This window comes from Megalops cyprinoides, chromosome 10 (assembly GCF_013368585.1).
Source record: "Megalops cyprinoides isolate fMegCyp1 chromosome 10, fMegCyp1.pri, whole genome shotgun sequence".
Lineage (NCBI taxonomy): Eukaryota > Metazoa > Chordata > Actinopteri > Elopiformes > Megalopidae > Megalops > Megalops cyprinoides.
The window spans coordinates 22,601,017-22,661,964 of record NC_050592.1 but is presented as its reverse complement, the minus strand read 5'-3'; the positions used below and the strand labels follow the sequence as shown (position 1 = coordinate 22,661,964).

The window sequence follows — 60,948 nt, the reverse complement described above, 5'->3', positions numbered from 1 at the left end:
ATAATAATAATAATAATAATAATAATAATAATAATAATCGCAATAACAATAATAATAAACTCCTTAACATCGTTTATTAAAGATTTCCTGTACCTGTGGAAATATTTTATGATATACGTGTTTTCAATCCATTGTCATTTTCGGGAAGGGATAACATAAGAAGATGGGAAGGCTTTTTTCTTTTTTTGAATCAGACATCATACTGTATAGCGAACTGTGCGGTGTTCATGGCTGGGGGTGGGGGAGTGGTCTGGCAACTACAGCAGAGGCAGATACGGCTTCAAAACCCGTAGAAGGAGTCCTCCGCGAGCGCACCAGCAACATGTAAGTATTCCTAATTTACATTTTTTTCCTGATTTTATTATTTCAGTAAATGGGGATTAATTACTGAACGTCTTGATAACTGTATACCACATTAGAGTGTAAACATAGCAAAATGTTGTTTGAATGGTTTAGAGCATGATACTTCTGGGCTTTATGTATATCACCTATATTGAAGAAGTAGGAAAACCTGACAAATGTGTAATAAAGTCGACTTTTAGACTGAACTATTTCACTAAAATATGTTGTTATGGAGAAGGATTGACCTATTATTAACCTCAAAAAATCAATATATAACGTATGTAAAGCATTTCTTAACCCTTTACAGAAAGGGAAACAATGTTTTATCGTTTGTCTTGGGAGAGTTGGGGGTTGAGTGGGGGTGGGGGAGTCAGGGATTGTGTCTGGATCTCATTTTGTAGGGTTCAATATGCCAGTCTGTCTGGTGGTTATAGAGGTCAATCATGGAGTTAGTAATTCAACACAATGTAATTTGTATAAAGTGTTCAACAGTGAGATTTAAAGGCCTGCTTTTCGTTATATTTTGAAATTCCTGTTCAAATGTACAATTGATCGAGTTATTCAAGGCAGCATGTCTGATAGCGTGACAGGTTGGGCTGTTACTTTGTCCTATTAACTATGACTCTGAGTTATATCTTTGCCTTGATCCATTAATATAGCTCTTACATAATTACATAATTACAATTACATATACACTGTGGATTTGCAGTATTGAACCTCAATGTGCATTAGTGCATAAGTAAATTGGACAAAATCTATTAAATCCCATGGAATTGGACTGCTCTATCCAGTTGAACAAAAAGTGTTAAACTGCACAAATAACAATTAACAAAAACACCTGATTTAAAGTGACTTTGAAGCACTGTTTGTGTGGTATCAAGAAACTTGGAATTTTGAAACACCAGTGAAACATCAATTTTACATTCACAGAATATGATATAAACTAAACCTATAGGCCTACACACTTTTAACCTGCATAATGGTTCATGTTCTGATTAATAAATTATCTTAAGGATTCAAATGTGTTTGTGTAAATTTGCATAAATTAGCATATGTACATGGGAACAAAATTTTCAGCATTGTATACTCGTACATTTGGTGACATGATGCTTTAAGTGCTTTGACTACCTAAATAATGATTTTGTATGTGCTAAGGAATGTTGGCTTCTCCCTCCACACAGAGTGACACGGTCAAATGAATATCTGAGGGATACACCTGACCACCTGTAGGTAAGCAGGAATTTTTCTCCAAATCCACTCCAATTTTCCACTGTGGCAGAGGATGGTTTGATAGATAAACTTCACTTGATAAACTCATTAATAATCTAACTGCCCAGCATGCAACCACAGTAAATGGTTTGAAATCATAAACCTTTTTTTGTAAACATACTTTGTAAGGTGTCATTGAGTGCTTTTAAAGATAATTTGTGAGTTTGAAATCAGTCTAGATTGGTGTGTGATCATACAGAAAACCATGCAGTGTTTTATTCTGACTGGGATGCATGAGTTTGGCTGGGATTTGACAAAGCTATCAGAGTTTGCAGAACTGTTTCATTAGCTGAGCAATTATTTGATCTCAACTAAACTGAATACTGATCTCTGTTAAAACAAATAGCCAAGGAAACAAATTAACAGAAAAATAAATTGAGAATCACTTTTATTTTTTGATAAGTACAGACAACAACTTCTTTTTCACAGAGGGCTTGAAAAATAGCAGGTAACCATCAAAATGAGCTCAGTGTTCACTCAGCAGCTCAATCATGCCAAACTAATTGATTCCAGCTGGAAGGAAATCCAGCATACACCCTGAATCCTCAGCACTGGGAAACACTGCTTTATGCTGTAATGAAAGCTGTGTAACTGTTGGGATTTGTCCTTAAACTTGACTCAGATTCTCAATGTCAGAAATTCACATGCAATATTCTAAAAAAAATTAACTCTTCCACCAGAAATTAAGATGGCAGTCTTTATGAAAGGTTTGCAGCTATGACTGGCTTGTCATAATGAACAATCCAAAACTCTACCCTCACAACATACTGTGTGCTCACACACCAGCCTTTCTCTTTTTCAGGAGATCTCTTTTTTGTGGAATTGAAAAATCATAATCATTCTTTTTTCATAATTCTTTTTTCAAATCATAATCATCCTGTTTTAGACAGTTTTTTAGGGTGTAAGTTTAACTGTAACTCATCTTGTACAGTACATTACATCTGTTCACAGTGTATTTTAGCTGCTAAGCAGGTAGTGTGAGCTGTTTACTGTACTTAATGGAAAAGAGGAGGGTGATGGTGAGCCCTGTCCGGTCATATAAACAAAGGAGGTTTATTCAGAGTACAGATGAAGGGCTGTGTGTTTTTCTTAACCTTCTCTTATGGGAGTGTGGATGTCCCGCCACCTGGTCAGACCACACACGCCAAAAGCAGAACACTACTGATCGTTGGCTCGATCCTGGATAGCCACAGAGCTTCCAGAGTCAGCGGCTCTTGGTGGTAATCTTGGTTTCCTGTTTATTCCATTTTGTCTAGGTTAGAAATTGAGGAAATGTGAAGCTACCCAGAGCTGTTTACAAGCACTGTCTTCCGATTTGACAACAGCAAATGCCCTTCCTGAGATCCCTTGCAATGGTGTACATTATTTGACAGCTTATGATACACAGCAGTTTCAATAGGAGAGAAAGGGATAGAAAGCCCTTGGGTTTGAAATATGTGTCTAATCCATACATCAGTATTACAAATGTGCTGTATATCTGAAGAGTGCATGGGCCATAAAGAAACACACGCGCGCACACACACACACACACACACACACACACACACACACACACACGCACGCACACACACAAACACAGCCTTTGCAGACACATGTACTCATACATTTTCATGTTCTGGAAAAGGTCTCAACACTGGGTATTAGTATTACATACTACTGCACCATGTCAGTGGGAGATGCAAACAGTGGCACCACACTGTCCTTTGGAACTTTAAATGATTGGGTAGCCACATGGCCAGCACTGTGTGTCAGACGGTGTACATTATGCCTTATCTGAGCATGTGCCCCTATCCCTTATGTGTGGTACAGTGGCAGCCCCACATAATACAATTGCAAAGCCCCACCGGGTACAGGGGTGTAGTTGCAAAGCCCCAGTTGGTACAATGGCAGCCCCACTAAGTGCAACTGTGAAGGACCCCTGGGGATCAGTCTCTCAACCTTAATGTTTCAGGGCCAATTCCATAAATAAAGATATACTGCTGCCCACAAGCCTGAGCTCAGCCCTGACTTGGGCTACATACCTCCTCAGCCTTTACAGCCTCCTGAATGCTACAGTAAATCTGGCCATGACAGAGCGAAGAGGACGAAATTTTCCCTTTTATATCCCGCCAAATACTTGAGACAGGTTCTGGGTCATTTTTGCTTGTGGCACACATCATCTCCTCCCTGTTATTGCAGTGTAATTTGATAATGGGGAATTTCCTCTTGAATAGCCTCACACAACCCTTTAATGGAGAGCAGCCTTATCGCATCTGAATACTGCTTCATAGAAAAATATATCTGTAGGCAAAAGGAAGCTTGTCCTTGCTTTTGAGATCTCTGTTCAGCACTACTTCTCTTCCATTGACGTCTTTTGGACAGAGTGTCTTTCGTGCAGATGATTTTTGCAACTAATACCTTTTCTAGTCTACTCACACTTTTCAAGACAATGTCAACGCATTTATTTTGACAGTGTGTGTCACAGGAGTGAACTATGCAACTCCGATCCATTTCCCTAAACCTTGATCAAATGAATCAAAGAAGCAAGTACACTGGATTTTTTTTTTTTTACATTGCACTGTTGAAAGTTTTATACATTGAGAGCCAAATGCAAAATGCTATGGTTTAGATCATACGCGATCCAGACAAATGTGCTTTAAAGATGACAGGCAACAGTAAGTCAAGCTTCTAAGAAATAACTAGTAAGCTTTTCTGTTTATAGGAACAGACAGGAAAAGAAACATACAAGACTGACTGTATTGGAACGATTTAAATGAAAAAGGCCAGTGTCTCGTGTGTTTGTCAGGAACCAGCTTTACACTGTCCAGCTGGACATAAAAAGTTAAAAGCCTACCCCATGTGAAAATGTTGGTCCACAGAGACAGACATGTACAGTAGAATTTGCATATAAAGAAATGGCTTGCAGGACAGTACTTGCAGGATGGTCTGTGCCATCACATATTGGCTAGTGATACATGAATTTTCTATGGTTTACTAGAATACAGCGCACATTCGGTATGCTCTGGTGTCTTATAACAAACAGGAATGATAGAGAGCAGGTCAGTGACCTTACTATGTGCCTTAATGAGAGCAGTGGTTCCTGATTGGCTGATTTGACAGTGGGCCTCTCAGCTGCCTGCTCCACATGGATTCAATTAAAGCATGCATGCCCTTTCACGTTTTTGGCTTTTTCTGGTTTCCCTTTGAAGGTAATTTGAAAGGGAATGTGACTTGGTCCCTCAAACCTACAGATGCTCCCTGCGTTGTTTTGGTGTCAAAGAAGACTGGTGTTGTGGCACTGTTTTTAGAGCCCAAACAGACCTGGGTCAGGGTTTCCGCTAGGATTTTTTCTTGCCCGCGAGGTGTATGGAAAGAATTTATTTTACCGAACAAATTTGAAACTTACTGGTCACATTTCAATAACAGTCTATGTCATAAACGCAAATATAATGTAACCTACACCTAGGTTGACGAAACAATGACAACGACCTCAAACCAGTTTGACTATTTAATGAACAGTAACGATTAAGCAAAACGAACAGTAATGATTGAGCAAAACCTCGACATTAGAATGCTAAAATGTAGGCTATTACGAAACATCTGTAACCTGTAACATCTGTAGCCTGTTTAAAAAAAAGGCTCGGCCTACATGGCATCCATTGTAGCCTATAGGCTACCAGGTAACATTTTATTTTCTCCTTTTTTTCACTGTGGCAAAGTCCTCTGCTGCCGACTTGAAATCAAACATGTCCAATTTGTCTTTGTGCTTTCAAAACGCATAAGCCACGTCACTCTCTCCTCCTCTAGATGACTTCGCAGTGCCATCTTAATTCGATTCTGCAGAGAGAAGCCCCTCTCTGCTGGCATGCTTAGTTTGACAACTGTTTGTGACAACTGACACATGAAAATACCCTGATGCAAAGAGTATTCTTTTAAGAATGGATATGTTTACATTATATAACACATGGCTAATCACAGTGTGAATACCTCAAGGGAAGCCAGTTTGAGATGAGGGTGAACATGTTGACATGTGTTCTCAGCATGGAAATAGTGCCCCTCTCTGGTTATTTTGGGTAGTTCAATTTCAGGTAATATACCTCTCTGGACATCTGAAATAAATTATCTCTATTATATTTGACCAAGTGTCATACTCTTACTTAATACAACTGACTGGAGCCTCATATATGTCTTGATATGTTATACACTTAGTCATATGCATTAATGTATGTGCAATGATTTCACAAAAAAACCCCAAAATTATTTAGAGCTAAAAATTCAGATCCTGGCTTCCTGTGGTATGAATCTGAAGTCAATTTAAGGTCATAATCTCTGACTGAATAAGTGCATTCCATTTAAAAATCAACAGTCCTAATAAGACTTCACAGCACCAGTTCAGATATATTACTGGCAGTCAGTTGGAGCAAAAATGTTGTTTTAGACTGACTAAACTAGACAAAGTAAATAGGGCTTTTAAAGCAACTAAGCTGGGTTTTAGCTGAGCCCTTGTAAGAGAGGATTAAGGCTATTCACATGAGTCTTTTTGAGACCTCATAAAAAAGTTGATTGCATCCAAATTTTCCATTTAAGAGAAAACCCAGTTCCATTCTTTTGTATCTTAGAAGGCTGTTTTTTCAGCTTTTACACCATTGTCTTCTGACAGATAACTTAGAACTGTAGACTGATCTGTCTCTCAATTCACAAAATACTCATGGGAAGAAGTAGTATTTTGGCCTAAATATGGAGTCTGCTGAAAGTAAATAGTTTTGCTATGGTCATTGCATGTTGCTTTATCTATATATTGTAATTTGCATTTTTCTTTTATGTCAGAAACTCCTACAAAAGGTGACCTGCTATAAGCTGAAACCACTGTGCTTTGCATGTAGAAGTACAATTGTCGGTTTCTGAATGTGCGGTAATATTCAGAGTCCAGAACCTCTGAGTCGGAGTAGAAAAATATACAATTTTAAGATTGTATATATGAGCTACAGGCATGCCACATATGCCATCTGTTATGCACCACTGTGCCTCATTAGCATTGTTGTTTTTTTCTGTACTCACTTTAAAACCTGAGGCTGTGTGGCTCTCTTCATCTAAACTTCTTTGCATGTGTTGTTGTACATACTGATATGTGATGTGTGATGTTCCAAGAAATTCCATGCATTGTTTTGGTAAAGAACTTGTTGGAGTGTGAGCTATTTAGTTTGGATGGTACAAAGGGGTTTCAAATTTTGTCATAAACTGCACATAAATTACAGTGTTCTGGTGTATCCCCAGGGTAATTCTCTAGAGTATTCTGAAAGTATTACTAACATTTTGAAATGATAAAGATGACCCTAAAATACAAAACCACATTTACCAAGCTGCAGTACCAAATCTGCCATTATTTGTGTGCCCTGTGTGTTGGCCTCTGATGATTTATCTGTCTGTCTCTTGCTCAGCACACAATGAATGTGGCCAGGAGGAAATGAATGTTTCCGCAGCCAGGCATCAAAAGAAATGACAGGCAGATGTTTTTTCTTCAGTGCAGAGTTGGTGGTTGGTGGGCGTGGAGGCTGTTGTGAGATAGTTAAAACACACTGACAGAACATTTCCAGTGCCCTGGAGAACAGGAGAGAACTGGAAAAGGATTACTGTCTTTCCCTTAACTGATTCAGTCCCTGCCCTAATACCTTAATTCAGCTTCTGTCCCGATCCCAGAAATGATTCAGTCCTTGCCAGCTCCTGTCCCAATCCCTAAAATGAGCCAGCCCTTGCCCTGATTCCTTAAATGATTCAGCCCCTGCCCTGGACCCTTAAATGATTCAGCCCTTGCCCAGATTCCTTAAATCACCCCCAGCCATGATCTCTGAAGTGGTTCAGTCCCTGCACTGAACAGCATTCATACTAGATCTCTTAACCCTTTTGCACATACAGTCACACTAGTGTGATTAGCCCTTTCGCACATATGGTCAATCCAGTGTGATTAGAACACTAGATTGGAAAAATAGGTAACTTTAGCTTTGAGGAAACAGTGATTTAATGTTACAAAGTTGCAAATGCGGTGGTGAAAACTGTGGTAAGCTTAATAACGCTAATGAAAACATAACGAAGCATGTAACGTAACACGCATGCTACATAGCATAAAATAAGTCACGTATGAAAGGGTTGAGAGAGCCAGCCTGGTGGTACTGTCATGGGGCTGATCTGCATGCTCACTACTGGGTATCTTAAGGCCTGGCCTCACTGAATGGAGCTCATGTAAGGAATCTGAAGTAAAATCAATCCACTGTAGACATTTAGCCTTCTAAGGTCAGAATAAGGCAATTTATACTTCAGAGCTAATTTCAGATCAAAAACAACACATTTAATTAACAGTAAATTTAGTGTTTGAAGTAAAAAGGAAAGGAGGAAAACTATATTTTCCCATGAAAACAAAAAAGGCAAAAAAACAGAAAACACATAGAATTGCTAACATGCCAAATGAGGAGTGAAAAAAAAAACAAACACATACAAGAATATGTACAAATGCCTTCTGTAATGCAGTCTTTGAAAGCTTTTATCTGAAGGAGGGAGACCTTTTTCAATACATTGTCACACCTCCCTTTTTTGTTATGTTTGTGTTGGTCTTTGCTCATTTCCAAAAGAACATATTTGTATGTATCTGAAATGCCACATCAAAGATTTGTGGTTTGTTGAGCCATGGGAAATATGCTAAATGCTTCAGAGGTCTGTCTGTGTAGCTTGACTTTTAGCCTCCTGCCAAAACCTACAGAGCATCATGTGGCCCCAGATAGCTGTTCTGCTATCATTCTTTTCATTTTCTGAAAGTACAGCTGGACAGTACGTGACAACTTCCACAGAAGGATTTCTGAATGTGATACTGAATGTTGACATAATTCTGTAGAACACATTGAACAAATATGTGTGCTTTGGACAGTAATAAAGACCTTGTTGATGGGAAAACAACAGCATGTAGAAATACATTTTTGGATTTATCTGTTTGGCTTGCTGGATAATATCAGACGTAACTGGTTTTGGGTACTCACCCAGTTTGTGATTATCCCTGTGGAATAATTTCACCATATTTGCAGCAGGTTTCTAGCTCAATAAATAAAACCCCTGCAGTAAGGGATGACATTTCTCCCATATGTCACACATGCATGTATTTATTGAGACCACTTCCTGGCAAAGAGGTAAGCTGGAATTAAAAATACAGCACAAATCATTCAAGTGCCATTGGGACTGAAACTTGTGCAAGACTGAACATGACTTACCAGATGTTTATTGCGCTAATGTACCTGTCATCTAACTCTTGTCTCAATGTGGGAGGCAATAGCATAGTGATATGCTACATTCCATTGCAATGATCTTACAACTGTGATCTCTCTTTCTCTGTGTTGGTCAGGAAAAGTAACTTCAGATCAGCTGGCAACATGGGGCTGATGGGGACACTTATGGCTGTCCTCACCATCACATCATGTTTTGTCGCCAGTGGTGCCCAGAAAACAGGTGAGAAAGCTTACTGTTCTTGCCAGTATGGTTAGTGTCATAACTGTGGTCATGACCTCTCATCTGACCAGTGGTCTCCTGTATCCCAGTGTGTACCACAGAGGCTGTGGCTGACATTGTGTTCCTGGTGGACGGGTCCTGGAGCATTGGGTCGGAGAATTTCCAGCAGGTCCGGACCTTCCTCGTCTCATTGGTGGACAGCTTCGATGTGGGTCAAGACCAGGTCCGGATTGGCATGGTCCAGTATAGCACTAGCCCCCACACCGAATTCCACTTGAATACCTACAACAACAAAGAGAGGATTCTGAAGCACATCCAAGACATGCCCTACAGAGGCGGTGGCACCAAGACTGGACTGGGCCTCGAGTTCATGCTCGCTGAACACTTTGTGGACCAGGCAGGCAGCCGGGCCAGCAAGGGGGTCCCGCAGTACGCAGTGGTCATAACAGACGGTCAGTCCCAGGACAACGTAAAGCAGCAAGCAGAGGCGGTGAAGAGGCGTGGCATCACGCTGTACGCCATCGGCATCAAGGATGCTGTGCTGGATGAGCTGCAGGAGATTGCCAGTGACCCTGATGAAAAGCATGTCTACAGTGTGTCAGATTTTGCAGCGCTTCAAAGTGTCTCCCAGAGTGTCATCCAGGTGCTCTGCACCACTGTGGGGGAAGCCAATCGCCAGGTCATCCAGGTGTCCCAGGGTAAACTCACACCCCGCCTTTCTGTGGACTATAGTATTAGAGGATACTCTTAATAACACCAAGGTGCTGCTTAACGTAGGGAAGGTGTTTGATGGACACCCAATTCCACAAGTATTTATTTGGATGCCTCCAAATCCACACAGGGAGAGTGAGCAATGAGGAAATCATGTCTGAATCATAATGTTAATGTTGAAAAACATTCACGATGACTCTGAAAGTGGGTTTTAACACCACACATTCTTCTTAAATTCCTGCCCTCTTCTGCACTGGTCTTTCCCATTATTTATAAGCACTATTTGGAATTTGCTGTTAATAACTTTAGCTCAGTAAAGGTACAACACACAAAACAATAACTGAATGAATATCAAGGTGATTTAGATTAGTTTGAGCCTAAAATTCAGCTGCAAACGTACTGTAAGTTTCTCTAGAAAATAGGATTCGCCAAATGAATAAATGTAAATGTAAATACAAAGTCAATTACATAATTTCTGTTCCCTTCTTGCACTGGAATCACTCAGCTCAGTGTTGCCACTGTTTCATGACTGAGAGAAACAAAAAAAAATTCAATACCATCAGAAGTAAATTTTATTTGATGTAGGGAGATTTTTGGTTGAAAGTAAGGTTTGTAAAATTCGCAAAAAGAGGTCTGCACCTCTTAACCAGATGAAAGGGCTCTAGAGATATCAGTGCAAATGTGAAGGGTACTTGCATGTACGCTTTCTCAGGGAGCAACCAACAGCAAGCAAAAGTGCCTTGGGCATGTGTCTGACCAAATGCTCAATGATTTTTTTTTTTCCATTAGATCTAAAGGATTTAGTTTCAAATTCCAATTAGGTGCATGGTAAATGTAAGATAAGATAAATTAATGAATACTTTTCAGACAATAGCCATAGTCCTTTTATGATAATAAACACTAATAATTACCATTAAATTGAAGAATCATCTTGTTCATCTTAGTTGTTTTTTCACCTTATGTCACCTTGTTAAAAATCATTCAATAGTTCTGCCAAGGGTACATTGTGGGAGAGCCACATCTGTCACTGTCAATATCTCTCAGTTAATGCTCTGCAAAAGAAGAGCAAATTGGATTCTTTTCCATTTTGTGGTTTTTGGTCTCAAGATACACACTGAACAGCTGCTGTCACTCAACACGAACACATGCTCCATAAAAGTAAACAGGGGAAATTGTACACACATTTTTTGCAAAACACGTAACAATTTTTTTGAGTGCAGAATATTGAAATATTTGGCCCATAATAGTATTTGTCTATTTACTTAAAGGCATGCTAGTATATATTTCATAATTATTCCTATACAAAATCATGAAGTAAACCATCTGTATGGATATCCTGGGCTCACATCTCCTTTTATCTCTTTTTCTCCAGAGTGCAGAAATGCCACAGTGGCAGACATTGTGTTTCTCGTGGACGGCTCCTCAAGCATTGGCCCTGAGAACTTCCAGGAAATGAGGAATTTTCTCAGAGCCTTTGTAGATGGCTTAGATGTTGGGAGTAACAGGGTGAGAGTGGGGCTGGCTCAATTCAGCAACGAGCCGTACCAGGAGTTCCTGCTGGGGGAGCACACAGAGAAGAGGGTCCTCTTGGAGCAGATAGACAATTTGGTATATAGGACTGGGGGCACCTACACAGGCAAGGCACTCAGCTTCCTCAAGTCGACTTACTTTACTGATGCCGGGGGCAGCCGGGCAAACCAGAATGTCCCACAGATCGCCGTGGTGATCACCGATGGCAACTCCTCAGACAATGTCACGATGCCTGCCCGGGAGCTCAGGAGGCAGGGTGTTGTGATCTTTGCCATCTGCATTGGGACTGCGGACAGCAATGAGCTCAAGCAGATCGCCAACAGTCCGCATGAGCATTTCCTGGTCAGCATCGACAACTACCAGGCCCTGCAGAAGTTGACAGAGAGTTTACTGCGGACCGTGTGTGTCTCTGTGGAAACACAAATACAAGGTAAAGCAATGGATTTGAAAAAGTCACTAGATGGGCTCTCTGCATCAATCTGTGGCCATAGTCTGCATCCCCTTTCCTGAAAGAAACCTGACAGCTCTTTTATCTGCTCAAGCATCTTTTTCTGTTAGATAACAGTTTTTATCATAGCTCTAATGCAATTGATCATTCAATGTATATGACTGTGTTAAAAACATTGCACTGTCGATGAAGCAACTGTATTGGAAAATATCTGTCACCAGCATGTGTGTACATGATGAATTAAATATGAGTTTCATTTTGTACACAAACCAGCCTTAGCCCCAAGATTTGCTGATGTGTTCGTCCTGGTGGACAGCTCAGCGCAGTCGGAGATTTCACAGGTGAAGAACATCCTGATCCGACTAGTCAACCAGCTCAATGTTGGCATTGATGCACACCGGATTGGCCTGGCACAGTTCAGCTCTGACACCAAAGTGGAGTTCCTGCTCAACAGGTACCAGACCAAGGAGGAGGTCCTGGCCCATCTGAGGACCCAGCTCCGGCTGCGACCTGGGAGAGACCGCCAGCTCGGCCGGGCCCTGGAGAACGCCCGTATGAATTTCTTCACCACAGCCGCAGGCAGCCGCATTGACGAGGGCTTCCAGCAGTTCCTTGTGGTCATCACTGCTGGGCAGTCACAGGACAGTGTTATGAGGGCCTCACACCTTACCAGGGCTGAGGGTATAACAGTTATTTCTATCGGGCTTCCCCGAGCCAACAGGCAGGAGCTACAGCAAGTCGCCACGTTGCCCTATGTATACCAGACGTCAACGCAAGGTATCGGAGGGATACCTCAGGAGGTGAAAGGGGTCATCGAATCCAAGCAAGCTTATCTGGGGCTGGCCACAGGCCCTTCAGGTAATTAAACTCAGTCAGTTTTAGCAATATAGATATTTACTTATATTAGGTATAACATTATATAGCATTATAGCATAGTAGGTATAAAATTCATGTGTTCCTGTTAGCAAATAGAAAGAATTGCAGAATATTCAGCTGATTCTATTGTATTATGTTTTACCTGAAGAAAAAATAAATTAATATAGGTGACTTCAATATCCACATGTTGTTCTGCTGTGGTGGCTTGGCTCTGTCTTGTCACTGAATATAGATACATATTATGTCCTCTGTTTTAACCTATATGCTCTTCCTAAGAAATCAAGAATATATTGTTACACAAGAATCCATAAGAACCATTTTTTCTTCAGATTGCAGGTCTGCCAGTATGGCTGACATCGTCTTCATTGTGGATGAATCTGGTAGCATCCAGGCCAGTAACTTCAATCTGGTGCGCACATTCATTCATCGCATAGTAGACGGCTTAGATGTTAGCCCGAAGAAAGTGAGAGTGGGGATTGTCCTCTACAGCGACTCCCCCGAGGCAAAGGTCTACTTGAACTCTTTTGAGGAGAAGGGTGAATTGCTGCAGTTCATAAAAATTCTGCCATATCGAGGGGGTGGGACTCGGACCGGTGCCGCCTTGAACTTCACCCGTGAGAACGTGTTCACAAAGAATGCAGGGAGCCGGCAGGACAAGGGTGTGCAGCAGGTGGCTATTGTCATCACAGATGGGAAGTCCCAGGATGAAGTGGAGATTGCGGCGGCAGCCCTGCGCCGCTCAGGGGTGACCATTTACGCTCTTGGGGTGAAGGACGCTGACCACAGCGAGCTGGTACAGATCGCCTCCTATCCCCCAAGAAAGCACGTCTTCACTGTAGACAGCTTTGCCAAATTGAATACCCTGGAGAAAAGCCTCCAGAAGCTGCTGTGTTACAACATCATCCGAACAGCCTTCTCAGTCCCTGTTAGGAGACTGAATCTAAAAAAAGGTAATGACATATTTGTCAAACAAAGAAAATACAGTCCTGGTGTTATTTTTAGTCTGCAATTTGTTGAAGTAGACCCATAAATAGTAATGTCTCTTACCGTATCAATTACTCAATGTCTGAGTCAGTGACAGATCCATTGACTGGCTGAGTATACAGCTTCCACAGTAATGATGTTTCTCCACTAGAAGGTGAAAGGTCAAGAAAGTTGCAACAGCTATTGAGCAGTGCCTTTTCAGTTTATGTTCACCTTATACAGTATGTAGATACATTTTAGCATTGCAAAGGTAATAACTGGATAATACTGAGTTACAAGGTATAATTTTAATTCTGATGATTATGTAATACGATCTCTGCTACATTCTACAAGTACTAGCTCTCTATCAGGGAATCTCTCTCGTTCTTGGTCTCCCTCTCTCACTCTTCATGTCTAACTTTATATATTTCCCTACGCAGGATGTGTTCAAACGGAGGAAGCTGATATCTACTTTCTGATTGATCATTCTGGGAGCATCTATCCGCGTGACTTCCAAGACATGAAGAAGTTCATCCTGGAGTTTATACAAATGTTCAGGATTGGGCCTCATCAGGTTCGGGTAGGAGTGGTGAAATTTGCAGATGCTCCTACGCTGGAATTCACACTTAACCAGTACACCGACAGCAAGTCCCTTGAGAGAGCTGTGGATAATGTCCGGCAGGTGGGTGGAGGGACAGAGATTGGGCGGGCACTGACCTATATGGGCCCGCTCTTCAAGAAAGACAAAAGGGACCCGAAGGTGCCTGAGTTTCTTATTGTCATCACTGATGGTGAATCCACTGATGAGGTCATACAGCCAGCCAAGGAGCTGCGAGACCAGGGTATCATCATCTATGCCATCGGGGTCAAGGGTGCCAATGAGTCAGAGCTGCTGGAGATCGCCGGCTCTCCTGAAAAAAAGTTCTTTGTCAACAACTTTGATGCTCTCAAACCCATAAAAGATGAAATTGTCACAGATATCTGCTCTGAAGAGGGTAAGTGGGTCTCTTCCACTGTGTTTTTGAACATGTTTTTAAATATGGATCACAGTTGGTTTACACACACTCCGCTTTAACCAGATAAAAGTTGAACACTATGTGGTCTGACCTTTGAATTGTGGATTGTCTCAAAAGGCACCTTGTTTACTTGGGAATGTACTTGTTTGGAAGTAACACAGCCACCCTTGTTAAGGGTCATTGATTTTGTTTATTCCTGGTATTTCCAACAAAATGCTTCCACTGGAAATCGTACCCAAATACTTATTGACTTTTCCCCTAAATACATAAAAGAAATAAGTTGTGATAAGTAGCAGAGTAGTAGTTTCAAACTTCAAATAGATATGCATGTTAAATGCTAGGGCAGCCACTGCCAGCATTTCTGAGAACAGTCTAAGGTGCCCTGGTTTGTCCAGTTTATTCCCAGCACATCCATATTCTTTTTTTCTCCACAGCTTGTAAAGACATGGAAGGGGACATACTGTTTTTAATTGACAGTTCCGGGAGCATTGATCCTTCTGACTACTGGAAGATGAAGAATTTCATGCAGAATATGGTGGAAAAATCAGCCATAGGTCTGGACAAAGTTCACGTGGGCGTCCTGCAGTTTAGCGTCAATCAGCAACCGGAGTTCCCATTGAACAGGTTCTATGACAAAGCAAACATGAGACAGGCCATCAGTGATATGCAGCAGCTGGGTGGGGGGACCCTTACGGGAGCTGCGCTATCCTTCGCCTCGCAGTACTTCGACCCGTCCAGGGGTGGACGTCCAAACGTAAAGCAGTTCCTGATCGTGATCACTGATGGAGAGGCCCAGGATTTGGTGGCCAAGCCAGCAGAGGCGCTGAGACAGAAAGGGGTGATCATCTATTCCATTGGAGTGGTCAACGCTAATAACTCCCAGCTGCTGGAGATCAGTGGCCACCAGGAAAGGGTCTTCTCTGAGAGGAACTTTGATGCCCTGCAGTTCATTGAAAAAGAAATCCTATTCAAAATCTGCCACCCTGTGACAGGTGAGTACTCTTTAAAAGTTATTGTAAGAGGCTCCAGGGTGACTCAGTCAGCAAAGCGACATTTGCCAAAAATGACCTGGAGCCCATACCATTAAAACAAATTGGCTTTGTTCAATGGGATAGGAATAGGTTGGTTGGCAAGGGTTCTGTGATTCATGCAAATGATATCAGTTAAGTAAAACCTATCCTGCATCCTCTCACTCAATTGTAATGCAACTGCATGCTCCTGTATCAGACCATTGCACTTGTCTCACTTCAGTGGTCCTGCATGGATGCAAAATTTGTCACTCTGAGATGAATTTATTGTACAGTTAGCAATTCCAACACAGGGCTATGTAAAGGGAAAAAATTGTATTTTATGTATTTTAAAAGATATGCATGGTATATATGGACAGTGTGATCACAGGAAAACATTACCTTGCTAGTACTTCTATCATACATAAATGTGCATTCATTTTTATCACTTTGAACAGAATGCAAGAGAACAGAGGTGGCTGACATGATCTTCTTGGTGGATGGCTCCAGTAGCATTGATCAGAGCCAGTTCCAGAGCATGCGCAAGTTCATGACCTCCATGGTGAACAACACAAATGTGGGCCAGAACCTTGTCAGGTTTGGGGCTATCCTCTACTCTGACTCAGCCCAAACCAGCTTCACACTGAACAGATACCACACCAAGAGGGATGTGCAGAAGGCTGTTGCTGACCTGCAGGCACCAGGTGGAAACACCTACACAGCCTTGGCCCTACAATACTCTGTGGCCTACTTTGAGGCGCCTCATGGTGGTCGTGCAGCCGAGGGTGTCCCTCAGATTTTAATGGTAATCACGGACGGGGACGCCACTGATGCAGTGGCTCTTCCAGTGTCAGCTAGGGCGGTGAAGGAGAAGAACATCACAATTTATGGTATCGGAGTGGCAGGTGCCAACAGGCAGCAGCTGGAGGTCATGACTGGGGATCCGAAGAAGGTCTTTTATGTGGACAGTTTTCAGGCCTTGGAGGTACTTTACAAAAACCTCTCAAATGTGCTGTGCCAGGACACTAAACCAGGTAGGTGGGAGATATGTGACCTTGGGCTATCTCACATTGATCTAGGGTCAGTAGACTGTGTGGCAGGGTGTTTTCGCAGTCCATATGGAAACATTATTGTGTTAGATTATCGAGGGGAAAATGCAAAGGGTCGCAATGCTGTAGGGATAATGTTGAAGGGATGACAGCAACTGAAAAGGAAGTGAAGAAATCTGTGTATGTGAACATCAAACATACACTTTTGCAGAGTTTATTTTTCCTTAATACCTATTGAATAATTGCAGGAAACAATATACAATAATGTGAAGATAATATTGATATATGAACGTAATACTACTATTTTTTCAGATAAGTATTGTAGGTGCACTTTAACATCCTTTCCCCATCCTTTACCAATCCAGTGTGTGACAAACAGAAGGCGGATTTGGTCATTCTTATGGATGGCTCCACTAGCATTGGGAACACTGAATTTGAGACCATGAAGAAGTTCATGTCAGAGCTGGCAGCCAGTTTCCGAATTAGCCAGGAGTATGTGAGGATTGGGATGGCCCAGTTCAGCAGTAACCCACAAAGAGAGTTCTTCTTGAATCAGTACGACAGCATAAGTAGTGTCAAGGACAACATCATGGCTGTGAAGCAGATCGGAGGGGGCACATACATTGGCAAAGCACTTGAATTTGTGCAGCGGTTCTTCCAGCCCTCCACCGGTAGTCGGATCAATCAGGGGGTGTCCCAGAATCTTTTGGTGCTCACGGATGGGGACTCCCAGGACGATGTGGAGGATGCAGCTGACTTGTTGAGGGCTATGAACATCAATGTGTTCGTCATTGGAGTGGGGCGGATCCATGCCTTCGAGCTGCTGCAGATTGCCGGGTCTCAGGACAGGTTCTTCACAGTTCAGAACTTTGCTGGCCTGGAGAATATCAAGAAGAAAGTGGTGGAAACAGTATGCAGAGAGCAGGCGGACACAGAAAGTAAGTCTACAGTGAACTTTGTACAGAGAGGCAGGGGACATGTCTAAATACAAAACAGGTCAGTTACCCCATTGAGTGTACACACACTTTGTCTTGTAGACTCTATCTGACTCTTTTCCACATGACATGATGATGGATAACTTCTAGCATTTTGCAGTCTCCAGATCTGCCACAATTCAGGCACGCCAAAAAAAAAAAAAAACATTCCTGGGTTTGATTAATTGTATTTTTATGCATAACATTTTATTATTGAGTAAAGACAAATAATAACATTAATTTAATCAGATATAGTGAAAAATATCCTGCCAACAACTAGGACTCTATAGGATTTTGAGAGTAAATAAACACAGCTTTTGGCTTTGAGCACATTAACAAAACAAAAGGCCTCATAATGGAACACCTTAGCCAGTTGTGCAACATGCATGCAGTAAAAAATGTCAGTGTAAATCTTGTGATAAGAGACAAGCTGCGGTCTTTTTTTACATTATGACTGTTTTTCCTGGCAGGCTGCTCTATTGACATCGCCGTCGGGTTCGACATCTCCCGCAGGATCCGGTCGGATTCACTTTTCAACGGTCAGCAGAAGCTCCAGGTGTACCTGCCAGAGATCGTCCGCTACATGTCCTCCCTAGACGACCTCTGTTGTGCCGCTGGCAGCAGCATCAAGACCAACATCGGCTTCCTGGTAGCAGGCCAGGATGGGAGGGTCATCGATGACTTTGGCTTTGAGCTGTACAATAAGGATGTGGTCAGGAAGGTGATGGCTGTGCGGACCCCTGAGCCCACCTTCTTTAATGTGAAGCTGCTCCAGGCCTTTGCCAAGAAGTTCCAAACACAGTCCCGTGCTGGCGTGAAGGTGAGCTGACTGGTGAAACAGAGTAGAAGAACAGGTGACTAAAAAAAGCTAATGTAAATACCAATATTTTTGTTGATTTGAATGTGATATTGACAGTTGAGAGAAGAGTGAGCCATTTTCTTTATTACAAAAGATGTTTAAAAATACTTAGATCTTAGGTGGAACTCCAATGTTTTCGATTTGATTGGATGGGTCACTTAAATGAGAAGACCTGAGATGCAGAAGCTTTGGAAAGTTGGCATGTCTGCCATGGTTTCAAGATTGTTGTTTGTGCATGAATGCTTTTTCATGATTGTGAAATACTACATCACATACATCAGTTGCATTATTCTGATGCATTGTGGGTCAACATCTCTGTGCTGTTCCTCCTGCCCTTGTGAGTTGTGTGGTAATGTCTTCCCTTAGATCATAATCATATTCTCTGACGGGATTGATGACATGGTGGAGAACCTTGAGGCAGAATCCGACCGCCTCAGGGCACAAGGTATTGCATTCTTGTGGTGGAAAAGCACATGGACGCAGTGCGAGTGGTTCCTTGGTCTTCAGTCAATTTGTTTACAGAAATGTCTCTATTCCTTTCCACTCCAATTCTGGACTAGGAATCCATGCATTGCTGGTTGTGGGTCTGGAAGGAGTCCAATATGCCAAAGAACTTCAGATGATTGAATTTGGGAGAGGTTTTGGCTACAAACAGCCCCTGTCCATCGGCATGCAGAATGTAGCCAGTGTCATGTTAAAGCAAATCGTGAGTATTTTGTGAGGGGTATTGAAACCAGTCATATTCAGGCATATTCTTTTTGTCATCAGTTGTTGTCTCAGGTTTTCTTTTCTCTGTAATGCTTGTCCTTGGTTTGTTTGAAATCTGCATCATTTTCAATTCATAATATTTTGTGTTTGCAAAGCAGGTATCCATTTGCCATAGAAGCTAAGCACATTAAGAGATAGTAGTTTTGAGTTAAAATTTCTCAGGTTCCCAAGATGAACATCTCATGGCTTTGTTGTTACCTTTTTAAAAATTATTCCCTCTGTACCACAAGACATGTGAGTCAGAACTCCATGAGAGTCTCCTGTGGTTTTTATCTCACGATCTCAATGTACCTTAACACACTATCCCCCTTAAGTAGTTGCAGTTATGACCTCATAGTAACCTGAGATGTTTCTGCCACAAAAATTGTTCTGTTTTAAAATGTATGTTAGATCTTGTTTGACATTGCAGATATTGATATTTTAGATATTGAGTTAGGCAGTGGAAGTCAATCTGAATCAGAACATCAGAACATCATCAGGAAGCGTTAAACTCCATGACATCAGGTTGGGGTCTTTCTGGATGTTGGAGGCTGGAAGAGGGCAGATGGGTAGGGGCCTGTCAGGGGAAGATGACAGATGTTTGTTTATTCTTAGGCAGTTTTTTGTGCCTCAGTTTGTCTTTCTTTTTTCTTTCATAATATTGGAGTTCCTGTTTCTTGTCCTGTAAAAGGCAGTGCAGTTTCTCGTAACATATACTTGTATAGTTTTGCCTTGGCAATGAATGGCAATGAGTAGAGTGGAATGGAGTATTTAAACAGATTTTCAGGTGCAGTTATCTTTCTTTCTGTAGGATACTGTGACAGAGAGGGAATGCTGCAACGTAATGTGTAAGTGTTCGGGTCAGGAGGGAGTTCGAGGCCCCAGGGGTCCCCCGGGGACCAAGGTGAGGCTCTAGCTACTGATTTAGGCATGCTGAGATATCTATGTTTAACTAATTATCCACATCATCGATCAAGGTAAATTTATGAATATTCATTGTTTTTTAATCTATTCCTGCACAGGGCTTGCCAGGACCAAAGGGGCACCCTGGATTCCCTGGAGAAGAAGGAGGGATTGTGAGTGACTTGTATTTGTATTAGGGGCCCGTGTTTAATTTAACTATTGTGACTGGCTATGTGATAAAGTGTTTGCAATATACACTCTCATCCTACACATGTCATAGAAAATGTTAATTATAATGGTTACAACTGTATGTGAAGAACAATTATTCCCTGACAACAAAAGAGAAATCACCTATATTTAGAAGCCAAGAAATGTGTTGAAACTAAAAAGAGATGTCCTAATGCAATGTCTTAGCAATATGCAGGGAAGTATCATATAAACAATTTTCTCTTGAGAGAACAAAAAATTCACACGTTACTTGGGAAAAATGTGGCAAATGTGTGTGGCAAAAGTTTGCTATGGCAACCAAAGATAAACTTTGATCCGGGTCATTTATCTTGGTGGAAACTTGAATAGAAAGTGCCATCAGGTAAGCACAGTACGCAGTATTATCAGATACTGACAACTGATGCAAAGGAAAGCAGGTACAATTAAATAGCTGAGGTGGGACTAGTCAGATGAGAAAAACAATATTAAGTTGCAGCCTTAAATTCATGCTCACTTAGCACAATAATGTCAGCACTTCACACTTCACTTGTGTACAATAATTATCAAACACTGTGATATTTTCCGAACAATCAAATTTATTCTTGCAATGTCTTCAGATTTTACTGATATTTTGCTCTGTGGAGGTCTCCTCTTATGGGTGGCCACAGCATTGTTCCAAGTTCCAATTTGTTGCTACAGCTCTGGTGGCTGGCCATGTATTCACAGCAACAACAAAGAGGTCATCTGAGATCCAATCTGAACAACCACTGTAAGAATATACAAACATGAGCAATCCAAAATCCACACCTACAAGGCATGAATGGACCAAATTTTGTGTTGTATTTTAACAGCAGCAGGCCGAGTAAGAATTCTTTTGAAGTGTTTGATTTCCTCTTGGAGTGGGCCGTTTTGGTACAGCGGTTTGTCTGAGAATGGAATTCAGGCATCTGCAGTAGGAGACAAGGACTATGGGACAGTCCAGACACCTAATTTTTTTTGCATGGTGTTTTAAGGGGGAGAGAGGTCCACCAGGACTCAACGGGACACAAGGGTTACAGGGCTGTCCTGGCAATAGAGGAATCAAGGTAAGACTATCTCACAAAGCATAGGGATACACAACAGATATAACCCCATTCCATCAACCAACAAGCTGTTGTAGTCAATCAGAAGGACAGCATTTTATTTTAAGGTTGTATTTATGTTGTCAGAAAACTGTTGATAAAGACATTAGGACCCATTTAATAAAGTATCAAGTATATCGTTAAATCATGTTTGTCAGTAGACAAAACAATCAACAGTAATAAAATAGGTAATAATTATCTATCTATTATTATGTGCTAACCCTAAAAGTGGTATACTAACTACCAAACTGGAAATCCTGTACCCAGGACATACTTGCTATCTATTTATTAATGGTTTTTGGTAGGAGTTATATTAACTACATTTTCTAACAGCATAATCTGGCACCTAAAATGTCACAGTGATCTTAATAAAATGAAGTGATGACATGATCGATCAGATATTGAAATTTGAATATTTTTCAGATTCATTTATTGTACACATGATATAATCTGAAATAGAGCAAATTAAATGTTTTGTGTATATAGATATACACACGATATACATCTTTTTTAAAATAACATTTTTTTGTGATTTTATACAGGGATCGAGAGGCTATCGGGGCAATAATGTAAGTGTGCTTGGATGCCTTCAAGTTAGTATTACCATTTGCTCAGCATGTGAAACTAAAGCCCTGCAACCCTACCAAGGCTGGACAGGACCTGACAAAACATGCTGGGTTCAGGCCATTTTGCCCTATAATGGCACTGAAACATTCGGGTTTGGCTTGGGTCAGACTCAGTGCTCCTGGATGTCAAGTTTTGAACTTGCTGTTGTCTAATACCTGGGCTAAAATCTCACTCTGAATGAATGATATATACATGAAAGGAATTAATGTTTTTTTAAGGCTACTGGTTATATTGATATTGATCTTAAATGTAATTTTCCCATTTCATGATTTCACTTGTACAGACTTCACACACCACACAGGTGTGTAAAAAAATGACATCAGATGCAGGTTTTCCAAGCTGCTACATGAAGGAAACTCAAATATGGAGAGACAAATAGAAAAGGCAGTGATGCTTTCTGAAGGTTCACCTTGGCAGTGTAAATATGTAGATGATGCTGAATAATAGATGAATATGAGGGACCTGTATAAATGTGAAGCTGAAGCAGTAATGGAGTCTGTGATGGAGAGAAGTTCTGTCTCTGTGGCAGGGAGAAGATGGAGAGCACGGGCTAGATGGTGTGCATGGAGAACAGGTAATTTCTGTATTGTCTGTATCATTACATATTGATGCCTGTTTTGTCTGCATTGCTTATTACTTCAACAAGATGTGGATTTTAACATATCATATACAGTACTGGCAGCCTTGGGCCTGGCAGCCTTGGGCCTGAATTTACACCAGTCCATAATGTTCTGAAATTCCCTCTTCAGTTCCAAGAATGTGACAGTAGAGTTATGTTTCACGTGCCTGGGTGTTGCTGAGATGCCCACTTTTTAGTTTGTACACATGCATTGTGTGACAGCTGTATGCCTTTCCCAGTATTCAACAGAATGTAGCTCATCATTAAGGAGTTAAATCTGTCCAGTCGCTGCCAGGTCTTATCTCAGGCCTGACTCAGGATTTATGGTGATACTGTCTAGGATGCGGAGAGTGGACCTCATAGCAGAAATGTTAATCACTGGGGTCATCTGTTGTGAGGAGGAGGTGCTGTATGTGCCTGACTATTGTACTCTGCCTTTGTTCTGTAATTCTGTAAATCCCCAGTGAGACTTCATTGTATGGGATGTAATGGCTAATAGCATTTGGTGTAAGGGTAATGACTCAATGACTGAGTGATTGATTTATTATTTGCTTTACTGTGTACCTAAATGATTGATTGATTGATTGATTGATTGATCTCTTTGCTGCATTGACAGGGTGTGACTGGATTGGCAGGCCCTCCGGGAGATAGAGGAAATCCAGGCAGCCCAGTAAAAGACAATTACCATACTCTCTCCATACTGTCTGTGTCAAATCTGCTGCTATACATTATACTTTCTGCTAATATATGGTTGTTTCAGCAACTTCACACTATTCCACTGTCTGCTGTATACTCTACATTCTGTAATGTCTCTATATAACACTACTGCTGCATACTAAATGTTCTGTAATGTCTTTGTCTAACACTAATATAGCATACTCTACATTCTATAATGTCTGTGTAACATCACTACAGCATACTCTACATTCTGTAATGTCTCTGTCTAACAATAATATAACAAACTCTACATTCTGTAATGTTGCTGTGTAACACTACTGCTGCACACTCTACATTTTGTAATGTCTCTGTATAACACCTCTATAAATTACTCTACCTGTTTTCCAACAACCTTGCTGCCAGGGGTTCTATACCTTACTCCATGTGCTTGACAATTTCCAAAGTCATAGTAAGAGTTGAAGCACAGTGTCTGTGTTATATTTTTGCCATTGTGTCTGTGGATCTGCTGTCTTGTCTGTGTGTGTTGTCAGTGCCTATCAAATCACTGCTCATGTGTGAGACTGGCTAGTGGAAAGAAGTGTGTGCACACTGGATGAGTCTGTGACATCAAGTATGTTGTGTAAATCAGGCAAGCTGTGTTTTCAGCCTTATGGGGCCATGTGTAACAAGACCCGTCAATGACTTGCTGGATGTTGATTTCAGGGCCACAGTGGCATCAGAGGGGAGCCTGGGGTCAGAGGTCAGCCTGGTCTGAGGGGCGACCCCGTAAGTACCATCCCGCTGGAACCCCCACTCCCCCCCCTCCGCCCCATCCCTTCATAATTCACTGTTTATCACACACATCCTCTGAATAAGCAGTACAAGTTCTTTAGTATCTTATCACAAACAAAACTTCCCGGTTAAGGATAAGATTTCTGCAAATACACAGATGCAACGATACAGGAATGAAGACAAGTTCTATGAGAGATAGGCAAACACAGCCGGAATAAACACATCAGGTGCCATTTTGAAGAAGGATGGGTCTTTCAGTGGACTTGTAGGAAGGGCAGTGTCTGATATCTGAAAAGCAGAAGGAACAATGCTTCTTCTACCTTAGACTGAATCAGACATTGTCCTCAGCTGCCTGTCCTTTCTTCCTAATACTGTGGCTTTGTATGAAATAACCACATTTTGTAAATCACATATTTACTTCAGACTCATCCTCTCTGTGTTTGCCCTTCAGGGGGAGCCTGGAGTGGATAACACAGTCCGTGGTCCACGGGGGGAGAGTGGAAACCCAGGGATACAGGTATGCCATGTAGTTGTCCATCGAGGGCAAACTCCAATTGCGATGCATTGATCTTTTTGTACAACCACTAAATCACAGCAGAACCTAAACAACTGCATCTAGTCTGAGATGTCAGCAAAGACATACCCTTGAGAAGGCTGCTGCGATATAAGCCACTTCTTTACTAACTCTTTTCATGAAAAAAGACTGGAAAACACAAAATAGAAATGTTTTTCCTCTTGCGTGCTTGTGGTATCTCAAGAGACATCCTAACATTATCTCTCTTCTTCTCTGTCTACAGGGAAATGCGGGACCAGAAGGAGCTCCTGGAGAGAGCGGTGTTGGGGGAAACAGAGTAAGTACACATTTGTCTTAGGACCCCAAATGTCATCAAAAAAGTTCTTCAGGTCATTCCTCTGCAATCATTTGTTCCTGTTTGCTCACATTTATTACATAGAGTTTGCTTATGATGTTGTATTCTGTTTTCTGAAGGGTCCTCAAGGCAGAAGAGGTCCACCTGGTGTCAAGGTGAAGTACAATTATATTTTTAAAATTATTTAAACCTTTTCTGCTTTATGCAACCCTGTTTTGTAGATTAGGATCATTTCATAGCAACAACCTCTGTGTTCACTGAAGCAAGACAAATGCCATCCTCCAGTACACTTGCATGCACCCAACAGGTATTTTTTGCACTACAAGTCAAACAGTGCACCACAGTGAAGTGAGCACTCATCAGATGCTATTATTCTGATTTCATCTGTGCAACTCACCAACACTTGGTGAATCACAGTGTGCCGGAGAACAGGGAGATACAGGGAGAGAAACCCTGATCGATCGACCCACCCCTTATCCCTAGTGGAAAAAAGCCAAACCCAGCTCACAGGCCTTGGCCTACGCTGAACACTTTGTGGACTAAACCACTCAGGACAGCAATTTATTTCCAATTATAATACGATACATTGCAACTATAAATTCATTACCTTGATGCTTATGTTTGTGTTTATAGTTAAATGCAGCAAATAAATGTAGTAAATATAGTAAAATGTGCATGTGTGCATTTGTGTGTCCTGACTGTGCTTGCAGGGAGAGAAGGGGGAGCCAGGAGCGTCGGGGCTGTTGGGGAACCCTGGGCCCGCTGGGCCACAGGTGAGAGACAGCACCTTTCCTTTCCAAGTCACCCACACCTTCATCTCAGTAGACTGTGCATCTGTCAGTGTGCAACATGTGCAAAGCTCAGTAGAGATTCTCCTCACAGCTGTTGTACTGGCAGCCCTTGCTCCATATCTGCCTTTTGGTATACATAATTTTGGGTTGGAAGGCCTAAAAAATAGCCCCTTCCAGTGGGCTCCATGCCAAGGTGTTTCCAAAGAAACACAAGGAAATACAAGTCTAATGAAACAAGCAGAGATCTTTTATTATCGGCCAAGTGCTAATAAACAAACCCAGTACCTCCATTCACTTGGCCTTTAGAAACAGATCTTTGCCAGTATATTTTTCAATGTGTAGTTGACATTATTTCCCCAGGTGACATGAGGCTGTACTATACTGTATATAAAGCCAAGAAACTCAGTCTGTCTCAGTCTCTCTCTCTCCCTGTCTGTCCCTCTCTCTCTGTCTCTCTCTTTCCCTGTGCACATTATTAGAAATTTATTACTGCAGGGGGTAACAAGACTGTGATGAATGAAATGCATGACAAGTTCCCATTCTTGTGCCAGCACTTACTGCCAGCGAAGTGTCTTGTTTTGAAAAGCGGGGGAAGCTTCACAAAAGTATTTGTAATTTACTAATTCACTTTAATGCGTCATGAAGTAATATTTCTTCCTTCTGTCCTATCCTTTATCTCCTATGAGTGGATGTACTTCACGAGACAGATTATTCTAAGTAGAGTGGATTTGTAAGATGTCTGTATTTATGCTTGCAACAGATAAAAGAAGATTACGAAATTTAGTGGGTCATAAGTTTATTCAGAGTAGTTAGTTTGTCATCCCTGTAATCTCTGTGAATTATTTAAAAATCCAGGGTTATTAGTGTCCAATAAAGTGGCATCTAAATCCAGTGATGGCTGGCTTTCAGAAACTACAGATGGCATCTGTACTTACGGTTTACAGTAATCTTTATGTGCAGAACCTAAGGCAAAAACATTTAAGAAGCCAGTCCTGAGAAGGTAATCCTTTACTGCAATATATTTTCTCTGTTGCTTTTGGCAGGGAGAAAGAGGACCCAGGGGTCTTCCTGGACCAATTGGCTCTCTTGGTCTTCCTGGACCACAGGTGAGCTGCCACATTTCTTATTCAATCAGCACAAATCTTTATTCTGAGGTCTCTGTAGCTGGATTCCTACCTCCATGACGTGACACATTGAATGTTATAGCATGTAAGCACTTGCAGATGTACTGAAACATATTTTAACACACTGAACCTATTGAAATTACATAGCTATACAACTTGAAATGAATGTGAAATAAACATATTTTGATCAAACGACCCCTTGTGTTAGTTGTGTCAGTTTTATAGGTTTGCTATATATACAGTACCAGTCAAAAGTTTGGACACACCTTCTGATAGAAGGGATTTTCTTTATTTCCCAAATTTCAGAATGATAGAATATGTCATCAAAACTGTGAAATAACACACAAAAGTGTTAAACAAATCAAAACAATCTCATATTTTAGAGTAAAGTATCTATTTTTAAAATTTTTTTGGGAAAGAAATTCAACTTCACTATTTATTTTTGTCGAAGAAACAAATTTCAAGAATTTAAGCCTTTAGATCAAAATGTCTTTGAATGCATGTTTTCCCATTATATTAATAAGGTGTGTCCAAAATTTTGATGTCTTTTTGATGCCTCTCATCAAAATGTACTTAGAGTGGTAATTTGCCAACTCATCAGCAATGGTCTCTTAATTAGAGTATGGTTTCAATTTGCTGTATTTGCTTAAGTCTTGTATTAGTGATAGCTTCCCACTCCAAGACTTATTGCAACTTTCCTCTAATGGCAATGCAGTGAAGATAAAAGCGGTTCACTGAACTACAATTATTTTTACAGCTGCAGCTGCCCGGCCAAAGGCAGACAATAAATGTATCAAGCTGTCTTGGCTGCTGTGAGAAAATAATAAACATTCATGAATTCATTTATAGCACATGATGTGGTGTGCAGAGACCACATTCAGAGCTGTGGACTGAAAGTTATTCACAGCTAAGTGTTTTCATGCACATACCTTCGAATGAGATTCATTTAAAAATCATGTGAATTCACAATGTACCACTTCATTTTGTTCAGGGGCGACCGGGTGATGCAGGTGGCAAAGGTTCCCCTGGGAGTCGAGGGTCCAAAGGCCAGAAGGTACAAAATGTAGAACAATTTTGCATACAATACAAACAATTCAAGTCACCCATGGCATTTAATCTAATTTAATTTCATTGTGCTGAAAATGTTAATACACACCTTCACTATGTTTTATTCTTACATTTTATTTTTCTTGTAGTTTTTTAGTATTAAAGCTGGCAACATGACAACTTCAGATTTCTTTCAAGCACATGTTAGAGGTATTCAGCAAGTGAAATGTGCAGAGTAAGGTTCAGCATTGCTAGATTATGCAACAGAAAAATGCTATTTGTGGCCTTGGAAACTCTCCCACGCTGTTACATGTATAAGCGCGGCTGCTTTGGATGCTGTAAGCTGCAGAATTTGGGACATCTCCGTTCCTCTGGAGATGGAGCTGGGCTGATGTCTGTGTTTGGTTTCTCCTCTCTGTGTGTCTTCCCCTGCAGGGTCAGCCAGGAGACAGTGGAGAGAAAGGAGCGGTTGGACCGCTGGGTTCCAGGGGAATGCCGGTTAGACTGCATCCATGTTTACATAAGCCGAGATAACCAGTGATCAGGAAACCCACCCAATCCCGCATGCCCTGACTCATCCGTGATCAAGTGCTCCCTGAAGTCCCATAGTGGTGGGGTTTACTGTTAGGCTTAAATGGAATTAGCTTCAGACAGGTGTAGGGTTAGCTCTTGCAGTGTATTGACAATAAAAGTTTCACCCCTTATTCTTGACACTTGTTTATTATGGCCCTTCTCTAAGGATAATTGACATACTGTTCAGAGTGTAACTGCGGTTCAGTGACCAGGTGGTATACATTCACTGTGATGTAATACTGAAGCATAAATCATGTTTTTCTACAAACAGGGCCTTGATGGTAGAGATGGTTATGGAATGCCTGGACCAAAAGGTTTGAAGGTACAGTGTCACCCTTTGGTAGTCAAATCTGATCTATGGGTTTGAGAGGTGGTACATGCTTGCAACATTTTCAGAAAGTTGTTTTTTGTATTAACTATTTTGAATAGGAAATGTACAGTTGGAAATGAATTTTCTTCATATTAGTTTGCCTTTGGGTTTCTTAGGATTGTTTTCCTAGGCTCATTTTCATGAAATTTCATACCACCAGCATGTGAAACTGCATTGCGTGGGCTGCAGTTTTGTAATCATTTGTTTCAACAGTTCATGAATGATGTAATGATGTAATTTTGTTTCTAAGGGAGAGCCAGGTTTCCCAGGTTACCCTGGACTACAGGTGGGTTGTTTTTAAGTATAAAACCATGTTATTGATACAGTGTTTTTGCTAGTATTTTCTTTTTTTTTTTTTTATTTCAGAACAAGGATAACCAGAGATAAAAAACTGAAGTAATTGAATGACTAAGTAATCAAAACAACAATCTGGTAGCATGTAGGCAGATTTTTTTATTCCTCTCTAGTCTGTCTTAGAAAGCATAACTCTGGTCAACACAATTGTAATTATTTGAGGGTAACGAATACATGTTTGGCATGCAGGGGGAGGATGGATTTGCAGGAGAAAAAGGAAGTCCAGGACAAAAAGGAAACCGTGGTAGAGGGGTGAGAAGCCGTTCACTTATCCTGTGCTGCTTCATTGTGCTGCAGCCCCAGTTTTACATCGGTGTATTTCACCACCTCCCTCTTACCTCTGCTAATGAAACACAAGTCCTTACATTGTTGCAGGAGCTGAGCATGGCACCCTACGTATTCTCACAATGACATCAAGAAATTCACTGCTTTAGTGGTTAAATGATTGAATGAATTCCTGCTTTAGCTTTGCAGAAAAAAAAAATCTGTGTATATCCGTGTATATCCATGTATAGTTATATTCTATATAGTATTGTATTCCACGTATAACTGTTATTGATTCTGTTGATGTAGTTAGTTAATGTAGTTAATCATAGATATATAAATGAAGTAACATAACATCATAGATATATTAATGAAGTAACATAACATCCCTGCCCCCACATATCCTGTAGGCATTGCCTTGCAAGGTTAGAGTAGCGTACTGCGAGTTAGATATTAATTAGTGCTCATATGGTGTTTTCCTGGATGTGGCTGCCTTGAAAAGTATCTAATCCTTTTTTTATGAATCAGAAGTTGAATTTCAGTGGAAAAAAGATTTATTACATTTTGGCAATACTAATCAAGTTCAACTGCATTCAAACTCACTGCATCTTTTATGAAAAGTCATTTATGCAAAGCTGATGTGCTAAATGCCGTTTAAATGTGCTTTATTGATTAAAGATCAATCATTTTTTAAATTAACGGTTTGTTACAGGGGAACTCTGGTAGGGCAGGTGCACCAGGTGACCCCGGATCCCCAGGACCTCCAGGACACCTGGTAACATTAATCTGGGATAAACACCAATGGATTTTTGTTGGATCTTTGTTTTGTAAATTTACTGCCACCACAATGCTGTTGGTTTAATGTCTGTAATTTGTCCTTTTTTGATTAGGGGCCCAGGGGACCAGCTGGACTCAGATCAATGTCTGTATGTACATTTAATTCATAGATAATAAATTATATCACAAAACCGCACTGTATAATCGGTTTCCAACTGCGTGTTATTTTATATTTCCAGGCCTGTCAACTAGTCAATTATGTCAGAGACAACTGTGGTAAGTGTTTTATGGTTTTATGGTTGTTTCATAGTTTTATAAACAGTTACAAACAGTTTAGTGCAGTACTAGTATTAACTCACCATCTGATGTAAACATTGGATTATTCATTATTGTTACCATGCCAGACCCGAAGTCATATTCTAAATGAAAAAAAAGATGTTTTTTGAAGTTTCTTTGATATAAATATATGTGTACACTCTGTGTTTTAACTTCTGCTACCTGATTTGATTTGTATTTCAATGTTTAATTTGTATTTTAAATTAATGTCACAAGTCTTACACAGCTTCATCACCAGTACTAAAGGAGTAATACAGCCATGTGGCTAAATATTCGCAGACAATTTTCTAATTAATGATGATGTTTTTCCGCCCAAACAGCTTGCTCCCTTGGTGAGTCCCTTCTTAACATAATATATGCCTCTGACCAACACCAAAAATGGGTGTAAAGTCTGTTTTTTTTATCGAAATTGTTAGATATCGTTACATAGTATAAAACATCTCTTGAGTTACTTTTTCTAACACCCAGCACAGTCTATTAGCAACATATGCATAATATGCAACTCATCATGTTTTTGGATATTGCTTAAATTCTGTTTCATTTGTATTACGAATAAAGTATTGCTTACCTATAAATTGTCTCAAAGTGATATTGCTAGCGATACAATTAATGAGTGTACATTTCTTCATATAGCACGGGGTTTGACAGGCTCTCTTTCTCTTGCAATGTGAGGGTAGGTCGGACCGAATGCCCAGCTTACCCAACAGAGCTGGTGATTGCCCTGGACATGTCAGAGGACGTGACCCCGCAGATCTTTGAAAGAATGCGCACGGTTGTCCTGACCCTGCTGGAGGATATTTCCATTGCAGAGAGCAATTGTCCCACAGGGGCCCGGGTGGCTGTTGTCTCCTACAGCTCCAACACCAAGTACCTGATCCGCTTTTCTGACTACCACCGCAAGAAGCACTTGATTGAGGCGGTCAAAAACATCCCTCTGGAGAGAACTTCAAACCGGAGGAACATCGGGGCGGCCATGCGGTTTGTAGGCCGAAACGTGTTCAAGCGAGTGCGCCAAGGCGTGCTGATGAGGAAGGTGGCGGTCTTCATCACCAACGGGCCATCGCAGGAGGTGACCCCCATCACCACAGCTGTGCTGGAGTTCAAGGCCATGGACATCACTCCAGCTGTCATTGCCTTCAGGAATGCTCCCAACGTTCGCCGTGCTTTTGAGGTACAGCAGACTGTGTGATTTTACGTGATTTGTTTGGGACAGATGGAACACATTTAATATAAAGACAGGTGCCATAATTAAGGTTTGTAAAGCCAGAATCATCATGAAAGGAATGCATGGTAATTAAAAAGCATGTACGTTAGATTACACTTTTTATTTTATAAAGCATGTATGTTAGATTATACTAGATTACACAATTTATTTGTGTAACAGACATCCTTGTCAGTGGTGATTTAAATACCATTAATTTGTAAAGCTGGAAATATACTGAAACATGTTCCTTTAGAGAAGAGAAACTCAACAACAGTGACACACCTGAGATTTGAGCTGCAGTGTAAGTCTTGCTCCCTAACCACTGTCTTGCACTGCCATTGTGAGTGTGATGTAGAGCTGATGTAGAGCACAGCTCATGTGGAGCTCAGTAGGTTTCTTAGCCTGGATTGCTCACTTATAGTTGCATACAGTGTGGTTTAGCGTAGTCGGTTTTCTGATGAAAAAAGACATCAGGTTTGTGAAGGCATTCTGCTGACTGTTTAGATGTTTGCCCATAAGCAGAAATCCTCACATGTGATGTGTCTCTGCTGCTGCAGATTGATGAAACTGGGACCTTTTCACTCACTGTCATGGGAAGAACGCAGGATATCAGAGCTGAGCTGAGGCAGATCCAGCAGTGCGTCGTCTGCTATGGTAAACCTCCAACAGGACATTTGGCGTCTAGTTCTGCCCGAGTTTGCCCTGCTGACAAGTCAGTTTTTTTGAAGTAATGTTATGTAAAAAACAAAGTAAAAATCAAGCCACAAATGTGTACTGAATGGAACTGTATGATGAGGAACTTATTTAGCTGTGGCAAGAAGGTTTATTTGATCCATTTGCATATAGCTACCACTACTAACAAGATAAGTATGATAAGTGGAAAGAAATAGGGGAGCACCTTGATGGAAGCAGTCATTGTGGCACTGTTGTATTCTGGAGTTACGCTGCAGTACCTCCCCCACTGACCAGGCTTGCTCTCTCTTAGACCCCTGCAGTCCCGCAGAGGCTTGCCGAGGTATCAACCTAGTGCCAGTGCCTCAGGACGTGGATGTGGACCTGGCGATGGTGGTGGATGGTTCACGCAACGTGCAGTCAGATCAGTACGAGGGCATGAAGCAGCTCCTCGGCTCTTTCCTGGACCAGATCGCCATCAGCAGTCAGCCTGGTCAGTCTAACAGGCAGGCCAGGTTGGCACTGGTGCAACACAGCGTGTCCAGCTACCCGCCCAGGGACGGCCAGATACCAGTGAAGGTGGAGTTTGACCTCCTGCGCTACCAGAACCGCAATGTGATGAAAAGGCACATCCTCCAGGACATGCAACAAATCGGGGGTGCCTCGGCGCTAGGCCACGCCGTGGAGTGGACCATCCGCAACATCATGCTCAAGACTGCCAAGCCTCGCAAGGCCAAGATGGTCCTGGCTATCATTGGAGGGGAGACCAGCCAGTGGGACAGAGCCAAGCTGCAGGCCATTGCACAGCAGGCGAAGTGTCAGGGAATCGTGCTCTTCACCCTCACTGTGGGCGACGAATTCAACAGCGCGCAGGTGGAGGAGCTGGCCAGCTTCCCCCTCGAGCAGCACATTGTCCACTTAGGTTATGTAAAGCAGGGTGAGCAGGAGTATGCCCAGCGGTTCCTGAGAAGCTTCCTGTACATGTTGAACAGTAAGTTGCACTCCCACTTTTTTGTTCAACAAATCAATCTATTAATCAGTCAATCAATCAATCAATCAACCAATCAACTGTTCAGTCTTACGAATGAGACATTAAGCTGAGGTTCTTGCCCTCGGTGGTCACTGAAGTTCCCGTGGTATTAACCACAGAGAGTGGGTTGTTCCCCTGTGTCCTGGCTAAATTCTCAATCAGGTTCTTGTAATCTGGCCATCAGAAAATTCCTCTATGATTATCGACTAAATAATTCCCTCCACAAATCATTGCCTACCCCAGGTCTTCATTGTAAAAGAGAATTGGTTCTCAGTAAATCTTGTAGTATCAAGGTTAAATAAAAAAAAAAAAAATCAAGCTTTACTGGTCATTTTAGATCTTGATAGATACAAAGAGCATTCTTCTAACATTTTGTACAGTTCACTCAAATGGTTTATGAGAAGATGCCATTTTTAGTTTTTCACGTATATGCTAATTTGTAAAAATGGTGGAAAGTTCAATATCGCAGGTTGGGCAAAAAATGATTGTAATAAATGCGCAAAGCCTCAGGACTTTACACCTGGTTTGTTTATTGGATTCTTTTGTCAAATTCCATGGCTGTTGGATTTTACAGCTTAAAATGACTTCTGAATATGAAGCATCCTTTAAAACCCTATGAGTTTTTTAACTATATGAATTTTATAGCATTTTTGGTTTTATAAGAGTGAAAGAAAGCCAGATTAATAACATAAACCTGAATAATTATAATAGGATGCTTTGCAGAAAGAAAATTGAATTAAAGTGACAATAAAAAAGAGAGAATATATCCTAAAGGTAATAGGCCTACCATTAAAACAGTGAGGTTTATTTAAACTATGCTGGCCGTCCAATTATATAGTATAGTATATTGTATATACCGAATTGTATACCATGTAAGTGTATGATATTACATCAGGACAAAAAATACCCTGTGCAGAAATGAATGTGAGGAAAATGAAGGAACATTTCTGCTCAGTCCCCTAATGGCAGCCAAGGATTTTTAGAGAAAATGTGCCTTATCTGCTGTTATCAATATTTTTGGTAAAACTTACCACCCGCTCCTCTTGCACAAGTAAAACAGCTGCCAGATGATGCATTACACAGGATTAGTACTCTAGACATAGAGGGAAAGGTGTTTTGGGCCAATAATTATTTTAGATGTAGAAAGCCAAATATCATGGAAACAGTACATCCACTGTATCAATAGAACATTCTGGTTTTATTTTAGAAAAGAAAAACAAAAGTTGCACTGCCAAAATCTGAAATTCTCTTCGACCACATCGTCTCCTTATGTAAAGACATGCTCTTAAAGCTGTCAGTTCACTTACATGCAGACCCTCAGTGGCAGTGCTTTTTCCAAAACTGGCCCACAGCTCTGGAAAAATGCTTTATAAATGTATTATAAATGCTGTATACACATTATTTACACTGTCCTAATTCTTTGATTACACTGTTATACTAACAGGAGGAATGAATACATATCCTTCACCCACCCTTCGAAGGCAATGTGAAAGTGTAACGCTTCTGACTGGCCAGGGAGAGGCGCTAGAAGGCCAGCGCATTGACAGGTAAGTTCTCAAAACACAGAATGCCAGCGCAGGGATTGTCTGTCCTCCACAATGTTAGTTTTCCAGTTTTGCAACACTCAGTCTTCCAATGGAAAAAAAAACAAACCAAAAAAAAAAAAAAGAAATTCCATGTAATCTTTGTGTAACATTCTGATCATTTACAGTACACTTGAGATTGAAACCATTATTGTTTATCTTTACTGTATCACCATTTTCAATAATAGCCCTTTGTATGTCAGATACCCTTATTCAGAATGGTTTATATATCATATGCTCTAAAGCACATTTATAGAGCTGGGTTTAGATGCAGTAATGTGGTAGATGCACCAACAGTCCCTTCACCCAGGGCTGTTTGGGTCTGCATATGTGTGATTTCTTTATCAGAAGTAAGGGGAAGCGGCGCAGTGCAGTGGCAAGGGAAGAGACAGGTGTACAAATGCATTAAAAGTGCAAGCTTTGTCAGTCGCCCTAGATGAGATAATAGTGATTGATCCCATCATGGGTGACGAACACAGGAACTCTCCCCTGTTCACCATCAGAGTCCCAGCACCCAGTGTTCCTGTACCAGAAGAAGAAGTGGTGGTGGAGGAGGAGGAGGAGGAGGAGGAGGAGGAGGAGGAGCAGGTGGAAGAGGAGGAGGATCTGACAGAGGAGCCACCTGTTGACATCACGCCAACCATTGTGGAGGAAACAGGAGAAGGGGGCCAGCAGAGCACAGGACGCGGGGATGAGAACGGGTTCTCCACACGCATTGGTACACTCCACAGAACCCAATGATTACCTCACTGAGCAGCCTACCTACACCTGCAGCCTGCGACTGCGCACACGATGGCCAATAGAACGCAGTTTCGCTTCACAATTTCTGTTGTGTGATCCCTTCAGATAGCCCATACCTGGCATAGAGCGAAATAAGTGCATGTCGTGTAAAATAAATGCAACCAATGCGTATGATGACATGAAGCATATCACTCTGTATCAGCTATAACAAATCACAGCGTTTGATTATAACTGTGTTACATTGTTGTAATGCCATGCTCAAGAAAGTGTAATTTATGCTTCATGAAGGCTTTGACATCTGTTGCAGTGTCAGATATTCCAATATTCCAAAAAAAAAGGCAGACAGTGAGATTATTGCACATGATCGCAGAATGATGGTGCATTTGTCATTTCCAGGACAGCTTCAAAACATAAGCCGCTTAAAGTGGAAGGCAATCACTAACAAATGAATCGATTTTAATGGCATTTTCAGGTGTTGTGAGCACTGCTGGTTTCGTGTTTCAACAGTTTGCAAAGCTTTTGATCTCTGCCGGAAATGCTGCTTCTGTCATGGCTGCCAATTCCTGAAATCACAAACCAATCTGAGTTTTAGTTATCACTCCACAAAATCATCAAGCCATTTCCACTCAGAGCTTTCACATGTCAATTACCAACAGAAATAAGCGTATTTGCATGGCACTTGCATGTCTCCGATTTTTCTCTTTTGTTAGCTGATTTCTCTTTTACAGCTGCATGTCTTGCTTGGAGCTTGCCCCATGCATGCTCCTGGCTGGCTGTCTCATGGTGTGACTGGGAGTAAACAAGCCTGTTTTGCTTTCAGCCCAGTGCCACTTGGACATGGACCGCGGTACCTACTGTGGGGAATATGTGCAAAGATGGTACTTTAATAATGCGATCGGTGCATGCTCGCCCTTCTGGTACGGCGGTTGCGACGGTAACAGCAACAGGTTTAATACGGAAAACGAATGCTTCCAGACGTGTGGCTATTACAGTAAGTCTGTCTTCCCCCGCACCGGTGTTGCCAACTCAGCAAAGCTGTTTCCAGATTTAGTTAGATTATTGTTTGTTCACTGAAACCAAAAAACTACTGCATGCTGTTTCCTAAGAAAAGGTTGAAAATAAGATCATCCTCTGCCTCCATTGCAGGCAAATTTTTGTTGCCTTACTTGACTACATCTGGAAACTGTCAAGGGATGGCTACGCTGCTCAGCACAAATGCGAATGATCTTTTACTTGGTATTGTTGCAGATGCATGCTGCATGGTAGCCTGTTTTGATACAATTACTGTTGTCGATACAAAGAACCATATGCCTTATTCCCCACAATAATCTTGATGATGGATGCATCAACCTGAACTTCAGAAATATTTTCAACAATTGTTCATGATTTACTTTGCTTTTCATTACATGCAGTGTTAATTTAGGTGAAGGTAATGTGAAATCTCAAGTAAAGAATCTCAGTGACACAAACAGAACCAGAAAAGGTTCATTTTCATTCACTCTTTTAAGATTTTCCATATGTTTGACATAAACAATCAAAATGACATACCTGACAAATAATAAAAGCATTCTAATGTTAAATTAAAATATATTAGATGAATCAATTAACAATGTAAATATTAAATCAAATATTTAACAATTCACAATAATTATTTTAAAATATGCTTGACGTTTTTTTTTTTTTTCATTTTTTCAGGTTTAACATGAGTTTTTGTTTTATGTGTGGTTTTATTTTTTAGTCTTTTAGATCAGGTTGCCCCATTAACATCTCTTTCTCACAAAACATCCACATAAATATACAGTGTATGCATAAGTAAATAGCAAAATATGAGCGAATCATAAGATATATTGCTCTAGAGTCCGTTGATTCCATTTGCATTGATCTGGTACAAAATTCTGAATCAGGATTGTGCAACTGTTGTAATCATTTCTCAGTGGTGTCATTAATTTAATCTCTCTCACAGTGCCTACAGTTCTCCAGGGGACAGAAGACATTGCTAAAGGTGTGGAATATTCATTTAAATTCATCTTCATGATATATTCATATTCACGTCATATTAGGATTTTTATCAATATTCACAATACAGGCAGTCCCTGTTTCACAGAAATTCTTGATTGATGTGTTTACAATATTTAGAAAAAATGTTAGTACGAATTGTTTTTACCAAAGTCATGATGGGAGAGGCATTAGGGAATGAGATAGAGAGCAACAAAAAACACAGATTTCAGTCAAAAGTGGCTACGTAAAAAAAAAGTTTGAAAATTTTTCTGTTTTCTTTCTTATGCTCATGTGTTGTACTCATTCAGTGAGCACATTAGGGGAAGCTGAAGAAGATGTATTTCTTTCATTCTCTGAGTGTGTGTGCTCTAACCTTCTCGGTCATGAACACTAGTCCAAACAGCATGATTTGTGTATTACTGTTCTCCATGGCCTGTCATCCCTGAACCCTCATATAGTGCTTGTCACAATACTGATGATTTATACTTTACTTACATTTACATTTACATTTATTTATTTAGCAGACGCTTTTATCCAAAGCGACTTACAAAAGTGCATACAGTAAGTATAGTGACAGAACGGGGACAGGATGTGTACAGTTCCACAATGAGAGAGACAGTTCTCAGCTGAGAGCAAGGTCTGTTTGAGGACACAGTACTATTAGATTTGTACAATTACAGCCTATAGGGCAACTAATACTTAAGGTGTAAGTGTATTTAAATGATATTTACAGATATTTACACAGGATTACTATTTTAAAATGAATGAATTATGTCTTCATTGCATATTCACTTAGCCTTTTTTGTCATTTCTAGCCTGTGTTCATAAAGATATAAGGTTTCATACTGTAATTGAGGGATTGTGCTCTGATACGACTGCATCAAAGTGAAAACATTTGTCAAACATTTGTTCCATTTTTTGTTTCACATGATCTGGACTGCTTGTGGTCATTTCATCTGAGCCATCGCTAGGCCCAAACTGCAGGGTTTGGCAGATGTCAAGGTACTTTAGCCACGTTGTTTGAAATGAACAGTGCAGTGTGTCAGCTGGGCCTGTGTTCTGTCCCCACAGCTGTGTGCAACCTGAGGCAGGAGGAGGGGAACTGTCAGAACTACACCCTCAAATGGTACTTTGACACAGAGCAGAGCGAGTGCTCCCGCTTCTGGTACGGCGGCTGCGGAGGGAATGGCAATAGGTTCGAGACCCAAGAGGAGTGTGAGACGCTCTGCATAAACGTGCGATAGAATGGCCCCCTGCAGGCGGATTGATTTTATTCAAGGAACGGGCATCCAAAAACTTTGCTGGAGGAGTGCCTCTGTGGATGTCCTGTATGGATTATAATGGTTTGTTTTTTTCAGAAGCAGAATATTGTCAAGGAAGATGGTTATGGGAGTAAAGGTGGTATTTTCTTCATTTTCTCAGTTATGTGTTTTCAAAGCCCAAGTCAGTTTCCAAAACTAGACACTTCCCATGGTCAAAAATCTGATTTGTTCGATAGTGTGGACTTTGTCTTAACATTTTCAGCACCCTAACACAATTAAGGGAATGAAGAAGAGTGCAGTGAAAAATCATATAATGACCATTTGATTGCAATCAGTGTTATAATCTGAGACAAATTACTTTAAAAATGTTTTCGTGATGTTGCTTTCTACAAAGATATTACAAATCTGAAGGAAAAATATAATGTAATTAATATTTTTATAGATATATTGACATATCATGTTGAGAAATATTGTACTGTTTATCACAAAATGGATAAATCTTTGACTGGAATGAGTATATTCCGCAAACAAGAGTCATCAACTGCTGCTTTCATGTTCATGATTGATAAAGGATCAGCTTGGCTCAGTTCCGCAATTCAGTTGAAAACACTTAAAAAGAAATAAAATTCAAAAAATAAAACATAAGATTATTCTGTAAATAGAATAAAGGTTTGATTAAATATCTGAAGACCAAGTAAATCCTTACATCACATGTGACCAGTATTAAGGGCTGTCACACTGGCCAAATGTATCAAATGCTAAAAGCACAGTTTTGCCACAGTAGAAACTCTTAAGAAATGTGAGGAAACAACTGACAAGTTTATGCACATTCAGGTTTTAATTATATGAGGGAATAAAACATTGCAGTTTTGCATTTTGGTGCTTCTGATTCAGTCTTAAGTGCATGTATTTAACCTGATGTAACCTGTTTTCACGTTTTGCTGGTGTGAATAGCCTGTTACACTATCTGCTGTCAGAGGTGTTGGCTGACATCAGGGATTTATTGAAACAGGGCTGAACCATCCATCTGTTGCATTTGTGTTTCTGACTGTTAGAAATCTTCATCTTCATTTTTGGTGCTGTAATCAAAAATAAATGTATCAGAATGTGGATATCAAAGCTCAGACATTGTGCACATTGAATGATGAAGAGATTGGATAGCTGTAAATGTGTAACCTCACTTTATATTTTCCTGAATCTGAGGCAAATGTCATTTAATGTATATTTTTGCTTGGGGGTTTCCATGGGTGGCAATCCAACAAAAAGACATAAATCTTGAGTTCCATGTGTACCTGTGAATTCTGTTAATGTGGTGTCTCTTATCCACTGTTTTCTCTTCTTCTTCATTCAGTCTCAAGAAAGTAAATTGTGTCTTCTTCCAAATGTTGTGTAACTGTAAGATACGACACAGGTGAGACTATCACACAGGAATATGAATGTTTGGAAAGGCTGCTTTAATCTCCTTACAAAAGTAGTGGAAAAACATCTCTGGATACTGTTGTTCCATCTCAAATGCAGTCATTAAGGGCAGAATAAACCTAAAATTCATGGACCCATACATCACCTCTTCAGTCTGCGTCGAAAGATGGCCAATAATTCTGCTGTCCTAACCCCTGTGGGGAGTTCATTCCACCACTGAGGGATCAGCACAGACAGGGATCGTGTCTGAGAACAGTAACCTCCTCAGGTTGGGACAATCAGTTGCCCTGTAGATACAGAGTGCAGCAATCTTGAGGGAACATAGTGTTTGGAGAGGGGTCATAGGTACGAGGGGGCTGTCCCATTCACTGTCCTGTATGCCAGCACCAAGGTTTTGATTGATCCAAGCAATAACAGGAAGCCAGGCAAGTGAGATGAGGAGGTGAATAACTTACAGTAGTCCAGGTGTGAGAGGACCAGGGCGTGAACTAGCAGCTGTGTTGAATACATTGTGTGCAGAATCTTTGGATGTTGTAGAGGAAGAATCTGCAAGCCCAACTCACTGCTGCATCAAGCATTATACCAAAGCTTTTGACAGTGGTATTGGTTGTAAGGCTTGTAGAGTCTAGGCTGAGGGAGAGCTCTTGAAATGGGCAGGAATTGGATGGGATGAAAAGCATTTCAGTTTTAGCCAGGTTCAACTTCAGGTGGTGGTCCACCATCCACTGTGAAATGTCTTTCAGGCAAGCTGAGATGAATGCAGAAATCTGTGTGTCAGATGGTGGAAATGACAGGAAGAGTTGCTTGTTGTCGGTATAGAAATGATGTGAAAAACTGTGGGAGGAGATGACAGAGCCAAGAGATCGCATGTAAAGGGAAAAGAGGAGGGGGCCAAGTATACAGAGCCTTGAGGGATACCTGTAGACAAGCTGTGGAGTCTAGACAACCCACCATTCCAGGAGAGCGGTATCAGCAATCCCAAACATAGCCAGGGTAGATAGAAGTAGAGCATGGTCCACTGTGTCAAAGGCTGCAGAAAGGTCTAGAAGAATCAAGACTGAGGAGTGGGAACAAGCTCTGGCTGTTTGAAGAGTTTTAATAGTAATGGAGTATAGTAATGTAGAAGTAATAGTAATGGAGAATAGGGCAGTCTTTGTGGAATGACCAGCCCTGAAGCCAGACTGTAAAGGGTTGAGAGCGTTGTTCTGGGAGAGAAAGGATTAAATTAAATTTAAATTTAATATTTATTTAAATTATGCAAATTATATAATTGTTCAACACTGAAATGTGACAGCATTTTTATATCAAGCAGATATTTATATCAGACCCAAGTCTATAATGCAGGTCATTCCTCCTTACTGTATGTGAGGTATAAAGCTGACAAAAGTTAGAGGTATAAACAAAAAAGTACAACAATATAGGGAATAACGCTATGAATTGGAGGGCACTGAAGCACGCTCATGATGTCCTCTTCCAGGAGCCTGTTGGCAGTCGCAGGCTGAAGGGCTACCCTCAGCTTTGGTTGTTTTCACAGGTGGAAAATCACAGGATGAGGTCCATCAGGCTATTGCACAGGTCAAAGACCTTGGGGTCAAGATTATAGCTGTAGGAATTCAGGATTATGACAACATTGCAGAGCTAAATGTCATTAATTAAGCCCCTCGGTTTCAAAATAACCCATTCAGAGCATGGTAAGTCCTTGATCTCCTCTGTGACTGATAACATGGCTGTCTTGCTAGTTTTTGCAGCAAGTATGTTACATATGATCATACACTTTTAACAGTTTGTATATGTTATAATGATAGACATTATTGTTGCAGCCGAGTGAAAGGTTTTCTTACAATTGCATGAGTTCGTTAGCATTACAAGCCTGCCCTGTCCAGTCTTGGTTTGAGACATCCAGGGTCTTGAGGATTTGAGACCTGTTTATACCAGCAATCTAGAACAATCAGTGATTCACATTCCCATTCAATCATTTGCTACAGTGGGGACAGTTGGAACAAACACAGGCAACACAAAGATTTACAATTCACATTAATGCACTACATGCAAAGCATTGTATTGTACGTGCATTGTGAGTCTCTCCTCTTTTTATTTTTCACAGATTGCAAGCACATATATTATGCAGATATTGCGTTTGTCAATGACAGTTCTTCAAGCATTATGTGCCGATAACTTTAAAACCATGAAAGACTTCATGATCTCAGTGGTGAACGACTCTGACGTTGAAGAGGGTCGTGTGCACTTTGGCGTCACTTTGTTCGCCAACGATTCAAGGGAAGCTTTTGGGTTACTAAAATACAAGACAGGAGATTACTTTCACAAGCAATTAGAGACCTGGATCAAGGTGCTGGTGGTGACACGTACACGGCAAAACCAATCGATTATTCCAAAGACTTGCTGTCAGAATCCCGAGGGGGACGTAGATCGCAGAATGTGCCCCAGTTCCTCATAACCATAACAGATGGGGAATCACATGATCGTGATTCTCTGAGCCCTGTGTGCAATGCTGTCAGAGCCTCTGGAATCAATACCTTGGCTGTTGGTGTGAAATGGGCAGACATAAAGGAGTTTGAAATCATTGGAGGATCCAAGGATAACTATTTCTTTGTGGATGAGCTTGAGAAATTGAAAAATGTGAGAAAAAAAAAAAAAAAAAAAATCTGCCAAAAACCACATAAGATTGTCCTTTACAATCCAACATATAATAGCGCTGTATTTACATTGGCTCAGAGAGTGAACAGACTTCTATTCCTCTGCAGATAAAATTTCCTGATCAGTAAAAATGTTCTTATCATCTAATTGAAATCTGATATCATTTATCATCTATTTATTCATATAAAGTTTATGAAATTCTAAGTTTCCCAAGAGTCCAGCCAGAGAGAAAACTCACCCAATTTTAGATGTCTCAGAGGTTTACCCAAACAAACAAACACAAAAAACTCAAGAAAGCCTGGTCAAATGCATTAATTAACATGGTATTGGCTGGCTAGCCTTTTTGGCACAAGGGTTAGGAAGAGTGTTTGGTCAGGTCATGTTTAGACAGTGAACAGCATGGAAAGTCATGAACATTTTCCTTCTTTATTGGTATAACTTATGTATAAGTAGTCTAAAACCCCTTGAGCATTACTTTGGAATTCTTATGTCATATCCACTGTTCAGTGAAGCATGCATGTCAAGACCAAGTCTCCAGTTCTTCAGTTTTTAAGCTTTTATAGAGCATTCATTTTCTCTATATTTAAAAGCGTGCAGATCTTAAGATGCTTTAGTTGTTTTTCTACAGTAGAGGAAAAATGCCTACATCTTCTAGATATAGAAGTATTGGACCAGATTCACTATTCATCCATTTACACGTCTTTGTGCATATACTGTGAATACAAAAATATGAATAAAAATAATGAACACTCTGGAATTCATGAATTTTTCTTTACCTGGAATTTGTTCCAATGTATGAACGAATTTCATGTCTGCTCCCGAACACCTCTACTACATATGCAAGCACACAAATTTTAGTAAGATGACCTTATTTGCCATTCTGTTTTTTGCCATTCCATGTTCACGTACAAAATTTATTTGAACAAAATTACCTTTTTGAAATATTTAAAAATGCGATTCAATTCGAATTAAACCAAAAAATTACTAATTTATATCATGTACTTATACTGACGTTAACTAAATTGCCCAATTATGATTGTGAATCTGTTCATACTGTAGGTGACAGAGGCTTTGTGCTGAAAGATGCACCTATAAGTGAACACTGAACTCAGTGCTTTCTACGGGTGCGTCAGTTTTGGGAAACAAACTAAGATACAAAAAACAACCCTCACAACGTTATTATCTGAGACCAAAAATCCCACCAAAATGCAAATTTGAAAACGTTTATGTCAAGCAACTTTCATTAGAGCCTATTATACATAGCTACATGCTGAAACCCTGGCTGATGACACTGCTGGCTATTGGCTATTGCTATGCTAAAAGGCTGGGGATGTTGCTCAGCAGACGGCACACTTTTGTACACAAGAGAGAAGCTGTGCAAGATGTCGCTGGCAACAAGAGGACCCTATGCCTGAATCGCTCCAGAGAACAGGGACACAATCCAGACTTGCATTGAAATAATTGTCTTTGAATAAAGGCAGCCTGTGAATTACATGTAGGCATGCACTTTTTTCCACAACTTACACCTGTAAAGTTTGCTCCCGCATACATTTTATGTGGGAACATACATTTATATCACAACTATGCTATACTTTTACAGAACAAGGCCAAATTGATTTAACCCTTGTGTTGTCTCACGGATCAAAAATGACCTGTTTGAGTTTAACAGTAGAGAACACCCCCTAAATTATTTTTTTTTCAGCATGAAATTTGATCACTTTTCCTGGAGTGACCCTGCCATTAGAAAAAGTGAAACATTGGGCTTTTTTACATTTTTATAAAAGCTGTACACCATCAGGATAAAGATTGTTTTTTTTTTTTTTGGTCTTTTTGCCCCCGCAGTTATAAAATCATTTACGGATAATTTGAAGTATTAATAAATGATTTATAGCAACTATACAGCATAGTAAAGACCCTGAGGCCATTTTCTCATGATATCTTTGTCTCTTCCATCTCCTCCTCCTTCTTTCTCTCTCACATATAAAAATGTACCTATGCACAGGCATACAAACACACATGAGCACACATGCATGGCTTCAAATGGAGTCCCAGTATGTTACTCCCTCTCATTCTGTCTCACTCACACACAGCGAAAGAGAGAAGGTGTGTGCTTATGCTTGTACGAAAACTTTCTTGTGCATTTGCAGCATTGCCCTTCCCCCCCGACTGCATTTCTCATGCGAAGACTGAAGACTGAAGACTGAAGATGTTTTTCCATGAACACACACACACGCACGCACGCACGCACACACCCACACAGGGTTCATTTTTACTATGCTACAAATCCGCAAATTATCATCTGTATGGCAGGGAATTTTTTTCAGAAACATCAAATGACAAAAAAGCACAAATTTGCAGAAAGAAACACTTGACCTGGCTGTAGTGGATCTGGTTCTAAAAAGTAGATGTGCATGCATGTACGTGTGCATGTGTGTGTGTGTGTGTGTGTGTGTGTGTGTGTGTGTGTACATTCATGCATTGCCATATGCTCTGTCTGAGTCTCAGTAAACTATTTCTGATTTTGAATTAGAAGCAGAATGTGTAGATGTCTCACCAGTAATGACCCAGGTCTGGTACAGTGGGTGCATCAGCAAGTGCCCTACTGGGACACAGAATTGGTGGGAGTGATTAGCAATTGGGACCTGAAACACTTAATTGTGGACTAGCAGCTGGATGTTACATACTAATCACAGACATCTCACCATATTCTTTAATGATGAAAATGATGAGATTTTGTGGAGGAAATGAATGCTTTATATATTTTTAAAATGTGTTAATTACAGAATGACCTGTCTCCTTGTACACGAACAAAGAATTCCATGAAGTTGACAAATGCTTATGCATGGAGTCAGAGCAGGACAGTAACTGTTATTGCTGAACATGTATTTAAACACTATAGTACAGCTTCTATTGCCGTACACATGCAGATTTTCTTTGGCATCCCTGAATAAAACATTGGTAGGCCAAATACAACTGAAATCAGTGCAGAGGATAAATTAAAATTAAAAAACCCACAGAGTTCCTTGGAAGGAGTTTTCTCAATGCCAAGTGCTGTAGTCAGTGCAAGGCCAAGCAACTCGGTCCAGACGGCAACTGAACTCCCTTTTGGTAGGAATTACAAAGGAAAGTCAGAGAGAGTTCCCTGGAAGGAATGATCTCAATACAAGACACTGCAAAGCATATGTGACTATGGCAGTTTGCCTGTATCATCTGGTACAGTACTAGGAGTTCTCTGGAAATTGGAGTAGTTAAACATATTAAACTATAAATGTGTGATTATACCAGGTGCGGCCATATGCACTTACAATAGACAACCAGAGACTGGGTTTACCTCCACATCATGATATACTCATTCCCTATGCTGATTCATCTAGTGCAGTTTTTTTGGGATATGACTCAAAAGTATACTCCCAGTGAATAAAAAATACCATGGCTTTGGAAAGTGTTTTTTGTTCAATTTGCTGTGTTATAGATTTAAGAAAAAATGGATTAACAGTATTCTTTTGGCCATCAATCTACACACAATCACCCCTAATGACAGAAAAAATTTTTTTTGCAAACATAAAAATCAAAAACGGAAATATTTACACAAGTATTCAGACCCTTTGTTCAGTATTTTACAGAAGCACCCTTGGCAGCAATTACAGCTTTGAACCTTCTTGGGTAAGTCTCTACATGCTTCATACACCTGGATTTGGGAAGTTTCTCCCATTCTTCCTGGCAGATTGTCTCAAGCTCAGTCAGAATGAATGGGGAGCTTGTCATCTTCAGAAGTGGCTTCTGACTAGCCACTCTACCATAAAGGCCTGTTGATGGAGTGCTTCCAAGATGGTTGTCCTTCCAGCAGGTTCTCCCATCTTGGTCAAGGGTTCTTGGTCATGTGCCTGACCAAGGGCCCACCTGCCCAGTTGACTTGAGCTAGTACATGTGGCTCTGATAATTGAATTCCTGCAGGATGAGAGGTTTGCCTTAGCAGAAACCTGGTAATGACAGAATTCTCTGTAGCAAGTGTTCAATCATCTGTATATGGATGGAGAGATAGTTTCAGTAAAATATAGAAGATGCGTACTGTGTGTCATGGAAATATCATGCTCAGTCTGTGACAGTGAAGTCACTCTATTACAAGCAGGGGCCCAAGTTTGGAGACAATTACAGAATTACAATGCACTCATAGTAGTTGTCTGAATCTAACTAAAGAACAGCAAGATATATATGCTCAGGACAGGACAGACAGGGACACCAATTCACCTGCCAAAGGGAAAGAAATAGCAAGACTTCTTAAATGAGGGAAAGAAAATAAGAGAATGTTTTTCTTCATGATTTTCACACTGCATCCTTCTTTCACATGAAAATGGAACCCATCCTTCCCTTCCTGTAACAGAATTCAGTAATTTTCCAATTCCACCTGTCCATCAGTTTCTCTTTAAACTATACAGAGGTTAAATACTTCTGCTTCCACATGCATAGCCTCCTGTTCCTTGAATGAGGGTGGCTTAGACATCTATTTGTGTTTGGGAATATAGGTTTAATTGTTTTCTTTAAAGGAATTGTGAATTGTGCCTTAACACATAGCGTTTGATAAAGAATACAAAATGGTCAAACAGCAGTAATATCAGTAATATGAAAAGTAGAACAAGACCAAATCTGCCAATGAAGACCCATCTCCTTTCTCTAGAAGTGACAGATAGTTTTTCCTTTGGTGTGTATGGATGAAGCAGACTCAACTTGGTTTAAAATTGGGATATGAATAATTTTATTCAGGCTAGAACTGGAGGCTGAAGTTAGCTTGGTAACATCTTGCAGACAATAATCACTTATCACTTTTAGCATGTATGTCAACAGGGAAATGCTTGTTTAGTAATTGATGCTTTTAGATTATGTTCTTTAAAAAAAACTACTTCCAAAGAACTAAAAATAATAAAACAAAATTCCATTTCAGGTCATGACATTCCATTTAACTGGAAGATGTTCCACACATCCTTCCGTGATCTCCAGACTGTCCTCCACACCGGCAATGGTGTCATGTTACTGGAAAGGCTGAACCCCGACTTGGAATGGAAGTGTGCTTTTGTGAATATAAGATGTAATGAGAGAAAGAAAGTGAGGAGGAGGAGAGTGTGGACTGGGAGGGAGAGGTAGGACCATCATACGGAGCAACAAACTCACAGTCTGGGAGCACTGGTCCAAGCTACACAGGCTCCATCTGGTGAGAATCAGACCTTCCAAGCAAATACAGTACTGATTTTTACACCATTTTTCCACAACTGCAGATTTTTCCTTTTGTTTCCAGCCTTTTTAGAAATTGTCAGCATTATAAATATATTACAACCTTATCCTTGTTTTGTTTTTCAGGGCAAAAGCTTAAATTTAGAAAATGAAGATGTTTAAGGTGTTATCACTTATAGCCATATTATGGGTGACTTCATGCATGTGTCAAGAATCAGGTAAGGAGAATTAAACTTTTATTCTTTGTCTTCAAAGGATGCTGGTCAGCCTAATTCATCATTTTCTTTTTTAAATCTGGTAAAGCCATGGAATCCCTTGCTTCAAACCTCCTTGGTACCTCCATTTACCTACTTAGCCAATGTTTTTTTATGTAATATTTCGCAAGAAATAAAACTCAAAGTTTCATTTACATCTTTAAAGTCACACATTAATAAAGCTTTTCCACTGTAATTTACTGTTCCACCAAATCAATTGGGTTCTTTGATGGCCAAAAAAAGTTTTCAGTTGCCTTGTGTCACACCTCCTTGGTACCTTTGAACATTTAACTGCCTAGCCAATCTTTTAACATGTAATATTTTGCTAGGCTGTTGTTTTACCTGCCTTTCAATTGTGCCAATTTCTCATCGTACGATGAATGTACATTGTGTACGAATTATTGATTTTGTCTCTTCTGATTTTTTTTCTCGCAGATAAAGCTGCTGATGTGGTGTTTCTTGTGGATGGCTCCAGTCAAGTCAAGACTGCATCATTTCAACAGATGAAAAACATCATAACCAAAATTGCAACTGAGCTGGAAAGGGTGTCAGGCATTGGGAAAGAAATACGCTTGGGTGTTTCCCAGTTCAGTGAAGACGTGCAGGATGAAGTGTTACTTAAGATGACCGTAACAAAGAATGATCTGATCAGGCATTTGAGGAGGGCGTTTACCCAAAAGCCTGGGCAGCGTAACACTGGGAGAGCACTGAAGCACGCTCATGATGTCCTCTTCCAGGAGTCTGCTGGCAGTCGCAGGCTGAAGGGCTACCCCCAGTTTTTGGTTGTTTTCACAAGTGGAAAATCACAGGATGAGGTCCATCAGGCTGTTGCACAGATCAAAGACCTTGGGGTCAAGATTATAGCTATAGGAATTCAGGATTATGACAACATTGCAGAGCTAAATGTCATTAGCAATCAACACTTCACTCTCAAAAACAGGCCACAAACTTTCAGTGATGTTTCAAATGTAATTAAAAAGGAAATTGAGAATCCATTCACCCCTGAGGAGAAAGAATCAGGTAAATGTCATTACTGTCAATACTGTAAAGATATGTTTTGGATGTCTTGTAATCTTTCCAAATCCAATCCATATCTTTGACCTACATTGTGCCTTTTAATGCTGTTGTGATATCCTGTAAATTAATAAGTAAAAATATTATTTAAAAATTATGTATTATATAAGACTGACCATATTTAATATTGTTTTTCCCCTCAGCTTGTAAACTAATAACGGCTGCAGATATTTTGTTCTTGGTTGACTATTCTGATGACATTGGTGAGGGAAACTTCCTCCAGCTTCAAAAGTTCCTCTACCAGGTCATTAGTGCCTTTGACGTGAGTGACACCAAAGTGAGATTTGGGCTCACCAGCTTGTCTGACAAGAATGATGTGGGATTCAAGCTGAACCGCTACAAGAGTAAGACGGAGGTCTTGCAGCATGTGGAGAAACTGCAATACTCAAAAGGGAATGGCAGACCTGAAGATTTTAGTGCCCAAAGAGTCGTGGATCTTTTCTCAAAACAAAATGGTGGACGTGCAGATCTGTTTGTGCCCCAGATTGCCATTTTTCTCACTGATGATGGATCAAGAAACAACTTACAGCAGGCTGCCAGCAATCTTCACCAGGATGGTGTGGCCATTTTTGCCATAGGACTAGGAGCTGCAAATGAGTCTCAGCTTTCTTTCATAGCCTCATATCCACCAAATGATTTCATTCTGACTGGGGACACTTTTTTACAGTTAGCATCTTCTCTTCAAGAAAAATCCATTAAAAAACTGTGTTTTTTTCTGCTCAAGCCTCAAGAAGCGACGCAAGTGGAGATATTAAGAGAAGGTGAGATTTTACACTGTTAAAGAGGCTGGTTATTGTTCATTGTAAGCATACATTACCTTGAAAGCACAGGGTTGGGAGGGTTACTTTTAATATGTATTCCACGACAGATTACAGAGTACTTTCCCTAAAATGTAATTTGTAACGTTCTGTTAGATTACTCAAAGTAAGTAACATAATCTAAATACTTTGGAACACCTTTCTGAACACCGTGTTTTTAATTTTTAAAAGTATGTAAGTAAAAGTGTGAATGTGGCAGATTCTCACGATCTATGTCCAAGTGATGTTAAAATCTAAATAGCTAAACCTGAGTGATTTTTTTTTACTGCAATACATAAAATACAGTCTATATTTTTTAATTATGATAACATTTTTTAAAGAATGTTCATCCAACTAAGGTTCTGAACAGTTATTTTTAGAATGTTCACATTCAGCATTGTTGTGGCTAACATTTTGGCACCTCAATGTTAAGTCTATGGGCATTTCATTGCAGTTTCTTCAGAATTGTAAATGTTAATTCAAAAACTGTACATTACACAAAAACATGAGTTAGAAAACGCATGCATCAGTACATTATTTACTACATTATTTACTACATAACTACATTTATGACATTATTGATTTAAATTGTTTTATCCAGATACCACCAATTTATTTGGAGAAGTTGACAGAAACACAAGGAAAGCTTTGAGTCACACTATATGTTTGTGTCTGAGCTTATTGACATACATAAATTATATTACACTATAAAATTTCCCTGTCTAATATAGTAAGATAAAAAGTAAACCAATTTGACAAGCTATGTAGGTGTTTTTAGTGAACAGAAGACTCATGGTGAAAGGAAATGCTTTTGCGCCCATAAGTAAGCAAGGGTAGTTCATCTTAATTATGGTGACACCCATCTTAGAGATTTCTATTTGGTAACAAAAAAGTTTCAATGAACATTCATTATAACAGATGCAAGGCTTCATTTGATTTCATACAATTCGATAAGTTGACATTCACTGTAAGTATGGCATCTACCCCAACTACTTGCGTCATCTAATTATTGTCTACCAATGAGCACTGACAGAGAACTAAGCCAGTCAAAATCTCTTCAAATTACTCTGAAATTCTTCTTTCTTCTTTCAGGTTGCATAAAAACTGAAGAAACTGATGTTTACTTCATGATAGATGGGTCTGGGAGTATACGTGATCGTGACTTTTCAACTATCAAAGACTTTCTGTCTGAAATGGTGGACGTTTTCAGAGCTGGGCAAAAGGGCATTCGCTTTGGAGCAGTCCAGTTTTCATCTGATGTTGTCACAGAGTTTTCCCTGGGGCAGCACGACACCGTGACAGACTTAAAGCTTGCGATTCAGGCCATTAATCAAAAGAAAGGACGCACTGCCACAGGAAAAGCCCTTGAACACATGAAGTCACTCTTCAAGGATTCGGCCAGTGAGAGACCGAATGCACCCCGATACCTCATTATCCTGACTGATGGAAAATCTGATGATAGTGTGTCCATTCCAGCAGAAGAGCTGAGGAACATGGGAGTCAATGTGTACGCCATTGGTGTTGGGGAAGCAGTTGTGTCAGAGCTGAATGAGATTGCAGGGTTAGCTGAGAGAAGTTTATTCATCAATGACTTCTCATTGCTGGATAATATAAAGGAAATGTTAGGCCAAGAAATCTGCTTGCCTGCAGGTAGGTCATTAATGAGGAACTGAGTACTTAAAAATTGTTTTTTTTTCTGGTTCATTTGGTAAGTTAATCAGTTGTCCCTGCTATTTTTTTGTCAACCTACCAAATGTGTCAAATCTGAAAGCATTATACATCACTTATTTTCTTGATTGTAATTTACTTTTTTACAGTTACTGAGAGAACAGAAGCAGATATGGTGTTTTTAATCGACAGCTCCACCAGCATCTCCTCTTTGGACTACGTCCAGGTGAAACATTTCATGAAGGACTTTACAAATAATTTTATAATTCATGGACAAGGGGTCCGCATTGCTGTGGTGCAGTACAGTGATACTGTGCATGAAGAGTTTGTGTTTGATAAATATTCTCAAAAAGCTGACATACTGAACGCTATAGAGGACATGCAGCAGTTGCAGGGTGACACTTTTACAGGGAGAGCCCTGACGTCAGTGTCTGAGGTGTTCAGAAGTTCACGGGACTATATTGACAAAGTCTTGGTGGTTGTCACAGATGAAAAATCTAAAGATGAAGTGAAACACCCAGCAAAAAACCTCAGAGAGAATGGAGTCAGCATTTATTCAATTGGAGTTGATGGTGCTGATATTGACCAACTGTTGGACATCAGCGGTTCTAGGGAAAAGATCTCCTTGGCGAACAGTTATGCAGATCTGCCCCCTTTATCTCAGAGTGTGAGTTTCAAGGTAACCCATCAAGAGGATGGTAAGTCTGTGGTCTCTTCTGCAACTATTCAAATGGCTGCCTTGCTAGTTTTTGCAGCACATACTCTTACATATGATTATGTTCTACTAACAGATTGTATTTAAAATCTATATATTATACATTTTATTGTTAGCTGTAGCCCATTGAAAGGATTTGAGATCTGTTGTCTTGAGGATTTAGAGATTCATATTGGAGAGACATATTGGAAACATTTAGATCTCCAGCTGACATTAATGCGCTGCATGCAAAGATGTATTGTGACCATCTTGTTTTGTTTTTCTCATTTACAGAGTGCAAGCACATATATTATGCAGATATTGTGTTTGTCGTCGACAGTTCTTCAAGCATTAGCAACGATAACTTTAAAACCATGAAAGACTTCATGATCTCAGTGGTGTATGACTCTGACATTGAAGAGGGTCGTGTGCGCTTTGGCATCACTTTGTACGCCAATGATCCAAGGGAAGCTTTTGGATTACTAACATACAAAAACAAAGAATCACTTTCACAAGCAATTACAGACCTGGATAAAATTTATGGTGAAACGTACACAGCAAAAGCAATCGATTATTCCAAAGACTTGCTGTCAGAATCCCGAGGGGGACGTAGATCTGTGCCCCAGTTCCTCATAACCATAACAGATGGGGAATCACATGATCGTGATTCTCTGAGCCCTGTGTGCAATGCTGTCAGAGCCACTGGAATCAATACCTTGGCTGTTGGTGTGAAAAACGCAACAATAATGGAGCTTGAAATCATTGGAGGATCCGAACATAACTATTACTTTGTGGATCAGTTTGAAAAATTGAAAAATGTGAGAAACAGAATTACGGAAAAAATCTGCCAAAAACCACGTAAGATTGTCCTTTATAATTTGACTTTACATATAATAGTGCCATATTTGCCTGTTAGTGTCTGGTGATGTCTGGTGAACAGGCTTATATTCCTTTGCAGATTAAAAAAAATTACTGAAAAGAAAATTTTATCATCCTCTTGAAATCTAATATCTTTTATCAGCTCTTTCTTCATAAAAATTTTATGGAATTCCAACTTTCTGAAGAGTTCAGCCAAAAAGAAAACATTTTATTTTAGATGTCTCGGAGACTGATCCAAACCAAACGCACCTTAACAAGACCTGGTCAAATGCATTAATCAACATAATACTGGCTGAAAATCCCTTGACCATTACCTTTGCATGCTTATAGTGTTGTATCCACTGTTCAGTGAAGCATGCATGTCAAGACCAAGTCTCCAGTTTTTCAATTTCTACGCTCATAGACAGCATTAAGTTCCTCAATGTTTAAGAACAAAATAATGCTGGAAAACTTGCAAGAAAATGTCAATATGTTGTCCAGTTTCTGTAATTGTTCACTTTAAGGGTCTTTCTATATGTCATTGCAGGTTGCCTCTGTAATAAGACTGATGTCACCTTTCTTGTTGATGGGTCTGAAAGCATTGGAGAAAACAACTTTAAGTCGGTGATGGACTTTGTAAAAGACATAGCTCATAACTTAGATCTTTGTGGTGACAACGCAAGGATTGGTCTAGCTCAGTACAGCCACAACTACACGCAATACTTTCCAATGAGGCATTTCTGTCCCCAATCAGAATTTGACAAAGAAGTGGCTCCTATTGTACAGATAGCACAAGGGACAGAGATAGCATTGGCTCTTGAAAAATCCAGAGGCTTTTTCTCTCCAAATGAGAAGAGAGCGGGAGTCAAACCTCATTTGATTGTGATGACTGATGGTAAATCTAGACATCGACCTGAGAACATTAGGGATAATGCAAACAAGCTACGGGATGTGGACAAAGTGGACATCATTGCAGTGGCTGTTGGGGAGGATAAATACATCGATTTAAATATCTTGAATATGATTGCTGGCGATCCATCGAATGTACATAGAGTGGAATCCCACCAAGACCTGAAAAAAATTAAAAGGAGCATAGTGACAAATATTTGTGATGACCAAAAATGTCAAGGTAGCCTCCTTTTACTTTCACCTTGTTCATTGTTGTCTTTAATAATAGGTTATTAAGTGCATTTTGTATGGGGTTGGGGCGGGGGGTGGGGGGGGGGGTGGTGGAGGGCTTAGTTTTAAAAATATGTTCACATTTAATATTTTCTGTTATGATATTGTACAGTTATCCATCTTAATTGATTATAATATTGTACAGTAAGATACCCAAACCCCTAAAGAACTTTTTAGAGATGAGCAAGTGATTGTTGCTAGACGGAAATTGTTGCAATATCAACAGCCATTCATTGTCACTCGACTAGATTAGAATTTACATGCAGCCACTAGTATAATGTATAAACCCTTGTCGGACAACAAAGAAAATGTGCTGATGCAATACTGATCACTTCCCATATGTAGTAAGGCCAGTAACTTTGGGAATAAACTTAAATCTCTTTACTCCCATCTCCGGTTACCAACACAGGGGTGTACACTGTTGTCTTGCACTGATTAGTTGAAAATGTACATGAAATTCAGATGCAAGGTAACATAAAACTTACCTACCTTACTCACCTGGACGTTAATAGAATAAATTAGGGTAACGTTAGTAATATAGGATAGGATGAGGCAGCTATAGTTGGCTAATTATATTTACTGATCATTGTTGGATGGATAAATCTACATTAATGATTGAATTATTGATAAAGATGAGCAATAATGCTGATCTGCAATCTAAGCACTTTACTAAATTAAGCAAATTAATTTGGTTGTATGATTTGTGCCACCTTGCTAGGTGATTGTTAGCTTAGATAACTACTAAGCTATTCAGCACCGCTGTTTAGTTGACTGACTACCAGTTGCCAAGCATTTCTGTTTGGAATAATTTTTGTAATCTGACCTGTGGAAAGCATAAATGCACAGCTATGAAATAATATATCCGGAAAGTTTATATACAAACACCCAGTCTTACATTTTAATGCCATGCAATGCCATTATCAACAGTACCAAAGTGAGCTCACTAGACCTGAAGTCTTGCCTTTGGGTGATGGCGTTCTAAATGAGCCAGCAGTGAGGTCAATGACCACAGCAATGACAGACTGTCAAGTAGACCTGTGAACCAAATACAGTATCACTAAGACCAACAACCATTGTTCATAGCTGGTTGCAATGACGACTGCTGGACTCTAAACAGCCCTTAATAGTTAGTAATGGCATGTAATATAATTTGATGTTATGGGTATATCTAACACTGTTTCTCACCAGCTAAATAACTGCATTTCTTTTACCCTCTTTTAAAGAGAAAATTCCAGACTGCCAAATAGACATTGCAGTGGGTATTGATATCACACAAGACCAAGGAACTCCATTGTTTTTCACCCATCACCATCTGGACAGGAATCTTCTGCCCATTTTGAAGAACATCAACAGTCGTTTCAAAACAAGCTGCAATGCAGACGTACAAATGAGGTTTGCTTTTCATGTAGTCAACACCGAACCAGTGCTTATCACTAAGTTTGAGGCTAAGGCAAATCTTGAGGATTATGTGATGGATCTGAGGAAGAGGAAAATTCGCCAACCATCTCGCCTTGATAGACAATACCTGAGTACCTTTGGTCAGAAGTTCAAAGACGATTCTGATGCTCACGCTAAAAAGGTATAAATGAGTTATGATTTTTCTTTAGTTAGCCATGATTACAGATGAGAAAGTCCTTGTTTATTGTGTAATTAATGTAATTAATGTCTTGCATTAGTAGTGTGTTAGGCTCTGGCTGATGTTGCTCATAGAAACTGTCCTGTCTGTAAATCCTTTGCGAGCTCTAAAAGGAAGTGGCCATTCCTTTTTGTTGTAGGTGATCTTGATCTTCACAGATGGACTGGACGACGAACAACAGGAGCTCCAAAGGGTCAAAGAACAGCTTATTAAAGACGGTGAGGAATAAGAGCTTACAAAAGGGCACTAGTTAGGCAGCTATGCCTGATTTCCCCTCAGAATCAGTACTTATTAATTATCAGTGGCATATAGTGCAAAACAAAGGTTCTTAGGCTTGGAGAGACTCCTTTACTCTAGGATGGGACTATTAAATACAAAATTGTCATTAACACTGCTCATGACTCAAAGAACCACTCTGTTTAATACTAACTGATAAAGAGGTGCAACAACCTCAAAAACTCTTTAAAGACAAGAATGAATACAATGTATGGATATGTGTACTTTCCTTCATCTTTAAAGGAGTGGCTGGCCTCATAACAGTTGCTCTGGAGGGGGCTACCACCATTAATCAGTTGCAAAGTATTGAATTCGGAAGAGGGTACCATTACAAACAACAGCTGGTCATTGGAGACAAAACAGCAGCTCAACTCTATGCTGCATTTGTAAGTTGTCATTCTATTATAATTATTCACGTGGTAATGCATGCTTTCATGAAAGACCAGAGATTTCAGACTTCATTGTTTTTCTAGGATATAGACCCTACTCCTGACAGAGAACTGCTTCTTAAACTGCTGAACTACACTACACATTTGTGGGTCCTGAGATGCCCAGGAAGTCTCTTTATTTGTTAATTCCCCAAATTAAATTTCTTAATATGTGTTCTTCTCTTTTAGGATAACCTGTCAGAGGAGAAATGTTGTCATTGTTGTGAGTGTGTTGGACCATTGGGCCCAAAAGGTAATCCTGGAACGAGTGGACCTAAGGTAAGAGGGTGGAAAGGTATTAGTACTGCACATATGTGTAAGAGGAGTAGGAGCATACCTGAAAAATGTAAAAATGTTGTTGTGGCCCCCTAGGTACAATCATGCATGCCTTGTGTCATCTCCCACACACTGAACCCACGTTGTTAATCTCTTGGATCAGGGTGAAAAAGGACAAAAGGGAGGCATTGGATTCCCAGGAGAGGATGGCCCACCAGTAAGTTACTCAATCTTATACCAACGTGCCCTCTCGTTGCATATTGTAAAATGACTGTATCCAATGTAATTAACAACCTGTCTCTGTGTTTGTATGTGTTTGTGTGTCAGATAAGTTGTTATTCATTGAACTTGCAGTTTTTTGCTATTTTTACCACATTTTAGGGTATGCCTGGTTCCAGTGGCCACCCTGGCTCACCAGGTGACAGCGGATGTAATGGAGAAAGAGGCTTAAAGGTAAAACACAGCTCTAATTGTCTTACTGACAAACACCAACAAAAGATAATGAGATGAACTCGATTTACGATTTTCATAATGTTTCTGTTACAATAGTTTTGATCAGTAAGCAATCACTGTTTGCACTCATGACCTTTCAAAGTAACAACTTTGTTTCATACATTTACATTACATTTACATTTATTCATTTGGCAGACGCTTTTATCCAAAGCGACTTACTTACAACACTGCGCTGCAAAGGCCTGACATGGATGGCAGGTGCTGTTTGCTGGTTGTGTGGATTACTCACTGCACTGTGTGGAGTGTAAGGGGGGAGAGGACCAAATCAAAGCTCTGAGACCCAGATTCTTTGCATGGCATGTGTTAGGACTGAAGCTGTGACTGTTATAAGTCTCTATGGCTGAAGATGTCCACAGTGCAACACAATTTTGTAATGTGATGTGGCTGAACCCATTTTCTGTTCCTTTCATAGGGAAAACATGGTGACCAGGGAGAAAAGGTAAAATGTTCTGGCCCAATCCGGGTTCTGCGGGGGACAGAGTGGCTAGGTGAAGGGGAATGTGGGGCATGACGGGGTCGGGGGATGCCAGTGTTGTCAAGTCTCTAATGGTCTGTAAATTATGCTGTGTGATAGCCATGGGTCCTTCCAAATTAGACTTCTGATTCATGAATTTGAGCTTGTCTAGTTTTCAATAAAATACCAAGTATTAAAATGAAGAAAAAAATGCAGGTGTGCTCTCACAGGTAAATTGATAAGTTAGTCACACTAGTGGTGGGGGGCTAAAGTGAAGGCATGGTGTGCTGAAAGGGGGGGGGGGTATGGTAAATAAGCTGCTCATCACAGCTAACAGGAAAATGAAACAACACTGGTACAGAGTTACTTTGTCAATGTTATTTCAAGAGAATTTCACAAGCGGTCAAAGAAACCATTCTTTAAAGCTATCAAGTCCTCTCGTGTACCCCTCCTGATGCTAGAACAGGGATCACATCAAACTACAATCTTCTTTTTTGTTTCTCAGGGCGACACGGGACACGATGGATGGGATGGTATCCGAGGCTCTGAGGTCAGTTGTACTTACTGCTTGTTTTCCTGAAGGAAGATCAAACAAGAAGATTTGCTTTAATAAACCACTTTCAATTTGTTTTCCTCTTGCTCAGGGAGATGAGGGAGCTTCTGGACTGAAGGGAGACAAAGGCGATGCTGGGAATGTGGTGAATTACCAAACTTCATATCAAAGCATTCATTTTAAAGCCTATGGAACTTAGATGGTCATAACATTAACAGCCAATACAAGAGACATAACAAGGCTGTATTTAATATACTTATTAAGCAGAACTATTTAATATATTAATTTTATGTATGTATTTTATATACTTAGTTTTGTTTGGAGACAATAGCTAAAAGTATACAACAACAGAATGATGTGCCCTTAATTTGCTTGTGAATGAATGACTATAGAGCAGTCACACTTTGTCCAACACCCATTCATCCTTTTCTTCTGTTTCAGGGAATTCCAGGTGATGAGGGTCAGCCTGGGGAGAAAGGAGAAAAGGGTTTTCCAGGAGATCCAGTAAGTAGATTGAAAGAAATCCTTGCTTTTCTTTTTAACAACATCAGGTCTTCAAGGAAAGCCTTGTTGTTTCAAAGGTTCTGCGGATGTCTGTTCTTTTAACTCTGCTGTCTGTCTCCATTCTCAGTGGCATCACAGTCAGTTTCATGCCTCATCATGTTCGTTTACTTTCTTTGTTTTGCTCAGTGATATTTCTGTTCTTTAGGGTCGCCCAGGGCGGGATAACAATAACAGAGGAGCTAAAGGAGATAAAGGTCCCATGGGCCCTGAGGTTGGTTGCACCCTTTGCAATCCTTGAGAGAATGGATGAATGCACCTGAAACTTCCCTTCAAGTGTTTTCCCAACAATATATCAAAAACCATTTATCAACATGGCCAGAAAATAATCAATAGAATTAAGAGATAATCAAGAGAACATTGACCAGCTGTTCCAGTGTTGACAATAGAAGGATTTTTTGGTGAGCCTCTGGAAATCTTCTGTACAATTTGCAAATCCAACATATTTCTGTTTTTCTCAAATACAAAATAATCTTTTATGATCAGTATTGATAATGGTGCTATTACTATTACTGGTGGGCAGGTCAAAGTTTTGATTTGATTTCTAAACAAGTCTGACAATTTAGAATGTGCACTTGGTATGTCATAAAGAAGACTGCAAACCAGTGCCACTTGCGTTTACCTAAATCCATAATGGATTGATAGATAGATGCCACAAGACCTGTGTATTTCATATGTGTATGCTTGTATACTTCCTCTTCCAGGGAGATCCAGGGGTTAATGGACAGGATGGTTTGAGAGGGGATCCAGGGAGAGATGTAAGAGATTGTCTTCTAACAGTCTTAACGATAGCACCATCCATTTGTGCTTTTCGTAGGATTTTTAAACAATAATTTGTGGCTTCCTTTAGGGCTTGAATGGCAGAAGAGGACAACCTGGTGCAAAGGTACAATTTATTTATGCAAATGATGTATTACAGCTGGGAAATTATATATATTACACAGGCACTGTGCAGGTGTACCAGTGTTTCCTTTGTGTAATGTAATGGTCATCATTTTTCAAAACTGAAGCATAGTCCCAATAAAAGAAGCATGAGGTAGTTGCTTGTTTGGCAGATGCATTTACCCACAGCGACTTACACAACCATCATGGGAAGAAACATTCAATGCGTGCCAAATGAGCATGCATTGAATAAAAAAATATAAGAAAGAAAATTCTACCATAGCATACAAACATACACTTTGAGTATATTATATACAGTGGTATACTATGTCAGAGCAGCATCAATGCCTCATAATATAGATTGGA

The 60,948-nt window shown here is 40.2% G+C and overlaps 1 protein-coding gene across 3 annotated transcripts; it reads left to right on the top strand.

Moving 5' to 3' along the window:
- Positions 1-247: 247 nt before the first annotated feature.
- Positions 248-40,727, top strand: col6a4a (collagen, type VI, alpha 4a). 3 transcript variants are annotated; one of them, XM_036538436.1, is made up of 43 exons: positions 248-324; positions 1,524-1,572; positions 8,975-9,078; positions 9,168-9,776; positions 11,162-11,749; positions 12,041-12,625; positions 12,973-13,593; positions 14,047-14,601; positions 15,057-15,614; positions 16,088-16,663; positions 17,044-17,616; positions 18,123-18,472; positions 18,878-18,956; positions 19,072-19,217; positions 20,070-20,162; positions 20,281-20,334; positions 21,382-21,453; positions 22,032-22,058; positions 22,646-22,690; positions 23,352-23,405; positions 24,116-24,178; positions 24,636-24,701; positions 24,982-25,035; positions 25,173-25,208; positions 25,764-25,826; positions 26,888-26,950; positions 27,960-28,022; positions 28,451-28,513; positions 28,860-28,910; positions 29,209-29,244; positions 29,502-29,564; positions 30,289-30,351; positions 30,467-30,502; positions 30,593-30,629; positions 31,010-31,021; positions 31,367-31,860; positions 32,451-32,547; positions 32,879-33,556; positions 35,040-35,142; positions 35,682-35,896; positions 36,740-36,910; positions 37,883-37,921; positions 38,989-40,727. In XM_036538436.1, the coding sequence occupies exons 3-43, from the start codon at positions 9,003-9,005 to the stop codon at positions 39,159-39,161; spliced, it is 8,400 nt and encodes a 2,799-aa protein (XP_036394329.1). In that variant the 5' UTR covers positions 248-324; positions 1,524-1,572; positions 8,975-9,002; the 3' UTR covers positions 39,162-40,727. The 3 variants fall into 3 exon arrangements, with proteins under 3 accessions (XP_036394329.1, XP_036394331.1, XP_036394330.1); XM_036538437.1 differs by having other exon boundaries at positions 254-324; positions 1,524-1,568; XM_036538438.1 differs by lacking the exon at positions 36,740-36,910.
- The last annotated feature ends 20,221 nt before the right edge of the window (positions 40,728-60,948 follow it).

Bases quoted from the DNA above. Each gene is read 5' to 3' on its own strand.
- col6a4a (XM_036538436.1), top strand. From the start codon at position 9,003: ATGGGGCTGATGGGGACACTTATGGCTGTCCTCACCATCACATCATGT. The intron at 33,557-35,039 runs GTAAGTTGCACT...TTATACTAACAG, and splicing joins CTTCCTGTACATGTTGAACA to GAGGAATGAATACATATCCT. The intron at 37,922-38,988 runs GTGTGGAATATT...CTGTCCCCACAG, and splicing joins GACAGAAGACATTGCTAAAG to CTGTGTGCAACCTGAGGCAG.